At 62.6% G+C, this 58486-nt stretch overlaps 5 protein-coding genes across 10 annotated transcripts; all 5 read left to right on the top strand.

Moving 5' to 3' along the window:
• The first annotated feature begins 23 nt into the window (after positions 1–23).
• Positions 24–8489, top strand: CLDN7 (claudin 7). The gene is given in 5 exon segments (XM_073326526.1): positions 24–126; positions 128–306; positions 6484–6648; positions 6902–6986; positions 7546–8489. Coding segments are annotated over 5 exon segments (636 nt in total). The 5' UTR covers positions 24–85; the 3' UTR covers positions 7712–8489.
• Positions 8490–24148: 15659 nt separating this feature from the next.
• Positions 24149–29358, top strand: ELP5 (elongator acetyltransferase complex subunit 5). The gene is made up of 8 exons (XM_073326517.1): positions 24149–24214; positions 25209–25269; positions 25538–25618; positions 26118–26344; positions 26772–26965; positions 27288–27386; positions 28074–28174; positions 28518–29358. The coding sequence occupies exons 1-8, from the start codon at positions 24163–24165 to the stop codon at positions 28624–28626; spliced, it is 924 nt and encodes a 307-aa protein (XP_073182618.1). The 5' UTR covers positions 24149–24162; the 3' UTR covers positions 28627–29358.
• Positions 29359–31249: 1891 nt separating this feature from the next.
• Positions 31250–43806, top strand: CTDNEP1 (CTD nuclear envelope phosphatase 1). Of its 6 annotated transcripts, none has more exons than XM_073326522.1 (8): positions 31252–31636; positions 37556–37622; positions 38067–38185; positions 38543–38614; positions 41164–41267; positions 41773–41884; positions 42604–42688; positions 43377–43465. In XM_073326522.1, exons 1-7 carry the CDS (start codon positions 31535–31537, stop codon positions 42685–42687), a joined length of 660 nt encoding a protein of 219 aa, XP_073182623.1. In that variant the 5' UTR covers positions 31252–31534; the 3' UTR covers position 42688; positions 43377–43465. The 6 variants fall into 6 exon arrangements, with proteins under 6 accessions (XP_073182620.1, XP_073182619.1, XP_073182624.1 ...); XM_073326520.1 differs by having other exon boundaries at positions 31255–31636; positions 41164–41280; positions 43377–43523; XM_073326519.1 differs by lacking the exon at positions 42604–42688 and having other exon boundaries at positions 31250–31627; positions 43377–43806.
• A 2689-nt stretch (positions 43807–46495) lies between these two features.
• On the top strand, positions 46496–51658 carry GABARAP (GABA type A receptor-associated protein). The gene is made up of 4 exons (XM_073326525.1): positions 46496–46699; positions 50250–50328; positions 50774–50892; positions 51152–51658. Exons 1-4 carry the CDS (start codon positions 46610–46612, stop codon positions 51215–51217), a joined length of 354 nt encoding a protein of 117 aa, XP_073182626.1. The 5' UTR covers positions 46496–46609; the 3' UTR covers positions 51218–51658.
• Positions 51659–52711: 1053 nt separating this feature from the next.
• PHF23 (PHD finger protein 23) lies at positions 52712–58469 on the top strand. The gene is given in 6 exon segments (XM_073326516.1): positions 52712–52817; positions 55386–55417; positions 56036–56128; positions 57062–57179; positions 57182–57588; positions 57590–58469. Coding segments are annotated over 6 exon segments (999 nt in total). The 5' UTR covers positions 52712–52795; the 3' UTR covers positions 57917–58469.
• The last annotated feature ends 17 nt before the right edge of the window (positions 58470–58486 follow it).

The raw sequence follows: 58486 nt of genomic DNA, 5'->3' as shown, positions 1-58486 counted from the left end.
ACGCGCTATCTCAGAGTCGGATCCACGCGTGGTTTTGTTTTGTTTTTTTTTTCCCCTTATTTTCCTCTCTCCTGGGTGGCTCGCCATGGCCAACTCCGGGCTGCAGCTGCTGGGCTTCGTGCTGGCCTGCTGGCTGGGTGGCCCTGATCGCGGCCACCATCCTGCCTCAGTGGCGCATGTCCTCCTACGCCGGGGACAGCATCATCACGGCCGTGGCGGTCTACCAGGGGCTGTGGATGTCCTGCGCCTGGCAGAGCACGGGGCAGATCCAGTGCAAGGCCTACGATTCCATCCTCAACCTCAGCTGTGAGTCCGGGGGGGGGGGGGACCCCGCTGCAATGGGAGGGGACCCCGCTGCAATGGGAGGGGAGACACTCTCGTGACTTCTGAGCCCCCTCTCTGCCCCCCCACACCTCCCGTTCGTGGGGAGCGGTCCCCCCCCCTCCCAGCGCTTTCCTCGCTTCACCCCCCCCCCCAAGCCACAAAGTCAATATTTGCCCAACTTTAGCTGATAAACCCAGCGCGCCTTTATAAACAGTCGCTGGTTCCCCCCCCCCCCCCCACGCACACCCCTCACCCCCCTCTGCTCTCCCAGCTTTGCCCCCCCCACGCACACCCTTTCTCCCCCCCCGCAGCACTCCCCCTCCCCGAGCCGCCCGCTCCAGTTCTGGGGGCCCCCCTCTGCTCTCCCGGCTCTGGGGGGGACCCCCCTCTCCCCGCGCGCCCCCTCTGCTCTCCCGGCTCTGGGGGGACCCCCCCCTCTCCCGCGCGCCCCCTCTGCTCTCCCGGCTCTGGGCCCCCCCCACGCACACCCTTTCTCCCCCCACCCCGCAGCACTCCCCCTCCCCGAGCCGCCCGCTCCAGTTCTGGGGCCCCCCTCTGCTCTCCCGGCTCTGGGGGGACCCCCCCTCTCCCCGCGCGCCCCTCTGCTCTCCCGGCTCTGGGCCCCCCCACGCACACCCTTTCTCCCCCCCGCAGCACTCCCCCTCCCCGAGCCGCCCGCTCTAGTTCTGGGGCCCCCCCCTTCCCCGCCCCACGCGCGCCCCCCTGTGCTCTCCCGGCTCAGGGACACCCCCCCCCTTTCCTTCCCTCCCCCACACGCGCCCCCTGTGCTCTCCCGGCTGGGGGCCGCCCCCCGCACACCCTTTCTGCCCCCCCTCCCCGAGCCCCCCCCACTCCAGTTGTGGGACCCCGCCTTTCCTGCCCCCACACGCGCCCCTTCCGCTCCCCACTCCTGCCCCTGCGCTCTCCTTTAGATCTGCCTCCAGCCCCTACAATCCCCCCCCCCCCCCCCGGAGCAAACCCCCAGGTATTTCCCTGGCGGGTTGGGGGTTAAATTTACCCCAATATCCCCCCCTCAGTGAGATGTTAAAGCCCCGTTAAATTGGGGGTGGACGGAGAACCCCCCATCTAGTGGGATTGCAAAGTCTCTTTAAATTGGAGGGGGGGCGTTTATAGCTCTTTTTAAAGACCCCTCCCCCTTCCATTGATGAGGTGTGAATTAAAGGGGACCCCCCCTTCCTCCTCCCCAGCTCTCCTGGGTTTGTAGATCTCCCCCCCCCCCCCACCCCGCCCTGTACCCTTCTCTCTTCCTTTCCTTCCACTGGTTCATTCCGTCTTCTTCTTTCTCTGTCTTCCTCCCGCCCCCCCGCCCCCCCCCCCCAGAACCGGTTGGATCACCCCTGGGGCCTCGCCCTGCTGCTGAGACCCAGGACAAAGGGCGACATGAATGGCCCCCCCTCCCCCGCCCCACTCACTCACACAGGTGGACCCTGGCTGCACCTGCAGGCTGGCGGGGGCGGGGGCGGGGGGGGGCTCTTCCGCGGCTTGAATTTCCCGGGATCAAAGTCCCCCCCCCCCACAGGGAAAACAGCCCCCCCAGAGAGCGCGGGGAGGGGCTGATCTGGGGTCCAGGAGGTCTTGCGGGGGGGGGACACACTCCTCCCCTTACACATTTACCTTTCTTCCTCCCGTTCTCCCCCCCCCCCGCAACTTGAAAAGAAACAGAAACCCACCCCCCCCGACCCCTCCCCCCCAAACCAGCAACAAGGAGGTTTTTCAGACCCTCCGGAGAGCTCAGATCGTGGCTGCAGGGCGAAGAACACAAAGAGGAAGTGAGGGCCAGTGGTTGGAGGCTGGCACTGGGGCAGACTCCTGGGTTCTTTCCCGGGCTGTGGGAGGGGAGTGGGGGCTGGTGGGTCAGAGCAGCGGGGGCTGGGAGCCAGGACGCCTGGGTTCTCTCCCCTGCTCTGGGAGGGGTGTGGGGGCTGGTGGGTCAGAGCAGCGGGGGCTGGGAGACAGGACGCCTGGGTTCTTTCCCGGGCTGTGGGAGGGGAGTGGGGGCTGGTGGGTCAGAGCAGCGCGGGCTGGGAGACAGGACGCCTGGGTTCTTTCCCGGGCTGTGGGAGGGGAGTGGGGGCTGGTGGGTCAGAGCAGCGGGGGCTGGGAGACAGGACGCCTGGGTTCTCTCCCCTGCTCTGGGGTGGAGTGGGGGGCTGGTGGGTCAGAGCAGCGGGGGCTGGGAGCCAGGACTCCTGGGTTCTCTCCCCTGCTCTGGGAGTGGAGTGGGGGCTGGTGGGTCAGAGCAGGGGGGGCTGGGAGCCAGGACGCCTGGGTTCTCTCCCTGTTCTGGGAGGGGAGTGGGGGCTGGTGGGTCAGAGCAGGGGGGGCTGGGAGCCAGGATGCCTGGGTACTCTCCCCGGTTCTGGGAGGGGAGTGGGGGCTGGTGGGTCAGAGCAGCGGGGGGCTGGGAGCCCGGACTTCTGGGTTCTATCGCTCCGGGCAGGGAGTTTATAACAGTTCAGGGGAACAATCCAGCCACTTTAATCTTATCGGGCTGCGTTATTTGGGAAAATAAACTCCCTTCATCCAGCCCACGATAGGAGACCTAATCGCAACCACAGGGGTCACAGGGGCCGTGGGCCCTGCGGGGTGGCAGCCCAGGGCTCCCTACCAGGCCTGGTACGCCCTTCATCCTCAGGTACTGCTCCTCCTCCTCCTTGGGGAACCTTGCTCAATGTCTGAGTGCAGAACAGGACCCAAAAGTGGGAGCCAGGACTCCTGGGTTCTCTCCCGGGCTCTGGGAGGGGAGTGGGGGCTAGTGGGTTAGAGCAGGGGGGGCTGGGAGCCAGGACTCCTGGGTTCTCTCCCCTGCTCTGGGAGGGCAGTGGGGGCTGGTGGTTAGAGCCTGGGGGCACAGTGAGGGGGAAAGGTTATCTAATGATGTGTGAAGAGACTCTACGGGATTGCAGGGGGCAGGGCTGTGTCTTGGGGGGCAGAGGATGGTGATGTGGGGGGCTGACATGGGAACTTAGCGGCCTCAGTCAGGGCAGTAATGGCTGGAAGGTAAAACACCACACCCAGGACGCGCTATCTCAGAGTAGGAACTGGATAGGGCTTGGAGAGCCTGAGGGTGTTTATTGAAACTCAGGGTGACTCCCCTCCCAGAGCAGGGGAGAGAACCCAGGAGTCCTGGCTCCCAGCCCCCCCTCGCCCTAACCACCAGCCCCCACTCCCCTCCCGGAGCTGGGGAGAGAACCCAGGAGTCCTGGCTCCCAGCCCCCCTCGCCCTAACCGCCAGCCCCCACTCCCCTCCCGGAGTTGGGGAGAGAACCCAGGAGTCCTGGCTTCCAGCTCCCCCTTGCTCTAACCACCAGCCCCCACTCCACTCCTGGAGCTGGGGAGAGAACCCAGGAGTCCTGGCTTCCAGCCCCCCCCTCGCTCTAACCGCCAGCCCCCACTCCCCTCCTGGAGCTGGGGAGAGAACCCAGGAGTCCTGGCTCCCAGCCCCCCCTCGCTCTAACCGCCAGCCCCCACTCCCCTCCTGGAGCTGGGGAGAGAACCCAGGAGTCCTGGCTCCCAGCCCCCCCTCGCTCTAACCGCCAGCCCCCACTCCCCTCCTGGAGTCCTGGCTCCCAGCCCCCACTCCCTCCCCGGGATTTTTCTGGCTCTATGGCCGTTTCAGTGAAACTGCCTGGCTCTGGTGGTTCCCGCTGTCTCCGGCGAGTGGGGAGAGCGCTGAGGGTGGGGCTGGCCGGGGGACAGGGAATTGAGAGCCAACTGGTTGAGTCACCCTTGGGTGGGGGGCGGTGGGGGAGGGAGAAAACTCAGTGGCTGGCGGGAAGCAGGAGCTGGGGTGTTCGTCTTTAAATTTATGCAGCGCGGGGGCAAAGTCCCCTGCTCCGCCTCCCCCCGCCCCCAGGTGACAAGACACATGGCAAATGGAGGATTTCACCTTGCAGGTGCAGAACAGTTGGTGACGATCCTGTCCCGCCCCCCCCCCTGCTTTGTAACGGTGGAAACTGAGGCAGTGAGAGGGTGGGACAGAGCCAGGGAGAGAACCCAGTAGTCCTGGCTCTCCCCTCCCCCCCCCAGCTCTCACCCACCAGCCCCCACTCCCCTCCCAGAGTGGGGGAGAGAACCCAGGAGTCCTGGCTCCCAACCCCCCCCCAGCTCTCACCCACCAGCCCCCACTCCCCTCCCAGAGTGGGGGAGAGAACCCAGGAGTCCTGGCTCCCAACCCCCCCCAGCTCTCACCCACCAGCCCCCACTCCCTTCCCAGAGCCAGGGAGAGAACCCAGGAGTCCTGGCTCTCCCCTCCCCCCCAGCTCTCACCCACCAGCCCCCACTCCCCTCCCAGAGTGGGGGAGAGAACCCAGGAGTCCTGGCTCCCAACCCCCCCCCAGCTCTCACCCACCAGCCCCCACTCCCCTCCCAGAGTGGGGGAGAGAACCCAGGAGTCCTGGCTCCCAACCCCCCCCCCCAGCTCTCACCCACCAGCCCCCACTCCCCTCCCAGAGTGGGGGAGAGAACCCAGGAGTCCTGGCTCGCTGCCCCCACCCTGCTTTGATCCTAGATTTCCCTCCCCGAGGCAAATTTCAAGGAGCTGGAAGGAGATGCGCTTTACCAAGCTTGTAATTAACCCAGAGCATCTATAGCTTTAGGCTAGTACAGTGACAGATGGTTGATGAAGTACTCTAGATTTATATGGAGAGTGGGGTGTAGTGGTTAGAGCAGGGGGGCCTGGGAGCCAGGACTCCTGGGTTCTCTCCCTGGCTCTGGGAGGGGAGCGGGGGCTGGTGGTTAGAGCAGGGGGGGCTGGGAGGCAAGACTGTTAAGAGGTAGACCAGTGGTCCATCTAGCCCAGTGTCCTGTCTTCTGACAGTGGTTCAGCAGGATTAGCAATCAGCATCTACTCTCAGCGTCTGATGCTCGGAGGTTTAGGGACTCCCAGAGCACGGGGTTGCACCCCTGCTCTTCTTAGCTCGCAGCCCTTGACAGACCTGTCCCAGGAACTTCTCAAACTCTCGGTGGAAACCAGTTATACTTTTTAGCCTTCGCCACATTCCCCTAGCGAGGAGTTCCACAGATCGACGGCACCTTGTGTGAAGAAACACTTCTTTTCTTTCGGTTGAAAACTGCTGCGTATTCATTTCATTTTCCAACCCCTCGTTCTTGTGTGAGAAGGAGGAAATACCACTTCCTTATTGACTTTCTCCACCCCCGTCATGATTTTATAGACCTATGTCCTACCCGCCCCATTTCGCTGTCTCTTTCCTAAGCTGAAAAGTCCTGGTTTTATTCATCTCTCCTCGTCCGGCAGCCCTTCCAGATCCCGAATCCTTTTTTGCTGCCCTTTCCTGCATCTTTTCCAATCCCGACAGATCTTTTCTTGAGACGGGGCGGCCGTATCCAGGCCGTGGGCGTCCCATGGGTTTAGCTCGTGGCAACATGGCTTTTCCCGTCGACTCCAAGATCCCTCGCTGGAGCGGGATCGGCTACTGTCGACCCCCCCCGCCATGGTTTTGTGGGCATATTTGGGATTACGTTGGCCCACGTGCGTTGCTTTGCACAGATCGGCAGTGGATTTCCTCTGCCGTTGGGTTGCCCGGTGGCGTGAGATCCCTTTGCCCTGCTTGGGGGGGCGGAAGTAGCCGGAGTAATTTTGTCTCCGTTAACTTTGCCACCCCACGGGGCACCCCGCTGAGAAGGACGTTGGCCAGCACTCATCCCATTGCAGAGCCCCCAGGGACCCCACTGTGAAAACTGACCCTTTCTTCTATCTTTTAACCTGTTAATGATGCCTGGGTTCTCTCCCTGGCTCTGGGGGGGAGTGGGGTCTAGTGGTTAGAGCAGGGGGCCTGGGAGCCAGGACTCCTGGGTTCTCTCCCTGGCTCTGGGAGGGGCGTGAAAGCTGGTGGGTTAGAGCAGGGCGGGCTGGGAGCCAGGACTCCTGGGTTCTCTCCCTGGCTCTGGGAGGGGAGTGGGGTCTAGTCGTTAGAGCAGGGGGCCTGGGAGCCAGGACTCCTGGGTTCTCTCCCAGGCTCTGGGAGGGGAGTGTGGGCTGGTGGTTAGAGCAGGGGGCCTGGGAGCCAGGACTCCTGGGTTCTCTCCCCGGCTCTGGGAGGGGCGTGAAAGCTGGAAGCCAGGACTCCTGGGTTCTACTCAGTGTTGCCTCACGCAGTTTCTCTCTCCCCACTCCAGCTGCTCTCCAGGCCACGCGGGCGCTCATGGTGGTCTCCATTGTGTTGGGGGTCATCGGCATCGGCGTCGCCTCCATGGGCATGAAGTGCACCCGCTGCGGGGGGGACAACAAGGTGCAGAAGGCGCGCATCGCCATGACCGGGGGGCTCATCTTCGTGGTGGGAGGTGAGTCGAGGAAGGGGCCGGCGTGTGGGTAGCCACTGGGTTCCCAGGCCTGGAGTGGGTGGGAGCCCCGGTTCTAGCCCCCCCCCTGCCCCCGTGATGGGGGCTACTGGCTGAGGCCTGGGCGATTCATCTCATGCATGAAATTAGCAGGGAGCTGGCGCCCCCTGGAGGGGGACAGGCCCTGTGTCCCACTTCCACGTTCGAAATGCCACCTGGCTCCGTCTTTCTGAGCCCGTGTTTCTCTCCTCCCCAGGTCTAGCGGCGCTGATCGCCTGTTCCTGGTACGGAAACCAGATCGTGCGAGATTTCTACGACGTCAGGGTACCTGTGAACACCAAGTGAGTTGCGGGCTTCTCCCATGTGTGGCTCGAGGGGGGCGCTGTGGGGCAGGGAGCTGGGCAGTGGGCTCTGCAGGGGCGCTCTCCCTCGGCAGGCAGGGCTGGCCACAGGGGATTGTTTGCCTGGAATTACCCCCAAAATCATAAGCATCAAAGACCCCCCCCCACCCTTCCCCTGCTTCCTGGTGTGGACCCCGGTGTCTGGGAAAAGTCTCCGGGGAGGGAATATGGAATTCCTAGGTTCAGTCCCCCTGAAGTTTTCCTGGATATTTAGGGATTTTCCTCGGCCTCTGGTCCCAGACTCCTCTGTAGTTTCGTTGTGTGATTGTTAAATAGCCCCCCCCCCCACGAGGTGGCTGCATCTCTGCGCCGGACGAGGGATCCCCATATAACCAGCCGCCCTGCCCCAGAAGTGGCTGCCTCTTAAGGTTTCCTGACTGGAGGTGCATGAGGCGGGGCTAAGTGGAAAGGGGCGGGGCTGTACAGAACAGGGTGGGGCTATGGGGCAAAGGGGTGGGCCCACATCTGATCAGTCTCCCCCCCCCGCCCCCTTTTCCAGGTATGAATTTGGATCGGCGATCTTTATCGGCTGGGCTGGGTCCGCCCTGGTCTTGCTGGGAGGGGGTCTCCTCTCCTGTTCCTGCCCTGGGAAATCGGGGTACAAGAAGTCGTACCCCAGGAGCAAAGCCGTTTCTCAGCCCCCCACCAACAGGGAATACGTCTAGCGCCCTGATTTGATGCCAGCTGTTCGGCCCGTACCCCTTTCCGCTGTCGACGACCCGGAGCCTGCCAAGGGGTTAACTCCTTGCATTGTGTGTGTGTGGAGGGGTTACCCCCGACTTAGGAATATCGGGGTGCTCCCGAACTCTGCACAGATGTTTTTAAAGCCATTCGTGCCCATTGAGATTGGTTTTTACTTTCCCACATTTTTGGGGGTGCAGTGTACTTGGGGCAGGGTTAACTGAATAAGGGGGGGTGCCCCTAAATTCTGTCCAGCGTAGCTTATTTGGGGGGGGAAGGGGGTGGGGTTTTCATTTTCTAGACGGGGAGGGGTTTTTAAGACCACCGCAAAACAGGATATACCAGTAAAAAGCATTTCTTATGGGGCGTGTATATTCTGCCATACGTTGGAGACACTAGCATGGAGAGCCTTTCGTTTTAGCTGGGGATCACCCCAATATAACTGACCCGACCTGTCTCTGAAGGGGGAGATCCCCACCCCAAAATCTTACGATCTGTCATTAAAATGCCCGCCCCCCCCTTTAAGAGTCTCTCCGCATAATTGCTATGGTGGAATTGTATTTTGTTTTTTATTTTGTTTGCAAGGTGGGGGGAGGCCCTGTAGGGGAATTTAATGGCGGGGGGGGGGGCGGGGGAGAATGGCTTTATTTAAAAGCGCTCCCGCTCGTTAGGGGTTTTTAACGAATGATCTGTGCGTGGCTGGGATTCATGTGGTCTTTATCCTTTTTTGTACAGAAATTAAAACCTGTGTGTTTTGGAAAAGTGTCTGTCTGGGGTGAGATCTGTCTTTGGGGGTGCCCTCTAGGGGTGGGGTAGGTTCCCCGAAGGGGGAGACCAGTGTGTCCGCACTGCCCCCTGCAGGAAAGGTGCTGGCCGCATCTCGGCGCCAGACGGGTTCCCTGTTTAACTAGCCGCCCTTCCCCAGAGGTGGCCGCATCTCAGCACTGGGCCCGTTGCCCTTCCTTGTGCCCCCTCATCCTCTCTCTCTAGTTTAGGGGGGGTCCCTCATACTCTCCCAGAGTCCTCCCTCCCCCCGCCAAGGCTGTCTTCCTCCAGTTGCCATGTAACCCGTTTTCCCCTCCCCAGGCTGGGTTTAGGGCCAGATGACTGCTTGGGGGGGGCTGGCTTTGGGGGCGCCGGGCTGGGGAGGGGGAGCTGTTTAGATTGTCAATGAATTAATTGTCTTATGGGCCAGGGATAAATCATGCAGGCAGCGAAGTGGAGAAATGGCCGGCAAACGCAGTCAAAAATAAAGTATTTAAAAGTTTAACAAGGGGCGGGGCTCCGGGCGAGAGCGGTCCTGTTCCTGCCCCCCCGGGGTCCCCCAATCTCCCCCCATGCCAGCACCGGGTCGTGCATGTGCATTTCATGCCCATGGGAATTTCTAGGGATGGAACAAAACTGAGCCTGTCTCAAGCTGGGGGGTAGCGGGCTGAGGGGCAGCTATTTTCAGGGGTGACCCCCCCCCACAAGCTTAAAAACCACTCCCCGGTCGGTCTTCTGACGTGCAGAGCTGGGCAGCTGAGTTACTCGGTGTTTGGCTAGAGATGAAAGAACCGGTCACAGGTGGACACGGATGCCCCTTGGCAGATCTGCTTGGCCCCCCAAGAATGTGACACCCCAAAAGGAAAAGGAGGGGGGCAGGGGAGAGCCTGAAAGAGAGGATCTCCAGGGACACGGGGCGGGGGGGAATGGCAGGACCCCCAAAGAACACAATGAGTTTTTGTGGGGACCCTGTCAGGCCAGGTGCTCTGTGGGTCCCCACCTTCATGGAGATGCAGACCACCCCCAACCACACTGGGAGGCCACAGGGTGCCAGGTACCGGACAGCCCCTCCCTGCCAAAAGGACCCCCATGATGCAGACTAGACAGCCCCCCCCCGACTGAGATCAGGTCCCCACCATCACACCCGGTGGTCAACAGACACACAGTCAGACAGTGCCTTCAGGTGTCTGTAGAGACAAGGGATCCTGGCTCCCAGCCCGCCCTGCTCTAACCCACCAGACTCCCCTCCCTTCCCAGAGCTGGGGCCAGAACCCAGGAGTCCTGGCTCCCAGCCCCCCCTGCTCTAACCCACCAGACTCCCCTCCCCTCCCAGAGCTGGGGACAGAACCCAGGAGTCCTGGCTCTAAGCCCCCGCTACTCTAACCCACCAGATCCCCCCTTTGAGTTGGGATAGAGCCCAGGAGTCCTGACTCCCAGCCCCCCCCGCTGTAACCCACCAGCCCCCACTCCCCTCCCAGAGCTGGGGAGAGAACCCAGGAGTCCTGGCTCCCAGACCTGCCCTTCTCTAAACCCACCACACCCCACTTCAAGTTGGGATTGAACCCAGGAGTCCTGGCTCCCAGCCCCCACCCTGTGGGTTTAGCCCATAACTCCCAAGCACTCATCTGTGTCTCCAGCTGCCCTGCATTGCCCCTTACAGCTTCCTGCCTGTGATTGGCCCTGGGTTCAATCCGCCCTCAGGTGTGAATTACCTGAGCCAGGTGGGAATGGCACCAGAGTAAAAGAGGATCCGGAGCATGGGCCCCTCTTGATTGCTGCAGAGAGACAAGATGGGGGCTGGGCCCTGGCTGCTGCTGGCCTGGGTGATGTTTGAGTTGCCCTGTTCCTCTGCCTGGCCTTTGCTAGGAGTGACGACAGCTCCCACCCAGGCTACTGCCCCCTCCCTTCCCTGGGTCCCCCCCAGGGTCCTCCTTCCACCACTGAGAGTCCGACCTCGAGCCGCCTGGCTGGAGGCCCTGCTGTGTCCCTATGGTGTGGCCGTTCTCTTCGTGGTGGGTCTGGCCCAACGTGGGGCCAGTCCGAAGGTAAGTTTGGCTTCCTTGAGCCCCCACCGGGGTCCTAGGGCTCCTGGAGCAAGTTCTCAAGAACTTCCAGGCTCTCCTGGTGGTGCACCAGCATAATCTTCTGGTCCCTCTGACTCTCGCAGTCCCTAGATCCCTGTTGAAGAACATAAGAACGGCCATAGTGGGTCAGACCATCCAGCCCGCTGTCCTGTCTGCCAACGGTGGCCAATGCCAGGTGCCACAGGGGGAATGAACAGAACAGGGAATCAGCAACTGATCCATCCCCTGTCGCTCATTCCCACCTTCTGGCAAGCAGAGACTAGGGACACTGTCCCTGCCTATCCTGGCTAATAGCCATTGATGGACCTATCCTCCGTGAACTTATCTAGTTCTTTTTTGAGCCCTGTTCTAGTCTTGGCCTTCACAACATCCTCTCGCGAGGAGTTCCCCTGGTTGACCGTGCGTGGGGTGAAGAAATACTACCTCTTGTTTGTTTTGAACCTGCTGCCTATTCATTTCATTGAGTGCCTCCTAGCTCTTGTGTTAGGAGAAGGAGTGAACAATGGTTCCTTGTTGACTTTCTCCACCCCGGTCAAGATTTTATAGACCTCAGTCGTATCCCCCCTTAACCGTCTCTTTTTCCAAGCTGAAAAAGATCTCAGAAGCTTCTGGTCACCAAGCCATGTCCCACGTTGGTGAAGCTTCGTAAGCTTTTGGTGTGTCCTTGATGTATCAATTCTGCTGACTTCTTCACCCCCCATGATCCCGGCCTGATGGTCAGGAAGTGCTGGTCACTGAGCTATCTCCCCACAGCGCTGGCGGGAACCTGGGAATTTCCAAGGGGCATTCTAATTTTTTTTCCCCTCTTCATTTTGCTTGGGGGCAGAACGTGGAAACTTTGGCATTTCCCCGTCAAATGAAAATCGATGGAGCGTTGAATCGCCTTGTTTGAACTTTGCTTTATTTCAGTTCTTCTATTTTGGGTTGGCAGAATGCGATTTTTAGGTTTTGATGGTTTTAGCATCGAATCGTAGGACTGGAAGGGACCTCAAGGGGTTGTCTAGTCCGGTCCCCCGCACTCATGGCAGGACTGAGTATTATCTAGACCAGGGGTGGGCAAACTTTTTGGCCTGAAGGCCACATCTGGGAATAGAAATTGTATGGTGGGCCATGAATGCTCACACAATTGGGGTTGGGGGTGTGGGCTCTGGGGATGAGGGGTTTGGGGTGCAGGAGGGTGCTCTGGGCTGGGACTGAGGGGTTTAGAGGGCAAGAGGGGGATCAGGGCTGGGGGTTGGGGCGTGGGGGGAGGCTTGGGGTGCAGGCTCCAGGTGGCACTTACCTCAGGCAGCTCCCAGAAGCAGCAGCCATGTTCCTTCTCTGGCCGCTATGCAGAGCCGCGGCCAGGCGGCTCTGTGCCCTGCCCTGTCCACAGGTGCTGCCCCACAGCTCCCAATGGCTGCAGTTCCCAGCCAATGGGAGCTGTGGGGGTGGTGCTTGGGTTGGGGGCCACGTGCAGAGCAGAGCCCCCTGGCTGTCCCTACGCATAGGAGCCGGAGGAGGGCCATGCCGCTGATTCCGGGAGCCACGTGGAGCGGCCCCTGACCCTGCTCCCCAGCTGGAGCACCAGAGCGGGGCAAGCCCCAGATCCCACTCCCCAGTGGGAGCTCGAGGGACGGACTGAAAGGGCTGGTGGGCCAGATCCAGCAGTTTGCCCACCCCTGATCTAGACCATCCCTGAAAGGGGTTTGTCTAACCTGCTCTTAAAAATCTCCAATGATGGAGATCCCACAACCTCCCTGGGCAATTTATTCCAGTGCTTAACCACCCTGACAGGAAGTTTTTCCTAATGTCCAACCTAAATCGTCCTTGCTGCAATTTAAGCCCTTTGCTTCTTGTCCTATCCTCAGATGTTAAGGAGAACAATGGCCTCCCTCCTCCTTGTAACCACCTTCTACGGACTTGAAAACGTAATACGGCTTTGAAACTTTACTCGCAGACGCAAAATGCTGCTTTTAACCATCTTCGCTTACACGGAACAAGCACAGAAAAAGCTTCCTTACCTTGTCAAGTCTTTTTAAAAATACTTTCCCTTTATTTTTTAGTAGTTTATGGTTCACACAGCACTGTACTGTATTTGCTTTTCTTTTTTTTTGGTCTCTGCTGCTGCCTGATTGCCTACTTCCCGTTCCTGACAAGGTGCGCGGCTGACTGATCTGTTCATAACTCTGCTGTTCGTAACTTCTGTGCTTTGTCTACTGGCAAATTTCGACTGTCATGGATGGAAATCTTTTTTTCATTGCCGTGGGTGTGTACGGCAGAATTGACGTTTATTGTTTACTGATTAAAATCTACAGCCGACGTATATAAATATTCAAATTAATTTTACTGTCTAAAGACTGGAGATAGTCTACTAAATAGATATTAAAGATAATGAAGCCTAAACAAAATGAGTCTATATGATTCATTGCCACTGTTTGTTTTCCCATGAAATGTTTTGAGTCTGACAAAGCGGCATTATTGGATGGTTCTACCCCTGTGTTGCTGCCCTGCCTCCCACTTCGGTGTAGCTGGGGGGCCCCTTCTCTTCCAGAGAGGTATTGGTGGCAGAAGTGGGATCCCAGCATTTTCTGGATGTCTGCGCTGGCGTGGCAGGGCAGGTGTCCTGGTTTTTTTTTTGTTTTTTGTTTTCCCCTCTCCAAAGCAGTGGGTCAGGAAGTTAACACCCCACAGAGACTCGTGGGGCAGGTCTTTCCATCCCTTCCCACATGCCGTCTGAACACTTGGTTCAGGCTCTATGCAGATTCAGGTAGGGTTGCTGAGTCTGTTACACTCAGGGCAGCTCCTTCCCCGCATTTCCCCTCACCCCCTCATGACCTAGACATGTGCCTAACGTTTCTTTTAAATGCCATCTGAGATGGGGTTACTGTCATGTACCTCCATGAGCTGGGGACCTTAATCCAGCCCAGGCTAAATAGCCAATCTCAGTAGCTTCTTGGAGAGCTGGGGCAGGGAACAACGCTGGATTAATTCCAATGCCCGATTCCTTATAGGGGACGCCGGACTCCTTGGTGTATAGCACCACCCTCTCTTACAGCCACCTACCTGCCATCAGAACCAGCCCAGGTGTGGTCCGTATTGAGTGTTGCTACCCCAGGTGAGTCTATAAAGGGGATCCCCATCCTAGAACTTGTTCTCCCATTGGGGGATCCCTGCATGACGTGACAGCAGCCAATTGGTGGCAGACGGTGATGGTGGGAGGGACCTGCAGGCCAGCTTCCCATCGGAGGACAAATCAGTGATCCTCAAAGGTATTTTAGATGCCTAACTCCCATTGATTTCAATAGATGCTTTGGTGTCCTCTGATAAAGTTTTTGGGTGATGCGGCACAAATGGCGGGGAAGTGGGTAAATAATGGCACAGGATGGGACACCGCTCGGATAGCTTTTTTGCTGGGGATAAATGTACATGTAGACATCTAGGATCCAAGAAGGCCCTTTCTCTCCCAGAGAGGTATTGGTGGCAGAAGTGGGATCCTAGCATTTTCTGGGTGTCTGTGCTGGCGTGGCAGGGCAGGCCAAGCTTACCGCATGGGGGATGCTATCCTGGGAAGCCAGGGCTCTGAAAAATATTTTGTGTGTCAAGGCGGGAGATCAGATAAACTTGAGCATGTTGATCTGAGAAAGGGAGAGGCTGGGGTCAAACGATGCTGGGGATGGATCAACAGAGGGGCCTGGAGAAGGTGCAGAGCAGTTATTTGACCTTTGGGTTCAGCCCTGGTGCGACCGCTGCTGGGGTCCACAACTCAAGGAAGAGGGTGATAAACTGGAGAGGGGCCAGAGAAGAGTCACGAGAAGGATTAGAAAACTTGACAGTGAGAGACTCGAGGAGCTCAATCGAGTTACCATCACAAAGAGCCAGTCTCGGGGGGGGGGGGACTTGGTCACGTCTCTAAGTACCGGCATGGGCGTTGGGTATACTAGGCAGGGGAAGGCTGTGCCTTCCCAAACAGCCTGGTGTGGCCCCCCTCATGCTCCACCCCTAGGCCCAATCCTGCCTCCTGTTCCCTTCTGTGGCCGAGAGGCTCAGGAAGGCAGGCGGGGAGCCGCGGTGTGCACAAGACCCCTCGGGCTGGGGCCACGCCATGCCACCCTTCCTCCCGGCGCTGGGATCATGCTGCCCGCCCAGCGCTCCGGCCACGCCAACGGCTGGAAGCGAGACTAACAAGGTGCAAAATTTCAACCATGAGCGTAATTAACCAGTGAGACGATTTACCCAGGGTTGGGGTGGATTCTCCATCCCTGACCCTTTCTCAGTCAAGATGGGATGTTTTTCTAAAAGGAATTATTTCGGGGCGGTTCTCTGGCCGGGGTCAGACTAAAGCAGTGGCATTCAGCCTTCCCAGATGACTGTACCCCTCAAGAGCCACTGGATCAGATGGTCAGAATAAGGGAGAGCCAGAACAGGGGGGCCAGGGGAGCATGGCCTTCAAAAGTGGGAGGGCTTAAGCCCCACCACTTTTTACGGGCCATAACGGCGAGTGATGAGTGGGGGAAGAGGCGGGGCCTCTGAGAGGAAGGGGCGGGCCCCCCCTACCTTTTAGGGAGCTTACACTGTTTCTGAGTCCCTTCTGGACTGGGAATCTCTGACTCTATAAATACTTTGGTCTTGTCCTTCCTTCTCCGTATCGCAAGGAGAGTAGGGAGGGATTTTAACCGGCATCGGTGCGCCGGATACTAGAATACCGTGTCCTCCTCCGGTGCTCCAAGGAGCTCGATTTAGATTGCTTCTTGCATGCGAGCAAGTGTTCAGTCTAGGGAGAAATGCAACGTTGTGGCTTCTGGCAGCTCATCCTTCGCAGCGGGCACGAAAGGCCTCCTGAAGCTCATGGCAAAAGCCCGAACGAGAACCAGGGTGGTCGCGAAACCCAGATGCATTCAAGTTCGGAAGGAGGCGGCTTTAGCCCCACTCCCAAGGTAAGTGGTGGGTTTTCTAGTCCATGATGGCTTCAGACCAAGTCCTGGATGCCCTTTGTAGAAAACGCCCTTGTTCAACATCCTTTTGTTTTCGGCTCAATATGGGGGTGAGATTTTAACCGTCTGTGATATACAGGAGGGCAGGAGAAATACTTCCTTTTGTTTTGTTTTTAAACCTGCTGCCTGTTAATTTCCTTGCCTGACCCCTCGTTCTTCGTGAAGTGGTAAATAATTCCTCCTTATTCCCGTTCTCCACGCCGTTCGTGATTTTATAGACCTCTCTCCTATCCTCCCTCAGGCATCTCTTTCCCCATCTGAACAGTCCCGGTCTTTTTAATCTCTCCTAATTTAGACCCCACCGTGTTGTTAGCAAATGCATAGGTGTGATTATGTCTTCCAACATGCATTGCTTTGCATTTATCAACATTGAATTTCCTCTGCCATTTTGTTGCCTGGTCACCCAGTTTTGTGAGATCCCTTTGTGGCTCATTGCAGTCTGCTTCGGACGTAACTATCTTGAGTCGTTTTGTGTCGTCTGAAATCCACAAAAACTTGTCTACGTAGGCTGGGCACATGGGACTGCAACAGAAGTGGATTCAAACAGCGTGGCGTGCAGAAGTCTTAGCTCAAACGTTGGGGCAATTCTGCCCTAAGAGCTGATTGTAATTACAGAGATCAAGGCAGAAACCAAATGCTCTTGCTGTCTTCAACAGCTTTCCCCCCACAAACAGTGAGTGTTGTGCGCACACACACATACAACAGTGTTGCTTTTTTGTGTGTATTTCTTCCCGAGACAGAACACTTGCTCGCACGCTGGGAAAAAGAACATGCCAGGCTGTTTGACAGCACCACCTGGTGGCACCTGCTGCCATGCCACTAATAGACTTTGGGAATTCAATCTATTTAGCTAGTCGAAAAGCAGGACAAGAGGTAACTGGATTGCCGGCTAGAATTGCCTTCTGCTTGGAGAGGAGAAATGAGATAGCAGGAGGGCTTCTTTGTCTGGCTGGCAAAGGCAAGGTGAGATGGAGTGGAAGCTGAAGCAGTTCAGACCTGAAACGAGGCCTTGATCAGCGTCCCCAGTTCTTTAAACGGAGATCACGTGTCTCTCTTTCTGTGGGAGCTCCGGATGCCCTTTGGTCAATTGGAACCTGAAATCCAGGGCACTTAGAAGTGCAATATGTGATCGCAGGTAACCTGACCTCCCTGGAGAACACATGCCAGAGAGCATCCCTGAATTAATTCTTTTTAGAAAAACACCCACACTTGAGCTAAAATCTGCCAGTGATGGAGAACTGGCCCCGGAACCCTTGGTAAGTTGTCCGAAGGCTGAATTCGCCTTACAGATTAAAAATTTGCACCTTATTTCCTGTCTGAATTTGGCAAGTCGTTGGGTTACGCGCCCATTTTCTGTTTGATCTCTGCTTGGCATGGCGTAAACCTCTCTCCAGCTTTATTTGTGTATCCAGTGCTGGGTGTCCCCTGGGAGGCCAGGAGCGCGGTAATAGCTGTGAAAGGGACACGTGATGCCTCTGGGGAATCTCGGGTTTCTTTCCTGAGCGTTTCGGGCCTGGCAGAGTGCTGAGGAGTTCGGGAAGCCGGATAGGCTGGTGTGGAGCTGACATGCAATTTAAGTTCCGGCTGAGCTCGGTCGTGAGCCATAGGGGGGTGGGGGGGGTCTCGAACTTGGGTCTGCAAGGGTGACCGGCCCTAGTGCAAGACTTCACCCCACAGTCCGATTGGCAGAGTCCCAGAGCAGCTGATTAGGAGCTGGACCAGGAAGCCACCTGCTTGATTTTTCCTAGCGTCCTGACCTGGCATCTCCCATGTGGTTCTAGGCCTCCGGTGCGTCCTCTGCCTCTGTCCCCACAAAATCCTGACTGGTTCCCGACTCCTGGTTCTGATGTCCAGTGTGTCCCCTGCCTCCATCCCCCTGGTAGGCCCCCAACTCTTGATTCCCGCCTCATGGTGGCGGACTCCCGCTCCGACGGCTCAGTTGGGCTGCCCACGACCCGGCCCTGCTGCTCTCCCCTGACGAGGCGAAGGGGTAACGCAGTGGCTTACAGTTCCTGGGACCCTGAGCCGGGGTCAGAGCCAAGCTTTGCCCTTCCCCAGAGATGGCATGAGTAGCTGGACGTGATGCCTAGGAGGGGACTGTAGGTCATCTTTCTCCTCTTTCTAGCAGCCCGCCTCCGGTAAAAGTCTCTCAAGCCGTTGGCAAATGCTGCGAGGACAGGAACTGTGGGGCGTTCAGAGGTCGATCCAGGAGACTCCAACGCAAAAGGCATCTTCCTTCACAGCCAGGTAAGTCCCAAAGTCTATGGGTTGAGTGAAACCTCCATAAAACGGGTGCCCCACCCCAGCCTTTGAGATCTCTGAGTCATTGTGGCTAGTTCTCTGAAAACATCCACTCACTGTGCAGCGGCCGTCAGAAAAGCGAACAGAATGCTGGGAATCATTAAGAAAGGGAGAGATAATAAGACAGAAAATATCATATTGCCTTTGTATAAATCCATGGGACGCCCACACCTTGAATACTGTGTGCAGATGTGGTCGCCCCATCTCAAAAAAGGTCTACTGGGATTGGAAAAGAGTTAGAAAAGGACAACAAAAATGATTCGGGGTCTGGAACAGCTGCTGTATGAGGAGAGATGAATAAGACAGTGACTTTTCAGCCTGGAAAAGAGACGGCGAAGGGGGGATATGATAGAGGGCTATAAAATCATGACAGGTGCGGAGAAAGTAAATAAGGACGTGTCATTTACTCCTTCTCCGAACAGAAGAACTAGGGGTTGGCAAATGAAATGAATAGGCAGCAGGTTGAAAACAAACAAAATGAAGTATTTTTTCCCCACACAACACACAGTCAACCGGTGGAACTCCTCGCCAGAGGATGTTGTGAAGGTCAAGACTAGAACAGGGCTCAAAAAAGAACTAGAGAAGTTAATGGAGGATGGGTCCATCAATGGCTATTAGCCAGGATGGGTAGGGATGGTCTCCCTAGCCTCTGTTTGCCAGAAGCTGGGAATGGGTGACAGGATGGATCACTTGATTCCCTGTTCTGTTCATTCCCTGTGGGGCAGCTGGCCCTGGCCACTGTCAGAAGACAGGATACTGGGCTAGATGGACCTTTGTTCTGACCTACTGTGGTCGTTCTTGGTGTTCTTATTTGGGAAAATTATGTAAGGAACAATTATGCTTTCTTGGGGAATCTGATAGTGGAAACAATAGCCACCTCCACCCGAAAAACAGCACGTGCGGGCAGAGGTGGGGGGCGTTGATCTGTGTGAGAGACACACACCATGGAATGAGCAGAAAGCCAAGGAGACGGGAAAACAAGCACTGGCACTGAGGAAAAAGACCTCGCTAGATTTTTGGGCAGAGTGCTGTCTGGAAAGAGGCTTGGAATTAAAAGCCAATAAATTGCCTCTTGCTGTTTTTGATTCCTCTTGCACTCAGTGAAACAGGACTTTGTGCATAAAGAGGATTGCATCAAAGGTACCCGGACTCCGTCAATGTCTCCTCCCCACAGGTGAATAGCTTGGATCAAAGAGAATAACGAGAGATGGTCAAAGCTGTGTAGGTCAGCCAATTTTTCATGTCCATTTCCATTAGGAGGGGAAATCGGTACATATGCATCAGAATTCCCCCCTCCCCCCCAAAATATACTTGTTGTTTGGCCAAAAATGTCCACCAAGTCCTATTTCCTGGACCCAGGAGGCAGGTTCCTTGTGTCACAGTTTCAAGATAGATTGTGCCTCTGATCCCCCTTCTTGGCCACTTTAACAGCATCCATTGAGGCTCACTAACCTGTCCCCTCTTTCAGGGGGTGGGCAGGACCCCTGTCGCTCCAGACCAGTGGTTGCAGCTTGCACCCTGTTAGGTTTCAGGGCCTACAACAGAGAAGAGAGATTTAAAAACCTCAACTCCACTTGTTGGAAGGTTGTAAGATAAGGCTACTTCACTGCATCGGCTCCAGAACAATAACACCCAAGAACCCCAAAAACAGAGAGAGAGAGAAAACAGGCTGCTCTTTAAGGCAGGATTCAGCCCTACCTTACTCTAGGCTGGCTCTCTGCAAACTCAATCTGAAAGTCCCACATTACACTGTTCCCTGCAGAGCCCCCTGCCTCCAAGCAAGGCCAGGACCCCCCCCAACCCGCTTATTCTTAAAGTGATAGCTTGTCATTTTTCACTCTGTTTTCTAGCCACCACAGTCTGCCCTTTGCCTCTTGCTCCAACCCCACTCTGTTCACGTGTCCAGCTGCCTTGGCTTCGGAGTCATTGTCATCCGCTCACTGAGGTGTCCATTGTTTTTTGTAGGGTCTTCCACTCAACTGCATTGATTCAGATGTGTCCCAAACTTGTAGTCCTTCCCAGCAGGGAGTGAGTTAACTCTTTCTGCCCAGTGGGGAGTGATCCTTAATGGGTAGGTATGACAGATGCCAAAATCCTACACATTATCTTTGGGGTCCATATTGTATCCAAGCTACAACTGGTTTATGCAGGGTCATGTCCTACTCCGGGAGGGAGGGTCACCAGAGTTTCTCTGGGAAGATAAAGCAGTGGCCGGTGATTACACTGAATAAACGATGCTAGAGAGGTGGTGGTTTCCATACACAGGTCTGAGCTGGGTTTTCTAGGTGCTACAAGACGAGGAAAATACTTTTGGTATAAAAGGATGAACTTAAATTGATGCGGGCTTTCTCTCCGATCCACCCACCGGCCAGGACCTTTGGCCCACGGGTTGGAAAGATTTTGATGCTGTATGGGGGACCGGTAAGCTTTCAGCATGAGTACGGGAACTCGTACTTTGTCTTCTCCATAAGGCTTTCACCTTAAGAATAAATGTGCTTGCTGAGAGAGCAGGGGGGCTGGGCTTAATTTGTGCCGGGTCTCAGCCCCGGCACCTCTGGGCTTGCTGGATCCGTTATGAACGCCTCTTTCATTTGTAGCCCAATTTTAAATTCCGTATTAATTACATTTTACTTAAGAATCCCCAGTTACCCCTTTGAGGGTTGGCAGGTTCTTGTCCCCAGATCAGGCCCCGTATTATACACATTATTATATAGCTGGGAATCCCGGTCAAGCAACACTCACGTTAAAGAAACTCTTCTCTATTGAAAACAAAATAGTCGTTGAATACATTTCGTATGGTCGCGAACACCCCAGCTCAGTAAGGTAGATCGAGATACTACAGAACGTACCTCGGCACATCCATCTACTCACACCATCCCTTGCCGAACAACCTGCAATGTTGGCCATCATCTTCCTTATCTGTGAGGAAGCTCACATACCTGTTACGTACGTCAGTTCATTGCCAGGGCATTCTTGGGGTTGGGTTGTGTGTTCCTGTGGTCAGAAATCCTTTAAACGCTCTATTTTCAGCTCCCCAATATTTGGGGTTTCTGTTGCCTCAATCGGAAGGTTAAGGGATGCGGGTCTCTGCCCACGAGGCGGTGGCTGACAGCAGGAAGCCGTGGGCAGAGGCAAGGCGTAACTGTTTATATTGTGTGTGTGTGTGTGGGGGGGGGGGGATGTATTTTGAATCCACTTTGCTCTTCGGGAGCTGGATGGTGGCTGGTTCACCCTGTCGTGGCCCCAGAGCCAGCAGAGGCTGGGCAGCGAGTTTCAGCGTAAATCCCCAGTCTCGAAGAAGGGACTTGCAGAGCCTGCCCAAAGGTGACAGCTAGAGGCCTGAGGTGAAAGTGGGACCAGATCAGTGGTGGGAACTGTGATGCAGGGCTTAAGCTGATTGGGCGCCTTGGGTGGTGGCTTCTACTGCTGAAAGGGGCTTAATTGCTCCATCTAGTCTGCCTGACAGAAGAGTGGCTCAACCTATCAACTTTTAACCAGGTCTGCGATCATCTATCGATCAAAGCCGTTCCCACCTTCCAGCCTAATATCTCCCGTGCAATCAAGGCTTATCCTTTGAAATTTCCCCTTGCGTTCCCCCTCTCTAGGCAATTCCTCTGAGGTAGAAGCGGATGAAATGATGGTAGGCCCTTCGCCAAGCCGTGAGGCAGCTCCAAGGTCCAGGGACCAGGTGGAGGTGGTGAAGATGACCGCTAAAGGTAGGGGGGGGGAAATGCAGTGATTTACAGCGATCGGGAAATACTGTAACCCATGGGTGGACCAGGCACCCCATTTGATTAAAAACCACTCTCAGGAATGGTCTAGGTATACTTGGACGTGCCAGTACAGGGGGCTGGACTAGATGTCCTCTCAAGACCCCTCCCAGCCCTATCTTCCAAAGAGTCTATCTCTGTAGAAGGTGAGAAACAACAGCACAGTGAGGGATGTGGTCGCCCCATCTCAAAAAAGATCTGTTGGGATTGGAACAGGTTCAGAAAAAGGCAGCAAAAATGATTCGGGGTATGAAATGGCTTCTACATGAGGAGTGATTAATAAGACTGGGAGTTTTCAGCCTGGAAAAGAGACAACTAAGGGGAGATATGATTGAGGTTTATAAAACCATGATGGGTGTGGAGAAAGTCAATAAGGAAGTGTTGTTTACTCCTTCTCATTACACAAGAACTAGGAGTTGGCAAATGAAATGACTAGGCAACAGGTTTCAAACAAACAAAAGGAAGTATTTCTTCCCACAACGCACAGTCAACCTGTGGAACTCCTTGACAGAGGATGTTGTGAAGGCCAAGACTAGAGCACGGTTCAAAAAAGAACTAGATAAGTTCCTGGAGGACAGGTCCACCAGTGGCTATCAGCCAGGATGGGCAGGGATGGTGTCCCTAGCCTCTGCTTGCCAGAAGCTGGGAATGGGTGACGGGATGGATCACTTGATGATTCCCTGTTCTGTTCCTTCCTCTGGGGCACCTGGCATTGGCCACTGTTGGAAGACAGGACATTGGGCTGGATGGACCTTTAATCTGACTCAGTATGGCCGTTCTTATATGGGGCGTTGGACTCAGTTCACCAGCTCTTGAGCATGGTAATTTTGAAGGCAGCATGGTGAAGAAGGAGAATGAGTTCGTTTTGGGGGCAGCCGGGGGGAGCACGGAAGGGCTGGTTTGAACATGTGACATGTGGTTGATGGACAGTTGACACCATTGGCCAACGGGCGACCAGAGAGGACTTCTCACTACCGAACGAGATGATAGCTATTAAATATTTTCCAAGCCGGACCGGAAGATGCGTCAGTCCAACGCAAGTTATTGGGATCAATACAGGAGAGAAAAGCCATTGCCTTTCACTCTGTGCTAGCCAGGAAGTCAGATGGGATGATCCAATGGTCCCATCAACTCTACGCAAGCTCTCGATGCCAATTCTAACTCTCCGGTCTCTTTCCCACAGGGAACGTGAAGGATCGCGGGGTGGCTTTGGCGCTGAGCGGCTTAGTGGCAGCAATCTCCGCTCTCTTCCTCGCTGGGGGAGCCCTCCTTGTGCATCAGAGGTGCAGCAACGCTGCTGTCTGACTTTGTGGCCGAGCAATAAAGGACAGACTTTGGGTTCTGGTGACTGGCTCAGAGGAGAATGGGGAGGGGGCTTCTAGCATGGCTGTGGAAGGGAAGTCCCTGCGACGGCCTTGGCTTACTTTGTTTTATTTTTAAGGCTGTTCCTAGATGTTCTGGAAGGGCATGGGTCTATTTTGACTACCCTTCGATGGGTTGGGTTGAGAGTTGAGTTTAATAGCGCCTTCAGCCAGTGTACCTCAAACGGTGTCACGGGAACAACCTCCAGTGATGGGGAATTCCATCACCTCCCCTCACAGGTCGGGTTTTCATTTCTGTGGATCTGCTTTGGCCTCTCTCCAGTTTGGCCCCATCTTTCTAAAAGCGTAGTTCTCAGCACTGGACATTATACTCACCCAGGGTAGAGCAAAGCGGAACAACGCCCTCCCGTGTCTTGCGTATAACGTGCCTGTTCATGTCAACTGCATCACACTGTCTTTTCTTCACACACCACACAGTCAACCTGTGGAACTCCTTGCCAGAGGATGTTGTGAAGGCCAAGCCTATAACAGGGTTCAAAAAAGAACTTGATAAGTTCATGGAGGATAGGTCCATCAATGGGTATTAGCCAGGATGGCCGCTTTTGTGGGGGGGCCATGGCGGTGGGGACAAGGCAGGGGGAAGTAGGAGATTTGGGCGGGTTGGAGGCACTGGAGTGGCTAGCCCAGGATCGTGATGGACAGGGGTCCTCGAAGTGGGACAGGGAACCTCTTGCCTGTATGGGCACCATGTTGGGGTTTGGGCCTAAGTACCACAGAGGGGACAACTCTTGCCCCTTTGGGAGGGGACCACGGAGGGGGGGCCTTGGGGGGAGCCCAGCCCTCAATGCAGCCAATGGGGCTTTAAGAGACTCTTAATCTGACCCCCAAACCGCTCCATGTTGGCAAAAGTCTGGCCAAGAGGCAGCTGAGGTGACTACCTCAGTGCCTGGAAAATACCCCCCCCCACGAAGGCCTAAAACAAATGGAAAGGACCCCTTCCCTTCCCTCCCCCACCCCCAAGATGTCATTAGGGGCTGTCTGTTGCCGCGCCCCCCACCCCGCATTTTTATTGAGCAGGCAGCGCCAAGACGCCTACGTCCCAACATGGCGCCGCCCAGGGCGGGGCCTCCCGCTCCGTGCGCACCCGACACTCCAGTGGGCCGTACGGTGAGGTCATAGGGAGGCGCCGACGCGGAGGGGCGGGGGGAGCAGGGAGTGGGATGCTGGGGGAACTGGTGGCTGGGGCGACGGGGGGGCTCGTCCTCATTCAGGGTGAGGGGGGGGGCTGGGAGGGCAGGGGGAAGAGGAGCCATGGGTGGGGAGGGGGATCTAGGGGGGAGGAGGAAGCCATGGGGGAGGGGAGCCATGGGGTGTGGAGCTGGGGGGAGGGGAAGCCTGGGGGGATCTAGGGGGGGAGGAGGAAGCCATGGGGGAGTTGGGGGGCAGGGGGAAGGGGAGCCATGGGGTGGGGAGCTGGGGGGAGGAGGAAGCCATGGGGGGAGGGGGATCTGGGGGGGGGGAGGAAGCCATGGGGGAGCTGGGGGGAAGGGGAGCCATGGGGTGGGGAGCTGGGAGGAGGAGGAAGCCATGGGGGGAGGGGGATCTGGGGGGGGAGGAAGCCATGGGGGGGCAGGGGGAAGGGGAGCCATGGGGTGGGGAGCTGGGGGGGAGGGGAAGCCTGGGAGAAGTGGGATCTAGGAGGAAGGAGAAAGCCATGGGGGAGCTGGGGGGGCAGGGGGAAGGGGAACCATGGGGTGGGGAGCTGGGGGCAGGGGGAGGAGGAGCAATGGGGGGATGGGGAGCAATGGGTGGGGAGGGGGAGCCATTGGGGGAGCCTGGGAGAGGGAGGAGCGGGGAGCTAGGGAGAGAGCTGGGGGAAGCAGAGGGAAACCTGGGTGGGGGGGTGAGCAGGGAGAGCTGGGGGAAGCAGAGGGAAACCTGGCCGGGGTGGGGTGGAGGGAGGGGGGAGCAGAGGGGAACCTGGCCGGGGTGGGGTGGAGGGAGGGGGGAGCAGAGGGGAACCTGGCCGGGGTGGTGGGGTGAGCAGGGAGAGCTGGGGGAAGCAGAGGGAAACCTGGCCGGGGTGGGGTGGAGGGAGGGGGGAGCAGAGGGGAACCTGGCCGGGGGGGATGACAGGGGGAGGTGGAGGGAGGAGCTGGTGGGAAGCTGGAAGGGGAAGGGGGTTGGAGAGGGAGCGGGGGGGGTGTATTTCCGTACTGGGGTGGGCAGATCCCCCTCTCACCGGCCCCGGGCCCTTTCCTTGCAGACACCGTTGAGTGTGAGGGCCGCAGCCTGCTCAAGACCTTTGCGGCAGCTTCAGCTCACAGGTGGGTGTGGTGCCCCCCCCAAACTGCCCCATTGCCCCCCCCAAACCGTGGGGTGGCTGAGACGTACGCCCCCTGCTGGCCCACGGCCTGCCATCTCCCGGCCTTCGCCCGGTGGAGGGGGGGAGCTGCTGGGTACTTCTGCCCCGCCCCCCATAACCCACAATTGCCCCTTTGATCCCCGGCGCCCCCTTGTGGCCTGCAGCTCCCCCACGCTCTCGGCTCATTCCTGTCTCTCCCCGCTCCCCCCCCCACCCTTTTGCATTTCCAGGGGGGAATCCGTCCACGTTTTCGGCTTTGAAATCCCCGAGGAAGAGTTCCGGGCTGGCTTCGACCCTGACGTGACTGCGCGGTGAGTCCCCCCCCCCCCCCCCTTACATCGTCTGCCCCACAGCTCCGCTTGCCTTCAATGCCCCCACCAGGCCAGCACAGCACGGCCCCCTCCACTCCCGCCCCCCTCCGCAAAGCCGTTCTGTGGAGTTGGGGGCTGCACTGAGACAATCGGGGACCCTCTCCATGATTTTGCCCCCCAACTTCGAGGGCAGGGGTCTGCTCCGTCGTCTCCAGTGAGGGGCGGAGGGGGGTGTTTCTTTCCCCCCCTCAGGAGCTGAGTTGCATCAGCTTCGTCCGCCTGTGCTCTCTTCCCTCCAGCCCCACACAGAAACCCCCACACTGGGGTGGGCAGGGACCCCCCCCCAATAAGTGGGGCCAGAGCACAGGGTAGCTGCCTGCTCTTGGAGCAATGGGCTTAGGCTCTCGGCAGACTCAGGCAGCATCACGTCAGTTACATTGGGGCAGCTGTCCCCTCTCACAGCGTACCCCCCCGGGTTGACCTTTGACCCCCCCCTCAGGTTACTATACCAGGATGGCTTCACAGACCCCCTGCGCTGGACCGGGGAGGCCGGGGCCTTCAGGGCGGAGGAGTTCTCGGCGCTGGGGGTGGCCGGGCGCCTAGCGCGGGGACCCGCGGGACCCGTCACCGTTGTCCTGGACTCGCTCAGCTGGCTTCTGCTGCGCCAGCCACTGGCCGCCGTCTGCCAGACGCTGGAACGGATCCCGAGGGCAGCTGCCTGCGCAGGTCTGGGAGCCAGGACTCCTGGGTTCTCTCCCCGGCCCTGGGAAGGGAGTGGGGGCTAGTGGGGAAGAGCGGGGTGGCTGGGAGCCAGGACTCCTGGGTTCTCTCCCCAGCCCTGGAAGGGAGTGAGGGCTAGTGGGGTAGAGCGGGGTGGCTCGGAGCCAGGACGCCTGGGTTCTCTCCCCGGCCCTGGGAAGGGAGTGAGGGCTAGCGGGGTGGCTAGGAGCCAGGACTCCTGGGTTCTCTCCTTGGTTCTGGTGGTTAGAACATGGCGGGGATTGGAGCCAGGACTCCTGGGTTCGCTCTCTGGCTCTCGGAGTGGGGGCTGGTGGGTGAGAGCAGGGGGTGCTGAGAGGCAGGACTCCTGGGTTCTCTACCTGGCTCGGGGTGGTGCGGGGGTGTCTGATCTCTCCCTTCCCTCCCCTCTCAGGCCTGCGTGTGACGAGGATCCTGGCCTTGCTCCACGGGGACCTGCACCCGCTGGGCCTGGTGGAAACCCTCCACTCCCTGGCCCAAGCTGTGGTGGGGGTGGGGCCGGCCCCCGAGGGCGTGGGGAGTCGGGGGGACGTCCCCCGACTGGCCTCCATGCTGCAGCGTAAGGGGACCTGGAAGGTCCTCAAGAAGGTGGGGGAAGGCAGGCGGAGACGCCCAGATTGGGGGGTGTGTGGGGTGGGGGAGAGGGGGAAACGGGGGTTGGGGGGATGGCAGGGAGGTGATGGGTGGATATTGGGGGGCAGGGACCCCCTAGATCAGGGGGCAGTGGGGGTTTATGGAGGGGAGGGGGTCTTGGATGGGTCGGAGTAACTTAGCAGCTGGAGTTAGCAGGGGGCAAGGGAGGAGACAGCCCCCCTTTGAGGCTGGGGGGGCAGCAGTGGGGGGAAGGGGGGTGCCAATCTAGGGTGGGGGGTGGCTCTGTCTCATCCTCTTCCCTCTCTTGTCCCCCCAGGAGGAATATTACACCGTCCTGGCCGGCTTCACCCCAAAAGCCCTCGGGGAGCCCACAGGGAGCATGCCCCAAGATGAGGAGGCCGAGCCCCCCTCCACAGTATGGCCCCCCTCCCTTTCCTCATGAGGCTGGGGGTCCCCGGTTACACAGCAGTGGGCTCAGGGTGGGGTGGGGGATCAGCAGGTATCTGGACACCGGAGTACCCCAAACTCTGCTCCTTCCAAAATCCCAGCTTAGCTGCCCCCCCAGCCACTGGGGAGCTGGCAGTTAGGTGGTGGGGTCTTGGGGGGCAGGTAGGGGGTGTGGTGGGATGGAGGATCTCACAGGTGAGGGGTGTGGGAGTTAGCAGAGATCTAAGGGGCAGGGTGGGTTCAGGGGTTTTTGGGGGGCAGCAGTGAGTGGGGAGAACTGAATGTCCCGGGGTGCTGATTTGGGGAAGGGTCTCGGGGGAAGGGAGGATTTGGAGGTCCTGGGGGTGCTGGTTGAGGTTGTAGGGTGTCTCAGGGGATTGGGGGGGATATGGGGTCCTGGGGTGTGGGTTTGGGAACACGGTAGTGGGGGTTTGTGGGGCAGGGGATGGGGGGGCATTGAGGGGTGGGGTTGGGGGGCTGTCTGAGTGCAGGGTGGGCTCTGGAGGTCTGGGGAGAATCCCTATCTACACTGTGGCCCCCTCTAGCCAAGCTGACCCCCCATGGAGGGAGGTGACCCTGTGGGGTGACTCATACGGGGGGGCCCTGCCCCCTCCCCCCCAGGCAGTGTGTGTGATGGACGTCTCCACCCCCCCAGGCGGACCCCACCGCCAACTTGACCTTCAACCTGCGGCTGTCGGACACGGAGCGCCAGGCCCGGGACGGGCTGCTGCTGCCCTTCCACTTCACCGCCCAAAAGTGAGTGGGGCACTTGCCCCCGGAGGGATACCCCCCCCCCCGCCCCGGAGGCCCCCTACCTCCCCTCTGCACCCCTCCTGGACGCCCCCCATCTCTGCTCTGTACCCCCACCCCTGGGGGGGATGCCTCATCGACTCCCTCTGCTCTGCACCCTCCCCCAAGGGAGATGCCCCCTGGACACCCCCTGCCTCCGCTCTGCACCCCCGTTCGGGGCAGGACACCCCTCCCCGAATCCTCCCGATACCCGTCCTGCCCTCCAGCCATCCCTCCTCTGCCGCCCCCCCCCCCATCTCTGGTTCCGTGGGCGCTGACCCCCCCGCCCCCTCGTCCTTCCCCGTGGTAGGAAGTCGTCCCTGCTGGAGGCCTCGGCCAACGCCGGGAAGATCTTCTACGAACCGGACGCCGCGGACGACCTGGACGAGGAGGATCCGGACGACGACCTGGACGTGTGAGAGCCGAGGGGGTGTGTGTGTGGGGGAGGCTCCCCCCTCCCACAAATGGACCCCCGGATCTCGGCCTCCCAGCAGGAGCCTTCAGAGAGATCCGTGACCGAGCCCGACTCCGGCCCCACTGTGTCTGGCACGGGGAGCTACCCAGGAGCGCACCGTGGCCCCCCACCCATGTGCCCCCGCCCAGGGCTGTGTCTGTGGTCTGTTGACTGGGGTTGGCATCTATCCGCCGAGAAGTGGGGCTGGGCCTTGTTCCCCTCCCCACTGCACCCACGCCAGCCCCCCACCCCTGTCCCACAGCCTCCTGCTGTGGCATGGGGCTAGACTTCTATAAAGAAAGGGTGGATGGGAAACCACGCCCCCTAGAGGGGACAGGCCCCTGCCCCATTTCCCGACCCCCTGAGCCAGTCCTGGCCTGGGGCCGGATGTAGAGGGGCCAGTCCCCGCCCTGGGGCCAGATCGGAACTGCCCCCTCAGTTTGCAGTGGTCGGACTCATCCCCCTTCAGTCCAGAGAGGGCCCCCAGGCCCTTAAAACGAGCCACTTCCCCCTTGTTGGTAGGACCTACAAAAAAACACCCCAGCAGCTCCTGCTGCCACCGCCTCCACCCGACCTCAGCATTGTCCCCTTGCTGGTGTAAAGGATGTGCCTCGTTCAGCAGGGAAATGAAACTGAAGCTCGTTAAGAGCGGTGCATGGTGGGTGGAGCAACAGTGGTGGAGGGAGAGGAGAATCCTGGGTGGGAGGGGAGTGGGGGCTGGTGGGTTACAGCGGGGGGTCTGGGAGCCAGGACTCCTGGGTTCTCTCCCCGGCTCTGGGAGGGGAGTTGGGGCTGGTGGTTAGAGCAGGGGGGGCTGGGAGCCAGAAGTCCTGGGTTCTACTCCCATCTCCACCATGGGGCTGAGAGTCTTGGTAGTGAAGGGGGGGGGGGGGGAAGCCTCCAACACTTCGGGGGGGGGGATCCCCTTCTGTCCCTGGGAGAGGGCAACCCCAATCCGCTCATGCTCTGTCAATCCTTGGTGCACCGGGGGGCTTGTACCCCAGAATCTTTCCAGTCCTGTAAAAGGGGGGGGGAAGCAGTTGATGGGCAGACTGCGAGGGGAGGACGGCCGCAGAGGGGGCACTGTGTTACTTAACCATTCCCCAAGGAAGCCATGTGCGGTAGGGAGTGCCAGCCGTGGCCGGCTGAGTCCCGAACCCGGGGGCTGCTGCACGGGGCGGGTCTGGGTGTGGGGCTGAAGGGCGGGGTGCTCCGGGGCTAGTTTATTCGGGTGGTCGGCGGTCAAAACCCCTGGCAGCGTGCTGTCTTGGTGCTTCGGTCAATAAACGTCGCCTCGATTTCCCTGGAGACCCGTGTGGGTGCTGTGTGTCCGGTGGAGGGGGGCGGGGTCTAGCTGGCTGGGGGCGGGGCACTGATCTGCGGAGGCGGACCACGGATTGGAGGCTGGGGCGGGGGCTTGTGTTGCCCGTGGCTTGGGGAGTTGGCCCTCCGGGTGGCACAGACCAGGGCGGGTGGTAGCCTGACACCCACCCTGGCTCCCTGAGCTCATCTATTCTGGCCTTCTGCCCCCACCCCTTGGGTCTGGCCCAGCCCCCTTTCGCAGGCTCCGCCCACTTGCCTCCCTCAGGCCACGCCCCTTTCTGGTGGACGCACCTACTGTCCCCTTGCCTCCCTGTGACTCCGCCTCTTTCTGATGACCCCATCCACTTGCCCCCTCAAGCCCCGCCCCTTTTTGCCATTCCCAAGGGCTGTCTGGCCCCACCCTCAGGCCACGCCCCTTTCTGATGGTCCCACCCACTGTCCTCCTGGTTCCTCCCTCTTGTCTCCCCGTGACCCCCACCTCTTTTCCCTGGCCCCACTCGTCTCAAGCCCTGCCCCAACTGCTGTCTCTGGACACGCCCCCTTGCTCTGGCCCCTCCCATTTGCCTCTCTGCAGGCCACGCCCCTTTCTGATGGTCCTGCCCACTGACCGCCTGCCCCGCCCGCCAACTTACCGCCCTCAAGCCATGCCCCTTTTGCTCGTCCCAACTCCTGTCTCTGGCCCCGCCCACCGCCTTCCTTGACCACGCCCCTTTCTGATGGCTCCACCCACTGTCTCTTGGCCCATGCCGTGGCCCCCCTCCCCCTTGCCTCCCTGTGACCCCGCCTCTTTCTGATGGCCACACCCACTTGCCCCCTTATGCCCCGCCCCTTTTTGCCATTCCCAACCGCCGTCTCTGGCCGCGCCCCCTTTCTCTGACCCCCCCACGGGCTACGCCCCTTTCTGATGGTCCTGCCCCCTGGCCCCACCCACTTGTCCACCCCCTCCAAGCCCTGCCCCTTTTTTGCGCCAGTTCCCAACCGCTCTCGCTGGCCCCGCCCCCTTCCCTCCGGCCCCGCCCCCTGTGTCCTCCCGGCCGGAGGGCCCCGGCCGGAGGGCCCCAGCCGTTGGTCTCCCTTTCAGCCCCGCCCCCTTTCCCCTGCCACCTCCCACTCGTCTCGCCCCCCTCGCGCCGCCCAGTGTGGCGCATGCGCGCGCCGCTTCCGCTCGAGACCCCGCCCTCCTCTTTCCGCGCGGGCCGGGCCTTATTTGGCGCGCGCGGGGGCGCGCGCGCGCGGCCCCCAACCTCCCGCTTCTGTCCTCGCGCGCGACCCCTCACCCGGAAGTGGTTCGACCGGAAACGAATCCGCCGCCGGCGGACCGACTCAAGGGGGCGGGGGGGCCCGACAGCGGCGGCCGCTGAGCCCGACGGGAGCCAGGCGCGAGACCGACCCCCCCCCCCCGCCGCGACCCCCCCCGCCTCCTCTCCCCGCGCTCTGCCCCTCCCCCCTCGCCCCGCCGCCGCCGGCTCGCGGCCCCGTGGCCCGGCCCGGGCGCGAAGCTGGCGGAGCTGGGCCGGGCGGGGGGCGGCGGGGCCGGGGCCGGGGCCGGGATGATGCGGACTCAGTGTCTGCTCGGCCTGCGGACCTTCGTGGCCTTCGCCACCAAGCTCTGGAGCTTCCTCCTCTACCTGCTGCGGCGCCAGGTCCGCACCGTGAGTGCCGGCCGGGGGGGGCCGGGGGGGCCGCGGAGCGACGGGACCTGGGCCGGGGGGGGACCCGGGGGGGGGGCCGCGGAGCAACGGGACCTGGGCCGGGGGGGGACCCGGGGGGGGGCCGCGGAGCAACGGGACCTGGGCCGGGGGGGGACCCGGGGGGGCCGCGGAGCAACGGGACCTGGGCCGGGGGGGGGCCCCGGGGGGGGCCGCGGAGCAACGGGACCTGGGCCGGGGGGGGCCCGGGGGGGGCCCGGGGGGGCCGCGGAGCAACGGGACCTGGGCCGGGGGGGGACCCGGGGGGGGGGCCGCGGAGCAACGGGACCTGGGCCGGGGGGGGGACCCGGGGGGGGGGCCGCGGAGCGACGGGACCTGGGCCGGGGGGGCCGCGGAGCAACGGGACCTGGGCCGGGGGGGGCCCGGGGGGGCCGCGGAGCAACGGGACCTGGGCCGGGGGGCAACTCGGGAGCGAGGCTTGGGGGGTTGTACCGGGGCCTGGGGGGCAGCGGAGTAGCGGGACCTGGGGTGGGGGGCAGAGCTGGGGGGGATCCGGGGGGCAACTCGGGAGTGAGGCTGGGGGGAGGCCTGGGGGGGCAACAGGGTAGCAGGGTTGGGGTTGGACTTGGCGGCCTGGGGGGCAACTCGGGAGCGAGGCTGGGGGGGTTGTACCGGGGCCTGGGGGGCAGCAGAGTAACGGGACCTGGGGTGGGGGGCAGGGCTGGGGGGGGGGACAGGGATGGGGCCTGGGGTTGGACTTGGCTGGGGGGGAATCTGGGGAGCGGGACGTGAGGGGGGGGAGCATGACTGGAGGAGGGGACCTGGGGGGCAACCGGGAAGCGGGGCCTGGGGGGCCGACAGGGTAGCGGGGCTGGGGTTGGACCCGCTGAGCGGGGCCTGGGGGACGACGACCCAGGGGGAACTGGGGAGTGGGGCTGCAGGGGGGAATCCAGGGGGCAACTAGGGAGCGAGGCATGGTGGGGTGGGGGTGGGGTGCGGAGACCTGGGGGACAACTGGGGAGCGGGACCCGGCCCCGGGGGGCACCTGGGGAACTGGGTTGAGGGGAGCTGGAGGGAGGAACTGGAGAGCTGGCGTTGGGGGATCTTGGGGCCTGTTGGGGCTATCCAGGGAGACTGGGAAGGTAACTAGGGGGCTGGCTAGCGTGATCTGGGGGGATTAGGAGGGCACCTGGGGCTGATTGCGGGAGGTTCGCGGGGGGGCTGGGATGCAGGGAGAGCCGGGAAGACCGTGGTTGGGTTGTCTGGGGGGACAATTGGGGGTCCGGTGGGGGGGAGCTTTGGTAGAGTGGTAAGGGGCAATTGGGGGTGACTTGGGGGGATGGTGTGTGTGAGGGGCTGGGGAGGATCTGGGAAGACAATTGGGAGGCTGACTGGGGGGGGGGTCCAGGGAGACGCTGGGGGGGATTGCGGGACAGCTGGGGAGCTGGCATGGGGGTATCTGGGGGGTCATCTGGGGCAATGGAACAGGGACTCGGGGGAGGTAAAAAAGCACCCAAGGGCAGGGGCAAAGGGTATTTAAGAGGTAGCGAAGGTACAGGGGGATCTGGGGGGCTGGCATCCCGGTGGAGGTAGGAGGGGAGATAGACAAGAGGGTTCTGGGGGCGACTGGCCCCCTGGAGCAGTCTTGGGGGGTGCCTGGGGTTCGGGGCCCATGGAGACTTGAAGGCATTTAAGTGGGGGAGGTATCTGAGGGGGTTGGGGCTGTGGGGTAGGATGCTGAACCCCTGGAACTGGGATGGGGAGAGCAGCTGGGGCACAAAGGACTGGGGCGTCATTATGCTGGCTCTGAGTGTCTTTGGCTGCTTGGGAGTGTGTGTGTGTGTCCGGGGGGGCGAGGGGGGTGCTAAGTTACTTGCTGCCCCAATGTTATTTGCTGCTCCACATCTATTCTGGAAAGTGGCGTTTAATCCTCCCCTCCCTGCCAGCGGCTGCTTGGAGCCCATCAAGGGGGCCTGGCGAGTTCACAGGCAGGTGACATCCGGGTCTTTGATTGGCGCAAAGATCCAAAAGCCCATAAAGCCGGTAGGAAACCCGCCGGTGGCTTTTTGGTGTGTTGACCCCCAAGCCCCTCGCTTCTGGGCTCAGGGGGAAGGAAACTGACCGTGAAATGTATGTGTAACTTCCCTGCCTCAGAGTGCAGTGAAAGCCTCATCTCGCAACCCCCTGGGAGGTAGATCAGGATCATCCCACTTTGTCAGACGGGGAAACCGAGTCACAGAGCGGGAAGGGACTTGAGGCCGCATGGACTTGGCAGGCCATCAGGACTAGAATCCTGCTCTAATCCATTAGCCCTCGCTCCCCTCCCAGGGCTGGAGGGAGAACCCAGGAGTCCTGGCTCCCAGACCCCCCTGCTCTAACCACTAGCCCCTCTATCCATGTAGTTAAATGCATGGAAATGAAGTTTACCAACCCCCTCCCCCCATCTCTGTCAAATTCTGCCAGGTTTAAAGGGGCAAGACATTTACTCTGGGCATTCGGCTGCTCTCTGTGTCGAGTCACGTTCACCCTCGCCTTCGAAGCCCCAGGTGGAAGATCCCGGGGGGATCAGAGCATCCCCTTATAATCCGGGAAAGAAACCTTTGAAAGGAGGATCTGGACTCCGGGGTGTCTGGATCCAGCTCATTTGCCTCCCTCTGTGATCTTGGGAAAATGGCTTTGCCATGCCTCAGTTTCCCCATCTTGAAACTTGTCAGACTGGAAATTCCTTGGGCAGGGACTGGTGGGGGGCCCCCATTTCGGGTGGGGGAAGCTCTGTGCGGCATCTGGTATGGTGGGGGACCCCCGATCTCGGGCAGGGGGAGCTCTGTGTGGCACCTGGAATACCGGAGGAGCCCCCCGATCTTGATCAGGGTGAACTAGGGCCCTGATCTCAGTCCATGGTGGTGGAAATTGTTTTGTTTTTTTTTAAAGCTGTGCAGCATTTGGTGCAATGGTGGGGTGACCCCAATCTCAGTTTGGGGGGAGCCTTTAGGCAGATGGCGCCCCTTAACTCCAGTGCCAGGGTGACGTTGACGCGGACCAGGAACTTAATTCCAGCAGGGCCGCGGCTTCAGTCCCACTTTACGCTGGTGTCTGGTGCCCGAAGTCTGGAGCTCCCACCCCCCCATCTGAGACACGGGCCTGGGTAGAAACCTGACCCAGAGATCCACAACTCCAGGTATTGGTGGGGTGTATGTGGAAGGGTGGCTCAGTGGTTAGTGTTTTGGCCTAGGACCAACGAGGCTGAAGTTTAAGCCTTTGGGGAAACCGAGGCCGAGAGAGTGAGCCTGTAAAATAGGCGACCTACCTTAGATTGGGAGGCCCTCAGATACCAGGGTGATGGGCTCCGGTCAGTTTGTTGTGGATTTTGGGACAGCGGAATATAGTGTGTTTCGGCCGTAGATTTCAAGACGCTTTCCAAAGGTGGGCGGGATTGTTAGAGATGGGGAAACTGAGGCACAGAAGGGGGACATGCCCCAGGTCACCCAGCGTGCTGAGGACAGAACCCAGGCGTCCTGCCCCCCCTCGGCCATGCTGTCTCTTAGCCTAGTTGTGCCGCGTTGCTTGCGTGCTGTCCGCAGCGTTACGGAGGTGAGAGTGTGTCTGTGTTCCTCTGCCGACTGCGGGTGCAGCGCCCGGCTCAATGGGACCCTGAGCTTTTCCTGGGGGTGGGGAATGGGGTGGGGGGGCTTTCTCCTCCAGGGGGTACTGGCTCTGACACGGCCCACGCAGCCTGTCAAAGTCACTGCCCCATAGACCTCGGGGCTAAACTCCCGTGTCCCTCTGGCCTTTGCCACGGGCCACTGGGTGGCTCTGTGTTTCCAGCTTTGGGCTGCTGGGACCCAGGCATCCTGGCACCGTCTGGGGTGTGTGTGATGGGATGGGGTCCTGGTGCCATGGGGGGTGGAGTGAGGTAAGGGGACCCAGGCGTCCGGGCTCCATCCCCGGGACGGGGAGTTGGGACCCCGGCGTCCAGGCTCCGTCCCAGGGAGGCATACCTAACGCTTGCTCTGCGTTTGTCTTCTGTCTTGGAACATCTGCTAGTGGGAGGGTTAATATGCTTAAAACACTGCCCGGTGCCAACCCCAGATGCCTCCTCTGGGCAGGTGATGGGCAGGCCGGGGCCCGTGCTGTGTGCCCGGGCCTGGCTGCTGACTGGGGGCTGGTCTTAGTCCTGATTTTAACCTGGGGGGGCCCTGTCACTCCTGGGGCTGGCTTGGCTGGGAGCGGGGTGAGAGCCCGATTGCTGTGCTCCCCCGAGCTGCTAACCCCGCCGCCAGCCCTCCAGCATCTTCCCATGATTCCCCTGGCACACCTAGGACAGCTGAGCTCTCCCACAATGCACTGGGCTGGTCAAGCGCCTTGGTGCAGAGCATCCTGGGAATCCTAGCGCCCGCGCGGATGCGGTACCTTGTGCCGGATCACACAGCGTGGACTCTCCCGTTGTGCCGGGGCACTGCACGGATGCCGATCGATCGGGGGACCCCACTGGGCTGCGTGCGATGGAGGGGACCCCTATCTTTACCTAGAGGGTAAAGGCCCCTGAGCTAGCCAGTCCTTGCCCCGGGGCCGGATGGGAGCCCCGTTCCCTGGCCAGCCCATAACCAAATCTCCACTGCTGCTCCTGCAGGGGGGTGGGTCGGAAGCAGCCGCTGGCTGGCCCCCGGGCCCTGTGATTTCCAACTGCCCTGTGGCCGGACTGAGACGGGGGCCGTGTAAGCTGTTCTCTGCGGGCTGGGATTGCGCTTTCCCCGCTCAGCGGGGCGGGGGGGCTGGGGTCCTTTGGACCCCACCTGTTTCCCCTGCTCCGAGGGTTCCTGAGCTGCCGCCTCTCCCCGTGGTCTCAGGCCTCGCCAGATCCAATGCCAGGCAGCCCGTGGATCGGATCAGCCGGGGTGAACCAGCTGGGAAAGCTAATTCTGGGAGGAGGCCCTCGCAGCTGGCCCTGGAGTCACGTCCTGCTGCCCCCGGGGCCAGCGCCAGCCACTGGCCAAGCGGCGCATGACCCGTGGGGCGCGGGATCCGTGCCCTTGCCAAGGGACGACAGGTGCCGGGGGCTGTGACCGGGGCGCAGTTTGAGTTGGGGAAGCAGGTGGGTGGTTAAAATAGAGACTGGGAGGTGTGAAGGGAGCAGGGGTGAGCCCATGGCAGATCTAATCCAGGCTTCTCCAGTGCAGGCAGGTGCTGTGACATGTCATAGGGCAGGGCGGACGGGGGCCCAAAAGGCACGACAGAGGGAGGGGGGGTCTGGTGGGTTAGAGCAGGGTGGGCCAGGAACCCGGACTCCTGGGTTCTGTTCCCCCCTCTGTCAAAAAGGGGAGCCATGTTTTTTACCAGCATGAGTCCGGACTCCTGGGTTCCATCCAGATTCATTCCTGTCTTGTTAATTCCCCTGTTGTGTCTATGCTCCTGACCTGCTCTAAACACCTGAGATGGAACCCACTCCCCTCCCAGAGCTGGGGAGAGAACCCAGGAGTCCTGGCTCCTAGCCACCCCTGCTCTAACCCTCCAGACACCCCTCCCCTCCCAGAGCTGGGGAGAGAACCCAGGAGTCCTGGCTCCTAGCCACCCCTGCTCTAACCCACCAGACACCACTCCCCTCCCAGAGCTGGGGAGAGAACGCAGGCATCCTGGCTCCCAGCCCCGCAGCTCTGACCCACCAGATGGGGATGGGGGGGGCACAGAGCATGTGGAATGAATGGAGGAGTGGGGAGAAATGGGGGGAGGTTGGAGGGACAAGGGGGGAGTCCCTCAAGTAGAAGGGGGTGTCAACACATGGAGCTTGTGGGAGGCCCCCGGACATGGGTTGTTACAGAGGCATGCCCGTGTGTGGCGGGGGACTGGGATGATCTGGGGGCAGGGGGGTTAGCAGCCGGGCTCTCCTCCCGGCTATGACAGCCCGTCCCGCTCTCCTCGCGGCAGGTGATCCAGTACCAGACGGTGCGCTATGATGTGCTCCCTCTCTCCCCGGCTGCACGGAACCGGCTTAGTAAGTGTCCCCGCCCCTCAGCTCCCAGCCCCCACTGCCTTCCCAGAGCTGGGGAGAGAACCCAGGCATCCGAGGTCCCAGCCCCCCCTTCTCTAACCCACCAGACCCCACTCCCTTGCCAGAGCTGGGGAGAGAACCCAGGCGTCTTGGCTTCTAGCTCCCCCTTCTCTAACCCACCAGACCCCGCTCCCCTCCCAGAGCTGGGGAGCAGGAGGGCCTCCCCAGATTTTCTGGGTTAAGAGGGGGTGTCTCCCCAGGAGTGGCAAAGGGGTGGGGCTGCATCTAAACCTTACAGCAGATTGGTCCAACGGGGTCCCTGCCATGGGGCAGCATGCGGTGGGGGGTGTGGTGAGAGGGACTGGATGCCTGTTTCTCAGGGCTGATGTTGATTGGGGGGGGGAGGGTTTTGCAGGCCACATCTGACAGCTCCCTCTCCCCACCCAGACCAGGTGAAGCGGAAGGTCCTGGTGCTCGACCTGGACGAGACGTTGATCCACTCGCACCACGATGGGGTGATGCGACCCACGGTGCGGCCCGGGACCCCTCCCGACTTCATCCTCAAGGTGAGCCGGTGGCCAGGCGCCGAGGAGTGAACTCTGGCTGGCGGGACGGGGGAGATCTGGGGGTGTGTGAGAGGGGGGAGATCAGGGGGAGATTGCCTCTGTGTTGGTGTGGGGGGGGTTCTGTCCTCCTGCACGCGTGCAACGCCCAGGTAAATTTATGTAGGTCCTACACCCATGCCCCCGCCTCGGCCACATCCTTCACTCCAGACACAATGGGAACTGCCTTTCTGTGGGGACTATATGCCACAAGTCAAAGCTATCTAGGGCCTTTCCCCTCTAGGGGGCGCCGGCTGCAGGCTCAGGGGAGCGATGGGGAATGGGGGACCCTGCTTTACCTGTCTCCTCTCCGGTCTCCAGGTTGTGATAGACAAACATCCCGTCCGCTTTTTTGTACATAAGAGGCCGCACGTGGATTTTTTCCTAGAAGTGGTAAGTGGCCCCCCCGCCGTGTTCTGCTTTCTTCCGGGGTGGGGTCCTGTTTTCAGACCCACGTCAGCGCGGATCATGCCCCCCCTCTTCCCCACCCACCACGCTATTCTCCACAACCCCCACAATGAAATTTGGCTGGCACAACAGCCGGCTGTAGAGGCCCGACTAGGTTCCCGGCTCTGCCGCTGACTCCCCTGCCCAACCCACTTGACTACAGAACCGGGGAGAGACCCCAGAATTCCTGACTCCCAGACCCCGCTGCTGTAACCCACTCAACCCCAGATCCAGGGAGAGAACCCAGGCATCCTGGCTCCCAGCCCCTCCTGCTATAACCCACCAGACACCATTCCCCTCCCAGAGACAGGGAGAGAGCCCAGGAGTCCTGGGTTCCAGCCAAACTTTTGGCTCTGTTAATAGTGGATAGTTCTCTGTGAACTTCCACTCAGCGTGCAGTGACCGTGAATTTAGGAGCCGATAGCGAAGGGATAGAAACGAAGCCAGGAGAGAATCGCTCCAGTTGCCCTGGTCTCTACGCTCCCCCTGAAGCTCTGGGACAGGGTCGCTGTCAGCAACAGGATACAGGTCTAGACGGACCGTTAGTTTGATGCATTAGGGCAGCTTCTACGTTTTCAAACGCACTCTGCCTCAGTTTCCCCTCTGCAGCAAAAGTGCCCTTGTGCTCAAGTCACTCTGACAGAGAGGGAGTTCGTTGTGATTGGAGCCAGGCGGACAGGCCCCCTGCCCCCAGGGCAGTCAATTCTCCAGCCCCTGCCTTGCACCCCAGAGAGATGCCTCTTGTACTGTCCACCTCATTACGTTGTTCGTCATATTGTCTCTCTATAAATCATGGGACGCTCACATCTTGAATACTGCCTGCAGATGCGGCCGCCCCACTTCCAAAAAGATCTATCGGGATTGGAAAAGGTTCAGAAAAGGGCAACAAAAATGATTAGGGTGTGAGGAGAGGTTAATAAGACTGGGACTTCTCAGCTTGGAAAAGAGACGGCTAAGGAGGGATATGAGAGAGGTCTATCAAATGATGACGGGTGCGGAGAAAGTAAATAAGGAAGTGTTATTTATTCCTCATAACACAAGTACTAGGGGTCACCCAATGAAATAAACAGGCAGCAGGTTGAAAACGAACAAAAGGAAGTATTTCTTCGCACAATGCACTGTCAACCTGTGGAACTGCTCGCCACTGGGTGTTGTGAAGGCCAAGACGAGAAGAGGGTTTAAAAAAAAGAACTAGATACATTCCTGGAGGACAGGTCCATCAGTGGCTATTCGCCAGGATGGGCAGGGACGGGGTCCCTGGTCTCTGCCAGAAGCTGGGAATGGGGGCCAGGGGATGGATCACTTGATGATTCCCTGTTCTGTTCCTTCCCTCTGGGGCACCCGGCATTGGCCGCTGTCGGATGACGGGATACTGGGCTCGATGGACCTTTGGTCTGGCCATTGAAATGTCACTTCCGTGGAAGAGAAAACAGCCACACAGGTTTATTAGCTGGAGAGAGGTCGATTGTTTTTCAGCAATAAAGGCATAAAAGGTGGGCGTTGGTTACAAAGTTAAACACGCATTCGAAACCCGAAACATCACCAAGGCTCAGGAAGATTTCAAGGAAACAGCTTTTCTCACCTCCCCAGCCATTGCAGGTCTTAGCAGAGAGCGACGAACCCCCCAGTGACAAACTGCCCATTAACCGCACACCTCGTTTGGAACCGGAAGTAGGCAATCGGCCAGCAGCAGAGGCGAGGGGGGGAAAAAAAAGGCAAATACATCATGAAGTTTCCAAGCTGTATTAAGTCACCGTTCAGCTGTAAGCTTTTGAAATGCTTTGTCCAGCGGTACGAAGGTTTCAGAGTTACAAACGACCGTCCTTCCCGAGGGATTCGTAACTCTTGAGGCTCTGCCGTAGCTAATACCTGTCCAACAGCTGTGGGTCAGTCCTCTCCTGACAGGGGGTTTCCCGGACTCGCAGTGTGTTTCAGTAACAGACCTGCAGTAAAATCTCATCGCTCCTTAGGCTGCGTTGATGCGCATGGTTTAACGGGACGGTGATAGTCAGCAGATTATGGCTTTTCAAAGGACACCTCGCTGTCGCTGGGTGTTGGGCGGGGGGACGCGTGCGGAGGTAGAGGGGTCCTTCCCCGAAGAGATCCGTCTAGACCAAGCGTGGGAGAGGAAACTGAGGCACAGAGGGGAAGGGACTTGCCCAAGCAGGCCGGTGGCAGAGCCAAAGGATGAAACCCAGGAGTCCTGGCTCCCAGCCCCACCCCCCCCAACCATCAGATCCCACTGCCTTCCCAGAGCCGGGGAGAGAACCCAGGAGTCCAGGCTCCCAGCCCCCCCCGGCTCTAACCACTAGACCCCACTGCCCTCCCTAGAACTGGACCTCCATGACCATACATGCGTGCTCAAGGACACTGCCATTCGCTCTGCTCTCTCGGGGGCCCATGGGGGTCACTAGCTGGCAGTCCCCCCCCCGGCAGGAGGCGGAGGTCTCCGTCCCGCCCTGATTTCCTCTCCCTCCCTTCCCCCCCACGCCCAGGTGAGCCAGTGGTACGAGTTGGTGGTGTTCACGGCCAGCATGGAGATCTACGGCTCCGCGGTGGCGGACAAGCTGGACAACAACAGGAGTATCCTCAAGAGAAGGTATTACCGGCAGGTGAGTGGGGGGCGGGGCGTGGGGCAGGGGGGGAGTAGGATGGGGAAGGAGGGGAGAGGCTTGGGGGCAGTGGGGGGCGGGGCTTTGGAGAGCAGAGTCGGGGAGGGGCTTAGAGAAAGCAGGGTTGGGGAGCTGAGGGGGGTCAGGGTGGAGGGGCTGGGAGAGAGGTGGGCTGGGGGCGGAGCTTAGAGGGGGCTGGGGGCGGGGCTTTGGACAGAAGAGCTGGTGGGTGATGGACCAGGAGCTCAAGAGAAGGGGGCGGGGCTTCAGTGTGGGGGGGCAGAGCAGCCAATTGCATGCTGGGTGGCAGCTGGGGTGCCCCTGCGTTCCCTCCCCCCCCAAATGCTGGGGGCTCACCGGCTGGGTGGGGTGCTCCCCCTCTCTGAGCACGGCCCCAGGGGCCTGGCTACAGGGTGGGAGGCGTGTAGGGCATTGGGGGGCACCCCAGGGCTTTGCAGCTACTCACCCCCCCCCTTGCCTGCCCCCCTCCAGCACTGCACTTTGGAGCTGGGCAGCTACATTAAGGACCTGGCGGTGGTGCACAGCGACCTGTCGAGTGTCGTCATCCTGGACAACTCGCCGGGTGCCTACCGGAGCCATCCAGGTACGAGCCAGACCCCCCCCCCCCCCCGCCCCCGGGGCCGGGAGAGAACCCAGGAGTCCTGGCTTCCACCCCCCGCGCTAATAACCAGCCCCCCACTCCCTGCCCAGGACCAGGAGACAACCCAGGAGTCCTGGCTTCCACCCCCCGCGCTAATAACCAGCCCCCCACTCCCTGCCCAGGACCAGGAGACAACCCAGGAGTCCTGGCTCCCGGCCCCCACTCCCCCCCGCCTGGGGCCGGGAGAGAACCCAGGAGTCCTGCCTCCCGGCCCCCACTCCTCCCCCGCCCGGGGCCGCGAGACAACCCAGGAGTCCTGCCTCCTGGCCCCCGCGGGAACCACTAACCCCCACTCGCTGCCTGCGGCCGGGAGAGAACCCAGGCGTCCTGGCTCCCAGCCCTCCCTGCTCTAACCCAGCAGCCCCCCACCCACGCCTCTCCAAGAGGGGTGTTGCCCCTCTCCCGATTGCGGGAGGGTCTCTCCTCCCCACCCCCGTCCCATGTCCTGACTGAGGGGAAGTGGCTCCCCCCCAAATGGACCATGATCCACAGAGCCCCCTCCGGGGTTGTGCTGGGACCCGGGGAGGGGGTGGGGGGGCTGCATGTGGGTGTGTGGTACTGACCTGGACTCTGGGGGGGCGCGGGGGGGAACGTACACCTCCCCTTCTGCAGTTGGCCGGCACCGCCCCTTTAAGAGGTGTCCGTCTGTCCCTGTCTCCTAGACAACGCCATCCCCATCAAGTCGTGGTTCAGCGACCCCAGCGACACCGCCCTGCTCAACCTGCTGCCCATGCTGGATGCCTTGAGGTACCCGCCGCCGGGGGGCCAGGACGCCTGGGTTCTCGCCCCACCGCCACGAGGGGGGTGGGGGCTGGTGGGTTAGAGCAGGGGGGACTGGGAGCCAGAACTCCTGGGTTCTCTCCCTGGCTCTGGGAGGGTAGCGGGAGCTAGGGGTTAGAGCAGAGGGGGGGTGCTGGGAGCCAGGACGCCTGGGTCCCCGCCCTGGCTCTGCTTAACAGCCTGCACTGCTCTGCGTTGGGTGCCATCGGTGACCATGCCAAAGGCCTGAGATCCAAGCGGTCGCAGGCTGACCCGTATCCAGTAGCCCCCCGACCTGCGCTGCAGAGCCCAGGCTGGATGAGCAGGATGCTCCGGTGTCGGGCTGAGCCCCGAATCCCTGCCGGGCGCCCTCCTTCCTGGGGTGGCGTCTCCGCCTGCCTGGGTTACGACCCATTCGTAGCCCGACCCTCCAGGAACGTTTTTTTCCAGCCCCATTAGGGTTTTGGCCTTCACAACATCCTGTGGCAAGGAGTTCCACAGGTGAATTATTAGGCCGAGATCCAGCGAGGGGATCCTTTGACACTCGACACGGTCCCTGTGCTCTGTGCCTAGTCCCTAGGGGTGACTAGGTCAAAGGGGGCTGGTTAATTAGAGCAGGAGGGCTGGGATTCAGGACTCCTGGGTTCTCTTCTAATGCTTCCTTTCCCCTCCTCAGGTTCACAGCAGACGTGCGGTCGGTGCTGAGCCGGAACCTCCATCAGCACCGCCTCTGGTGACGTCAGCACCTCCTTTCTTCGGGCGTGGGCCCCTGACCTCCGCTGTATCCCACCGCTGCCACCACTTCTCCCCTCCCCCGCGACATGGACTCCGCCCCCGGCTTTGTGGACTCTGGAGAAGAGCAGAGGCGGGGGCGAGGGGTGTTTATAAAACACCGAACCCCGCCCCCCCCATTCCCCACCGACAAACGACTCCCCCCCCACCTCCTGGGGACTGACTGGGCGGGCGGAGCTTACCTGGCAGCTGGACAAAGAAAGGGGGTGTGAAACTCTGTGGCGCGCGGATGGACGTGTCTCATCAGGCTGGGGGCTGGTTTTACAAGACCCCCCCCGCCCCCTCGGCCTTGTACAAAGACCTCGTTTTTTTTTCTTTTCGTTTCCTTTTTCGTTCCGTTCTTCCTTCTCCTTCGTGCCCCCCCCCCCCCCCCCGAACAGGAGGTAAGCAACCTGGAGCCGCTTGATATATGCGGGGGGGGGCTTGGGTCTCAGATCCGGACCCAAGGGACGACCCTTCGCTGGTTTCTCAGACTGGGGGGGGGGGGGGGGGGGGGGGGAAGGAAAACCCAGGAGACAAATTATAGCCGCTAAGCAAGGCCAGAACCGGTGCTGTGTTCAGAGAGTTCTTACTGGGGGGGGTTCACTGCCCCCCCCAGCCCGTTCCAGATGTTCAACAGCTGGAGTCTTGTGCAGGGAGAGGGAAGGATGCGGGCCCTGCCTCAGGGTGGGGGGGGGGGAGTGGGGGCTGGTGGGTTAGAGCAGGGGGGCTGGGAGCCTGGACTCCTGGGTTCTCTCCCTGGCTCTTGGAGGGGCGGTGCTGGGGAAGCTGCAGCCGGGGGGGGGAGGGACTGCTAGGGGTCAGTGCCCAGTTGGTTCACAAGCGGCAGGCCTCTGTGCCTCAGTTTCCCCAGAGGCACAGAGCTCCTGTGCCCCCAGGCCCGGGTTGTCTGCGGTTCTCGCCAGGCGGGGCGCCGGGAGAGGGTTTGAGGACCCCCTTCAGTGGGGGGCTTGTCGTGAGGGGTAAAGCGGGGTTCAAGGATCAGCTGAGGACACGGCTGCACCATCAGGCCCCCCGCAGCAGGATGGAACCCAGGCGTCCTGGCTCCTAGCCTCCCATTCGGGGTGAGATGGGGGCACCGTCCCCCCGTTCTGGGCTGTGGGGTAACAGGGGACCTCTCACCTGCTGGAGATGGTGTAGCCTGAGCGGGCGGAAGGTCAATCCAGGCAGAGTGGGTGTTGTGGGGTGGGGGGCGCCCTTCCCTGGCAGGCAGGGGGGTGCTGGGGGGGCTCAGCAGGGGGCGCTCTCCCCTGGCAGGTGGGGCTGGCCCCTGGGGGGCAGGGCACGTTCCATTTTTCATTTGAAGGGTAAAATATCCCCCCCCCCTCCCCCGAGGAAGTGGCAAAATACCCCGGTACTTTCCTGGGCCCAGGGGAACTCTGCGGTCGGAGCCAGGTTCTGGTTTCAGGCACTTCCTACCCTTCCCCGCCACCGCCAGCGTGCAGTGCATCATGGGAGCCTCCCTTGGCAGGAGATGTGGGGGGCGGAACTGTTCCTTGGAGGAGCTGCACCTGGGCGAGGGGGCACCGGCTGCCCTGCCCCTCCCCCCCCCAGAGGTGGCCGCATCTCAGTGCTGGGTGAGGGGTCCCCGGGTCCCCGGCCGCCCCGCCCCAGAGGTGGCCGCATCTCAGTGCTGGGCGAGGGGTCCCCGGGTCACCGGCCGCCCCGCCCCAGAGGTGGCCGCATCTCAGTGCTGGGCGAGGGGTCCCCCGGTCAGTGGCCGCCCCGCCCCAGAGGTGGCCGCATCTCAGTGCTGGGCGAGGGGTCCCCGGGTCCCCGGCCGCCCCGCCCCAGAGGTGGCCGCATCTCAGCGCCGGGTGAGGGGTCCCCGGGTCACCGGCCGCCCCGCCCCTCCCCCAGAGGTGGCCGCATCTCAGTGCTGGGCGAGGGGTCCCCAGGTCCCCGGCCGCCCCGCCCCAGAGGTGGCCGCATCTCAGTGCTGGGCGAGGGGTCCCCGGGTCCCCGGCCGCCCCACCCCAGAGGTGGCCGCATCTCAGTGCTGGGCGAGGGGTCCCCCGGTCACTGGCCGCCCCGCCCCAGAGGTGGCCGCATCTCAGCGCTGGGCGAGGGGTCCCCGGGTCACCGGCCGCCCCGCCCCAGAGGTGGCCGCATCTCAGCGCCGGGCGAGGGGTCACTGGCCACCCTGTTCCTGGCTCCCAGCCCCACCCCCCCGCGCTCTGACCCACCAGCCCCCACTCCCCTCCCAGAGCTGGGTGGAGAACCCAGGCGTCCGGGCTCCCAGCCCCCCTCCCCCGCTCTGACGGCGATTGCGTCCTCTCCCCCCCCCCCACGGCTGTTCCACTTCCCTCCCTTTGGTCTCTGGTGCCCGCAATGGTTTCACCCACCTCCCTGTACCCCCCCTTCTCGTTTGGTTTCTTCCACAATGTACCCCCCCCCTTTGTCCCCCTTTCCATGGTTCCTCCCTTCGGCTTGGTCTCCCCCCCCATTGGTCTGTTTCCCTCCCACGCCGTAGCCCTGCCGCACGTGACAGCGCCCTGTTTATCGGCCTCCTCCCGGCCGGATCTTCTTCCCGGAGGGCACGTGACCAGCCTCCTTCCGTGACGTCAGTCACATGATCGGGATTCACTCACCCTGCGCTTCCGCGGCATCCTTCCGCCGTCCTTTCTCTGGCTCTCCCTCCCCCGCCCCCGGCCACCGCTAGGCCCCCTTCCGCCGCTGCCCACCGCCTGCGGGGCTCGGCGCTTCCCCCCGGCTACGGGCCGCGCCTCCTGCCCTCCCGCCCGTCGCCGCACTACTTTGTTTTGGAGTCAAACTGCCACGCAAGTGGCGCCGTGTACGCCGCCTCGGCCTCTGTGAATCCCGCCTGGGCGTAGCGCGGCGCGGGGCGGCGGGGACGGAAGTCAGGCGGCGGCCGGACTTACGCCCTCTCCGTAGCCGGGGAGGAGGGGGCGGGGGGAGCGTTACGCCAGGGGCGCAGCTGAGGCCGGGGAAGAAACGGACCCTTACGCTGGCAGCGCAGGGAGCTGACGCAAAGCGGGCGGCGCTTACGCCGGCGGCGCAGGGAGCTGAGGCGGAGCGGGCGGGCGGCGCTTACGCCGGCGGCGCAGGGCGGGCGGCGGTTACGCAGGCGGCGCAGGCGGCCCCGCAGTCCCGGCCATGAAGTTCCTGTACAAGGAGGAGCAGCCCTTCGAGCGGCGCCGCTGCGAGGGCGAGAAGATCCGCAAGAAATACCCGGACCGCGTCCCGGTGAGCGCCCGGGGCCGCCCCCCCCGGCCCCGGACCGGGCCCCGCCCCCCTGCGCCCCCGGACCCCCCCCCCGCCTCCTGCGGGACCCCCCCCCCCGCGCCCCCGGACCCCCCCCCGCCTCCTGCGGGACCCCCCCCCCCGCGCCCCCGGACCCCCCCCCGCCTCCTGCGGGACCCCCCCTGCGCCCCCGGACCCCCCCGCCTCCTGCGGGACCCCCCCCCGCCTCCTGCGGGACCCCCCCCCCCGCGCCCCCGGACCCCCCCCGCCTCCTGCGGGACCCCCCCCCCCTGCGTCCCCGGACCCCCCCCCGCCTCCTGCGGGACCCCCCCCCCGCGCCCCCGGACCCCCCCCGCCTCCTGCGGGACCCCCCCCCTGCGCCCCCGGACCCCCCCCCCGCCTCCTGCGGGACCCCCCCCCGACACCAGACCGGGGGGGGGCGGAGACCCCGCTACCAGCCCCCCCCCAGGCCCAGAACCGCCCCGCCCCATCGGGCCCCCCCGGGGGGAGAAATCCCTGCAGGCCCCAGGGCAGCCCCCCCCCAGCCCGCGTCCCTGCCTTCCCCCTGCCTTGCCCTGCCGGGACCCGTCCCTGCCTTCCCCCTGCCTTGCCTTGCCTGCCGGACCCGTCCCTGCCTTCCCCCGGCCTTGCCCTGCCGGGACCCGTCCCTCCTTCCCCCTGCCTTGCCTTGCCCTGCCGGACCCGTCCCTGCCTTCCCCCTGCCTTGCCTTGCCCTGCCGGGACCCGTCCCTGCCTTCCCCCTGCCTTGCCTTGCCCTGCGGGACCCGTCCCTGCCTTCCCCCTGCCTTGCCTTGCCCTGCCGGACCCGTCCCTGCCTTCCCCCTGCCTTGCCCTGCCGGGACCCGTCCCTGCCTTCCCCTGCCTTGCCTTGCCCTGCCGGGACCCGTCCCTGCCTTCCCCCTGCCTTGCCTGCCGGGACCCGTCCCTGCCTTCCCCCTGCCTTGCCTTGCCCTGCCGGGACCCGTCCCTGCCTTCCCCCTGCCTTGCCTTGCCCTGCCGGGACCCGTCCCTGCCTTCCCCCTGCCTTGCTTTGCCCTGCCGGGACCCGTCCCTGCCTTCCCCTGCCTTGCCCTGCCGGGACCCGTCCCTGCCTTCCCCCTGCCTTGCCCTGCCGGGACCCGTCCCTGCCTTCCCCCTGCCTTGCCCTGCCGGAACCCGTCCCTGCCTTCCCCCTGCATTGCCTTGCCTTGCCCTGCCGGGACCCGTCCCTGCCTTGCCTTGCCTTGCCCTGCCGGGACCCGTCCCTGCCTTGCCTTGCCTTGCTGCCGGGACCCGTCCCTTCCTTCCTCCTGCCTTGCCTTGCCTTGCCCTGCCGGGACCCGTCCCTGCCTTCCCCCGGCCTTGCCCTGCCTTGCCTTTCCGGGACCCATCCCTGCCTTCCCCCGGCCTTGCCCTGCCTTGCCTTTCCGGGACCCGTCCCTGCCTTCCCCCGGCCTTGCCCTGCCTTGCCTTTCCGGGACCCGTCCCTGCCTTTCCCCGGCCTTGCCCTGCCTTGCCTTTCCGGGACCCGTCCCTGCCTTCCCCCGGCCTTGCCCTGCCTTGCCTTTCTGGGACCCGTCCCTGCCTTCCCCCTGCCTTGCCTTTCTGGGACCCGTCCCTGCCTTCCCCCTGCCTTGCCTTTCCGGGACCCGTCCCTGCCTTCCCCCGGCCTTGCCTGCCTTGCCTTTCCGGGACCCGTCCCTGCCTTCCCCCGGCCTTGCCCTGCCTTGCCTTTCCGGGACCCGTCCCTGCCTTCCCCCGGCCTTGCCTTTCCGGGACCCGTCCCTGCCTTCCCCCTGCCTTGCCCTGCCCAGCCGGGACCCGTCCCTGCCTTCCCCCTGCCTTCCCCCTGCCTTGCCTTGCCCAGCCGGGACCCGTCCCTGCCTTCCCCCGGCCTTGCCTTGCCTTGCCCAGCCGGGACCCGTCCCTGCCCTCCCCCGGCATTGCCTTGCCTTGCCCAGCCGGGACCCGTCCCTGCCCTCCCCCGGCCTTGCCTTGCCTTGCCCTGCCGGGACCCGTCCCTGCCTTCCCCCGGCCTTGCCTTGCCCTGCCGGGACCCTTCTCTGCCTTCCCCCGGCCTTGCCTTGCCTTGCCCTGCCGGGACCCTTCCTGCCTTCCCCCGGCCTTGCCTTGCCTTGCCTTGCCCTGCCGGGACCCGTCCCTGCCTTCCCCCGGCCTTGCCTTGCCTTGCTCTGCCGGGACCCGTCCCTGCCGTCCCCCGGCCTTGCCTTGCCTGGCCTTGCTGGGACCTGTCCTGTCCTGCCCTCCCCTGCCCTCCCCTGCCGGGACCCGTCCCTGCCTTCCCCCTGCCTTGTCTTGCCCTCCCCTGCCGGGACCTGTCCTGTCCTGCCCTCCCCCTGCCCTCCCCTGCCGGGACCCGTCCCTGCCTTCCCCCTGCCTTGCCTTGCCCTGCCGGGACCCGTCCCTGCCTTCCCCGGCCTTGCCTTGCCTGCCGGACCCTTCTCTGCCTTCCCCCGGCCTTGCCTTGCCTTGCCCTGCCGGGACCCTTCCCTGCCTTCCCCCGGCCTTGCCTTGCCTTGCCTTGCCCTGCGGGACCCGTCCCTGCCTTCCCCCGGCCTTGCCTTGCCTTGCCCTGCCGGGACCCGTCCCTGCCTTCCCCCGGCCTTGCCTTGCCTTGCCCTGCCGGGACCCGTCCCTGCCGTCCCCCGGCCTTGCTTGCCTGGCCTTGCCGGGACCTGTCCTGTCCTGCCCTCCCCCTGCCCTCCCCTGCCGGGACCCGTCCCTGCCTTCCCCCTGCCTTGTCTTGCCCTCCCCTGCCGGGACCTGTCCTGTCCTGCCCTCCCCCTGCCCTCCCCTGCCGGGACCCGTCCCTGCCTTCCCCCTGCCTGCCTTGCCTGCCTGCCGGGACCTGTCCCTGCTTTCCCCCCGCCTTGCCTTGCCCTGCCGCGACCCGTCCCTGCTTTCCCCCCCCGCCTTGCCTTGCCCTGCCGGGACCCGTCCCTGCTTTCCCCCCCCGCCTTGCCTTGCCCTGCCGGGACCCGTCCCTGCTTTCCCCCCCGCCTTGCCTTGCCCTGCCGGGACCCGTCCCTTCCTTCCCCCTGCCTTGCCTTGGCCTGCCGGGACCCCATCCCTGCCATCCCCCTGCCCTGCCTGGATTTGTCCTGCCTTCCCCTTCCGGGGCCGGTCCTGCGTTCCCCCTGCCCCGTGCCCCGCCGGGGCCGGTCCTGCGTTCCCCCTGCCCCGTGCCCCGCCGGGGCCAGTCCTGCGTGCCCCGTGCCCCGCCGGGACCGGTCCTGCCTTCTCCCTGCCCTCCCCTGCCCTGCCGGGACCTGTCCTGCGCTCCCCGTGCCCCCTGCCCTGCCCTCCCCTGCCAGGATTGCCCATCCCCTTGGATATGAAGCTTGGTGGGGTTTGACCACTGTGTGTGTGTGTGTGTTTGGGGGGCGGTCGGGTTGTACTGCTAGGCACAGATCCATCCCAACCCCTCCCACCGCTACCTGGCTTGAGCTATTCCATCCTCCCCCCACGCCCAGGCCCCCAAGTGCCTGAGGGGCTCCCAGCTGACCCACGGCATCTCCTCCCTCCCCCGCAGGTGATTGTGGAGAAAGCCCCCAAAGCCCGGATAGGAGACCTGGACAAGAAGAAATACCTGGTCCCGTCAGACCTCACCGGTCAGTGCGGCCCCCCAGGGTGCGCCTTGCTGCTGGGGTGGGGGGGCAGATCCTTCCAGTGGCAGGGGAGGGGGGCTTGTGACTGGATATGGGTGGGAGGGGGTTCTTGGGGGGCTGTCTCTGGGTACTGGGGCGAAATGAGGGGAGCAGATAGAGGGGGAAGCCAAGGTGGTCTTTGTGGGGTTGGGAGGTGGCAGATGAATGGGGGTGGATTTGGGATAGTCTCTTAAAGGGACAGCTGGGGGTTTCTGGGGGCACGGAGGAGGGGTACTGGGTAGCCTCTCCCATGGCTGGAAATGGGCTTGATAAACCAGGGTGCGCCCCATGGGGGGAATCCCCCAACTCTAAACCCCCCACATACCGCTGTGGGGGGGTGTCACAGAAGGGCCCTTGCAGGGGGTGCCCCATCCTGACCCCCCCCCCCCCCCGCTTTCCCCTTTCCCAGTCGGACAGTTCTACTTCCTGATCCGGAAGCGAATCCACCTAAGGGCTGAGGACGCCTTGTTCTTCTTCGTCAACAACGTCATCCCCCCGACCAGTGCCACCATGGGCCAGCTGTACCAGGTAGGGTGCCAGGGCGCTGGGGGGCAGGGAGTGGGGCGGGGGGCTCGGCAGGGGGCGCTCGTCCCGTGGCCGGCGGGGCTGCCCCAGGGCGGCGCTAGGGGGTGCTGTGGGCAGGGCGGGGGCTCAGCAGGGGGCGCTCTCCCCCGGCAGGCGGAGCTGGCCCCAGGGCGGTGCTAGGGGGCGCGGTGGGGCAGGGAGTGGGGCGGGGGGTGCTCTCCTTGGTAACGACCCCCCTTTCTCTCTCCCCCCCCCGCCGCAGGAGCACCACGAGGAAGACTTCTTCCTCTACATCGCTTACAGCGACGAGAGCGTCTACGGCATGTGAGGCGCAGCGCTCCCCCCCGCCACCGGGGGCGCCCTCCTCCCCGAAGGGACCTGCACTTTCTCCTTTTGTTGGTTGATCTCTGTGATAAGAGCCTTCTCCTCCCCGGGGGGTGGGTGGGTGTGTGAGGATGGGGGGGTACTGTTCTCTGAACACCCCCCCCGTGACCCCCCCATCTGCCTAATTAAATCCTCCCCATATAACCACCCTGCCCTGCTCTAGCCAAGGAAACCCAGGCAATCTCCCCCCCCCCGTGATTTCCTGCCATGAAGGGTTTTTCCAACCCCCCTTGCACCCCCTGACCCCCCAAAATCGCTGGCTCCTCATGACACCCAGCAGGGCCCCGAGCTGCCACCAGAGGGCCCCGTCCGGCCGCGCTTGTAACATGCTGTGTGGCGGGGGGGGAAGGGGGGGGGCATAATAAAATGAGAAGGAAAACCCTGAGCCTGGTGGGGTGTTATTTCTGCGGGTTGGGCGGGGGGGGGGGGGGGGGGGGGAGGATGGCTACATTGTGGGGGAGTTGGGGGGGTGGCCTGATGGCTGCTGTTCGGGGAAGGGGGCAGGAAGAGATGCCCCCGTCCCTCAAAAGGGAGGAGGGGTTAGAGGGAAGAGGTTTTGGGGCTCCCTAAAGTGGGGGTGGGTATCCCTGCGAAGCAGGGGATGGGGGGAAATGGGATTAACTTGAGCTGGGGAGAGAACCCAGGAGTCCTGGCTCCCAGCCCCCCCCCCCCTGCTCTAACCACCAGCCCCCACTCCCCTCCCAGAGCCAGGCAGAGAACCCAGGAGTCCTGGCTCCCCAGCCCCCCCCGCTCTAACCACCAGCCCCCACTCCCCTCCCAGAGCCAGGCAGAGAACCCAGGAGTCCTGGCTCCCAGCCCCCCCCGCTCTAACCACCAGCCCCCCACTCCCCTCCCAGAGCCAGGCAGAGAACCCAGGAGTCCTGGCTCCCAGCCCCCCCCCGCTCTAACCACCAGCCCCCACTCCCCTCCCAGAGCCAGGCAGAGAACCCAGGAGTCCTGGCTCCCAGCCCCTACTCCGCTCCCAGAGCTGAGGAGAGAACCCAGGAGTCCTGTTCCTCCAACTCTTGAGGGAGGGGTTGGGCGGGACCTCCTCGGTGGTGACAGGTTGCCCCTGGCCAATCAGTGCCCCGCCTGGTCCGTGGGCGGGGTCAACACCAACAGACGCTTTCCATCCGGCCATGGCCCCGCAGGGACTACAGGTCCCAGCATCCTTCCGACCGGAAGTCCCGCTTCCCCCCGGAAGGAGAGTCGTCTCGCCGCCGCTCGGGGCTGGGACTCCATCTCCGGCGTGCCCGGCCGGGGAGGAGGAGCGAGCGCGCAGTCGCGGCGCGGGGGCTGCTGGGAGTTGGAGTCCCCTGGCTGCCGCGTGCGGGCGGGGACAGCGAGGCCGCGGACTCCATCTCCCGGGGTGCAGCGCGGCGGCGCCGCCGCCGGGCGGGCGGGGGGAGCGAGGAGGGGAGCGGAGGGGGCGGGCCGGGCGGGGTGGGGAGCGGAGTCGGGCGGCACCGGACGGAGGGAGAGAGCGGCCCGGGGTGCGAGCCCCGCGCGGGGCGGCGAGGCCATGGCGGAGCCCAGCCCGGAAGGTGCGCGGGGGGACCAGCCGGGGGGGCGAGGTGGGGGACTCCGGGAGCGGGCGCGCACCCGGGGGGGAAGTTGCGGGGGCTCAGATGTGTGGGGGGGGAGAGATCAGAGCGGGGGGGGGCGAGAGAGGGGGAGCTGGGGGGTATCGCAATGGGGGGGGACCGGCGAGGGAGAAATTGGGGGCACAGCGGGGGGGGGAGAGACCGGAGCTGGGGGCACGGAGACCGGAGAGCTGTGAGGTGGGGGGGAGACTGGCCCTGGGGAGGGGGGCCGGGGCAGGAGATCTGGGGGTCAGAGTTGGGGGGAGACCGGAGCTTAAAGGGGGGGAGAAAGGAGAGCTGGGAAGGGGGCCGGGGGGGAGCGGGAGCTGGAGGAGAGCTGGGGGGGCACAGTCGGGGGGGGGGGCGGAGCTGGGAGGGCGGCAAGAGGCGAGGTCGTGGGTGGGGGTGACTGGCCCTGGTGAGGGGGGCCGGGGCAGGAGATCTGGGGGGAGACCGGAGCTTGGGGGGAGAAAGAGCGGGGAGGGGGGCCGGGGGAGCGGGAGCTGGAGGAGAGCTGGGGGGGGCACAGTCGGGGGGGAGCCCGGAGCTGGGAGGGCGGGCAAGAGGCGGGGTGGGGGTGACTGGCCCTGGGGAGGGGGGCCGGGGCAGGAGATCTGGGGGGCAGAGTTGGGGGGAGACCGGAGCTTGGCGGGGGGAGGAGAGCTGGGAGGAGATCTGGGGGGGCACAGTCGCGGAGGGAGCCCGGAGCTGGTGAGGGCGGCAAGAGGCGAGCTGGGGGGTGGGGTGACTGGTCCTGGGGAGGCGGGGTTGGGGGGCTGGGGGTGGGGGGCAAGGGGCACTGTAGGAGAGCCGGGGGAGGGGGAGCTGGAGGAGATCTGGAGGATTGGGGGGCACAGTGTGGAGGGGGAGACTGGCGCTGGGGAGGGGGGGCCGGAGCGGAGAGCTGGAGGAGATCTGGGGGGTACAGTCGGGGGAGCCCGGAGCTAGGAGGGCGGCAAGAGGCGAGTTCGGGGTGGGGGTGACTGGCCCTGGGGAGCCGGGGTTGGGGGGCCGGGAGGAGGGAGGAGCTGAGGCGGTGTGGTGGGGTGACCAGCCCTGGGGAGGGGAGCAGAAAAGGGAGATTGGGGTGCACAGCAGTGGAAGGGGGCAGGACCCTGGGGGGACTGGGGCTGAGGACAGGGTGGGGGCTCGAGGGAGCATGGCGCGGGGGGGGGAACGGGACTGGGGGGGGCAGGATGTGGCAGGGAAGCGCTGGAAGTAGTGAGCGAGGGGGGTGTGGGGGGCAGGACCGCGGCACAGGGGGGGTGGGAGATTGGGGGGCTGTAGGAGCTGCGTGTGGGGGAGGCTTGAAGGAGCAGGGGAGAAGGTGGGATTGGGTGGGCTGGGGGCCAGGTTATGGGGAGGGAGAACCTGGGGGCTAGCAGGAGGAGAAGGGGGGTGCTTGAAACTGGGGGGGGGCGGTTCTGGGAGGGCAGGAAGGGGAAGCCGGAGGAACCGGGTGAAGACGGGGGGGGGGGGGGGACACGAGAGGGAAACCATGGCGAAAACCTCGGCGGGGGGGCGGGGGCTGGAGACTTAGGATGGGGGTGGGGACCAGCTCGGGGGCGAGAGAGGGGGGGAGCTGGTTAAGAGGCTGGGGGGGTAGGAGGTATGGGGTGCTGTCCAGAGGGGGGAGGCTGGGGGGGCAAGGGGTAGCTGGAGGGGGGGGGGGAGCCTGGGGGCAGCCGGAGTGGGGGGTGTGGTGGAATATTAACCGTGGAGCCCAGCCGGGGGGGGAAGGGGGGGGAGGGAGGTGGGGCTGGGGGGTGCTAGGGACCGGGGTGCGGGGTTTGGTTGCTGGCAGGGGGGAGGGGAGGAGTTGTCAGTGAGGGTGGGCTGCTGGGGGGGAGGGGGAGGAGCTGGCAGTGGAAGGGGGTGTGGGGGAGCTGGGAGGGTGCAGTGCCGGTGGAGGGGGGGGAAGCGTCTCAGGGAGCTGGAGGGGGAGGAGCCTGGGGAAGGCAGATGGGGGAGGGAGCCAGGCCACGCCCTGAGGTCCTGCCTGGGGAGAGGGGGAGGGGCAGGATCCTCTGCCCCCTCCCCCCCCCCCCCAGCCAGGGTCTCTGCCTGGGGTCCTGGTGAGGAAAAAGTGTGTGGAGGGGGTGGTATGTCTCTCTCCTGGGGGATTGGGGATCTCGGGGGAGGGGGGTCGGGATCTATGTACTGGGGGGCTGAGGTGGGGGAGACTGGTGGGGGTGTCCTGGGTGGGGTCTCTCCCCAGGGGAGTTGGGGGGACAGGGTCTTTCATTGTGTGCGTGGGGTGGGAAATTGGGGTCAGCACCTCTCGTGGTGGGGGGAGGAGTTTGAGGACACATGGGGGGGTTCAGCGGCCCCCGAATGGGAATGTGTGTGTGGGGGGGAATAAAGGCCCAGCCCCCCAAGTGGGTGGAGTGTAGGATCCCAGACGCTGTGGGGAGATGTATCAGAAAGAGGGGGTGAAAAGGTGAAGGGGGCAGGGAAGGAAGGCTGCTGACCCCAGACCGAGGATGGGGGGAACCCCAAAACTCACCCGCGCCCCCCCTTATTTTCCAGATCCACCTCCGAACCTCAAAGCGGAGACGCAGGTGAGTCCGGGCTCTTCCCTGCACCCCGCACTGGGGTCCCACATGAGTGTGGGGGGGCGGGACTGAGGCCTCCTCCCTGCCTAAGGCCCCTCCCCCTTGGGGCGCGGCTCCTGGGTGGGGGTGGGGTGGCCATGGGGGTTGGGAAGGTCTCTGTGATGGGATGTGGTTGCAACAGAACAAACACTTGGGCCTCTGGCCCGCTGCAGCCCCTCCCGGGGGCAGGGAAGAGAACCCAGGAGTCCTGGCTCCCAGCCTCCCCCCCTGCTCCCCTCCCAGAGCCAGGGAGAGAACTCAGGAGTTCTGGCTCCCAGCCTCCCCCCACCCACTCCAACCCACCAGCCCCCGCTCCCCTCCCAGAGCCAGGGAGAGAACCCAGGCGTCCTGGCTCCCAGGGTCCAGTGGTTAGGGTTGGGGGCGGGCTGGGAGCCAGGATGCCTGGGTTCTCTCCCTGGCTTGGCCTTGCTGTGTGATCTTTGGGACAAGCCCCTTCCTCTTTCTCAGCCTTCTGTGGATTAACCCCGGGAGGCCCTGAAGCAAGGGTGGGCGGGGGGCAGTGCTGGGGGCCGGCGGGTGGGGGGGGACAGCACTTAATTCCCCCTAACGTGTCTCTGTTCTCAGCCCCCCGAGAAGCGGCGGCGAACGATCGAGGACTTCAATAAATTCTGCAGCTTTGTCCTGGCCTATGCCGGCTACATCCCGTCCACCAAGGAGGTGAGCAACCCTCTTCAGCCCCAGTGGCCTGTCCCCCCTAGGGGGCGCCGGGCCCCAGGGCGGGGACTGGCTGGCTTGGGGGGGCAGGGAATGGGGCAGGCGTCTGTCCCCTCTAGGGGGCGCCGGCTCCCACCTGGCCCCAGGGCGGGGACTGGCCGGCTCGGGGGGGCAGGGAATGGGGCAGGGGTCTGTCCCCTCTATGGGGTGCCGGCTCCCCTCCAGCCCCAGAGCAGGGACTGGCTGGCTCGGGGGGCAGGGAATGGGGCACGGGGCCTGTCTCCTCTAGAGGGCGCCAGCCCCAGGGTGGGGACTGGCTGGCTGGGGAATGGGTTGGTACCAGGGGTACTCCAGTTCCCAGCCCTATCCTGAGCTACTTCATGTCCCAGCAAGCCCTTCTGGGATCCCCCAGAGCACGGGATTCTGGGATACGTAGTCTTCTCCAAGGGCCCCCTCTTTGTGTTCTGGCCTCTGAAAACTACAGGTCCCAGCATGCCTTGCAGCCCGGCCATTTAGCTAAGAGGCTGGAGCACGGCACTATGGGAGCTGTAGTGTTTCCCGCTGGGCTGCCCAGAGGACATGTCCGCACAGCGGGGCCTGCCGCGGAGCATTGCATGCTGGACATGTAGTCTCTCTGGGAGCCCTGAACCAATGCTGGGATCTGCACATCCCAGCGGGCGGTTGGGGCCCTGTGTTGCATGCTGGGAAGCGTCTTTTCTGCAAGGCGCCTGGGGCCCATTGCATGCTGGGAGAGCGGGCAACACCCTCGTCCTGACCCGCGCTGCAGCATTGCATGCTGGGAGGGCAGCCAACCCTCAGCCCCCCGCCTGCCTGCTGGGCGGGTGGCCCCAGGGACCACACCAGGGGCTGGCCCTCCGCTTCTCCCTGCCGCCCCCTCCCTAATCTGTGTCCCGTCCCCCCCTTCCCCGCCCCCAGGAGAGCGACTGGACCCCTTCGGGCTCCAGCTCCCCCCTGCGCCCGGAGAGTGTGGCGGACAGCGACGGCTGGGAGTCGACCCACTCGGACCTGCACACCATCGAGACCTTCGTCAAGAAGGCAAGTCCTCCAAGAAGAAGGCCTTCCGCCGCCTCAAGGCCGACAGCTCCCTGCTGGAGAAGATGAAGCTCAAGGACTCCCTCTTCGACCTGGATCCCGCCGCCCGGCAGCCGCCGGTGCCCCGGCCTGGCCCGCCGGGGGACAAGAAGAAGGAGAAGCGGAGCCGGCGGGCGGGGGCGGCCCCCGAGGCGGCCCGGCGGGGCCGGGGGGACTCGGCGGGCGAGAAACGCTCGCGCATCAAAAAGAGCAAGAAGCGGAAGTTGAAAAAGGCCGAGAAGAAGCTCAAGGCCTCCCTGAGCGAGACGGACTCGGAGGAGGAGGAGGCGGGGGCGGACCGGGGCGGGGAGGAGGAGGCCCCCTCCCCGGAGGAGCTGCTGCCCGAGGGTGGCTTCCCCGGAGCCCAAACTGGGGGGTGGGGAGGGCAAGGAGTGCGGCAGCACCGAGACCAGCCAGGACGGGGACGGCAGCTCCAGCGAGGGGGAGATGCGGGTCATGGACGAAGACATCATGGTCGAGTCAGGTGAGGGGGGCTGGGGCCATCTGGCCTGTTCGCCCAGGACGCAGTGGATGGAGCTGGAGCCGTGGGCGTGCTGGGAGAGCTGGACGTCGGGGTGGGAGGTGGCCAGCCAAAATGTTGCTCTGCCCCCCCCCCCCCCCCACACACACACACACACACGCGGGCTGGCGCTGAGAATGGAACCCAGGAGTCCTGGCTCCCAGCCCCCCCTGCTCTAACCACCAGCCCCCACTCCCCTCCAGAGCCAGGGAGAGAACCTGGTTGGTGGGTGGTTCATTATCTGTTAGTTAATTAGGGGTTTTAACAAAGATGGATCTTGTCTTTAACAAAGAGAGGTTTTCTCCGCACTGTGGGCAGGGCGCTTGAGTTCACTGGAAATGAACTCGAATTTGGCAACTAATAATGACTTTAAATAGAAACAAACTCATTTCACAGCCCTAAATTTTCTCACTGGAACTCATTCGGAAGCAGGCAGAGGGCGAAACCGTATCAAAAGGGGTCTCGATGGCAGTGTAGACGCTTTCGTCCCACACAAGCCATTGGGCTCGGTGTGGAGTGGGTTGAAGCGTACCGGCCAGGGCCAGCCAGACAGGCAGGCTACGCAAACGGCTTGAAATTTTGGGGCCGTTCAGCGTCTAGAGAGACCAGCTGAAGAGCTCCGAATCTACTGAGGTGCTGGAAGCGGCAGTTTCCTGTCATTCCAGATGGGGAAACCGAGGCACGGGTTGCGGCAGGGCTGGGAATTGAACCCGCCGCCGTCTGTTGAGTATTACTCTGAGATAGCGCGT

This window comes from Lepidochelys kempii, chromosome 28 (assembly GCF_965140265.1).
Source record: "Lepidochelys kempii isolate rLepKem1 chromosome 28, rLepKem1.hap2, whole genome shotgun sequence".
NCBI lineage: Eukaryota > Metazoa > Chordata > Testudines > Cheloniidae > Lepidochelys > Lepidochelys kempii.
The sequence above is the reverse complement of the archived record's forward strand: the minus strand, read 5'-3'. Positions and strand labels throughout refer to the sequence as shown.

Bases quoted from the DNA above. Each gene is read 5' to 3' on its own strand.
- GABARAP (XM_073326525.1), top strand. From the start codon at position 46,610: ATGAAGTTCCTGTACAAGGAGGAGCAGCCCTTCGAGCGGCGCCGCTGC. The intron at 50,329-50,773 runs GTCAGTGCGGCC...CCCCTTTCCCAG, and splicing joins GGTCCCGTCAGACCTCACCG to TCGGACAGTTCTACTTCCTG. The intron at 50,893-51,151 runs GTAGGGTGCCAG...CCCCCGCCGCAG, and splicing joins CCATGGGCCAGCTGTACCAG to GAGCACCACGAGGAAGACTT.
- CTDNEP1 (XM_073326518.1), top strand. From the start codon at position 31,535: ATGATGCGGACTCAGTGTCTGCTCGGCCTGCGGACCTTCGTGGCCTTC. The intron at 38,615-41,163 runs GTAAGTGGCCCC...CCCCACGCCCAG, and splicing joins TGGATTTTTTCCTAGAAGTG to GTGAGCCAGTGGTACGAGTT. The intron at 41,885-43,376 runs GTACGAGCCAGA...TCCCCTCCTCAG, and splicing joins TGCCTACCGGAGCCATCCAG to GTTCACAGCAGACGTGCGGT.
- ELP5 (XM_073326517.1), top strand. From the start codon at position 24,163: ATGCTGGGGGAACTGGTGGCTGGGGCGACGGGGGGGCTCGTCCTCATT. The intron at 24,215-25,208 runs GTGAGGGGGGGG...CTTTCCTTGCAG, and splicing joins GGGGCTCGTCCTCATTCAGG to ACACCGTTGAGTGTGAGGGC. The intron at 25,619-26,117 runs GTGAGTCCCCCC...CCCCCCCCTCAG, and splicing joins GACCCTGACGTGACTGCGCG to GTTACTATACCAGGATGGCT.